The 72,089-nt window shown below is 43.4% G+C and overlaps 1 long non-coding RNA gene across 1 annotated transcript; it reads left to right on the top strand.

Moving 5' to 3' along the window:
* Positions 1–17,893: 17,893 nt before the first annotated feature.
* LOC115085000 lies at positions 17,894–34,252 on the top strand. The gene is made up of 3 exons (XR_003854687.1): positions 17,894–18,098; positions 31,481–31,920; positions 33,791–34,252. It is a non-coding gene; the product is annotated as an uncharacterized LOC115085000 (long non-coding RNA).
* The last annotated feature ends 37,837 nt before the right edge of the window (positions 34,253–72,089 follow it).

The raw sequence follows: 72,089 nt of genomic DNA, 5'->3' as shown, positions 1-72,089 counted from the left end.
TTACCTGAGCCATTTGTCTTGCCTATTTGCTTGGGTGTATTTTTGTCATTGTTGATTAATGTGTTGTACTTCTTAGCCTGAATTGAATGCTTGTTTGTGAGCTGCATGGCAAGCCTAAAGCCTTCTCCTTATCCACTGAGAATTGCTAAGTGGATTTCAGAATAGTGCTAATATTCTAGAGATATTTTTAAAGAAAAGCAAGACAATATATAATGCAGAGGAACTTAGTATTAGTCAAGTTTGATACTTCTTTAATCCTGCAAGCAGCATAAGTAAATGATATGACAGTCGAGTGAAAAAACTCTAGTTCCCTGTACGTACCAGGATCAGTCCAGACTGCTGGGTTATGCCTCCCTTCCAGCAGATGGAGTCAGAGAAAACCTGAAAAGGCACCTCCCATATACCCTGGTGTGCCACCTGCGATCCCTCAGTATTTCTCTGACTCCAGAAGATTGAGAGAGCATAACCTGTGGTCCTGATCTTCTCTAAATTGGGAGGGTTCCATTCACAGGTTTGGTTTAAATGTAATGGGGAATCCTCTGACTAGATCAATTCTTTAAAAAAACCTCAAAACAAAACAGAGCAAAGGACACAGACAGGCAAGGCAGGGCATTGTCCTATAGCCTTTTTCCCGGAGTAACCTTTGGTCCCCTGCCCGGTGAGTTATCAGGGGGAGGATTCACTGGTGGGCCGGTCACTCTCCCCCTTCTCCAGAGAAGCTGCATACCTCGGAGACACAGCTATTTCAGAGAAGTCTAATTCCTCTGAAATGGTCCAGTAATTTTGTGGTTCAGGGAGGTTGTTCCCCTGAGTTAGTATTTAAGTTAAAAAAAGAGGACATTAAGACAATTTCTTTGAGAGGGAAATGGTTTTTTATGTAAGTACAGACCTTTTTGATCCTCGCCTGCCTTGATCTCCCGGGCCTCCGAATGGGGTGGCCTGTCACCTGACAGCATTTTCGTGCCTTTAAATATACTGCGAGGAGCTGTTTGCACGGCGTGTGGGGAGCCGGGGTATCGGCTCTCTCGTGAAGGCCTCTGTTCCTGGTGCATTCCCAGGGGCGAGGGGCCTTCGTAGCGGCCGATTTCGGGCAGGGGAGCAACCCTGCCGCACCTGAGGGGACACAAAAGTGCACCACTTCCTCGGAGGCAGAGGCCCAGCATGCTCCCGATCGCGGGGGCGGTGGCCATCTTGCCTCCTTCTGATCCCACAGCAGCCATTTTGCCTCAGGCAGATCGCGATGTCGATTCCATAGGAGAGAGAGAGGAGCTTCCTCCTCTGTCCCCGCCGGCACTCAGCCCTCAGAGACCATGTAATTTTCAGCGGGACTGGAGTCTACCCCGTTTCCATCGGCAGGGGGGGGCCCTTAAAGAGACCTCACCCATTTTCTTCCCAGTTTGTCTTGCTTCTACATAAAGCTTATGTGGAAGCTGAAACTGACTGGGAAAATCGGTCTCCTGCCCAAGCTAAGTATTTTAAGGGCTCAGCAGACCAGGAAAGCCCTGGGTCCGGGGTGCCTTGCATGGTCCAGGGTGGTGGACCTTCTGTCCCTGTCTCATCTGCGGTTCTTATGTCTCAGGACCCCCTCACTCATGATCTGGGTGATGATGTGGGCAGTACAGATCCGGTGGAGGGGGATGATCCGCAGATACTCCGCTTGTTCTGCAAGGAGGAGCTGGACCCGTTAATTTCACATGTACTTCAGGAACTTGAAATCCCAGTTCCACAGGCGATTCCGGATACTTCGCCAGGAAACTCGGTGTTATCGGGACTTCGCACTCCGCCACAAACATTTCCTTTCCATCCAAAACTTTTCCAGCTCGTGTCCCGGGAATGGGATACTCCAGAAGCTACCCTGCATGTCAGCAGAGCCATGGAAAAGCTTTATCCACTTCCTAATGAGTCCTTGGAGCTTCTTAATATCCCCAAGGTGGATTCGAGGGTCACGGCCATTGCCAAGCATATTACCATTCCTGTCCCAGTAGGCACAGCGCTCAATGACCTTCAAGATAGGAAGCTGGAAGTCTTGCTTAAGCGGATTTTTGAAGTTTCAGCTTTAGGAGTGAGGGCCGCGGTTTGCAGCGGCATGATGCAGAGGGCCACTCTCTGCTGGGTCCAGCAAATGCTTACGGCACAGGATCTTCCTCCGGAGGAAGCTGAACAGGCGAACTGCATGGAATCTGTGATAGCATTTACGGTGGATGCTTTGTACAATCTCTTCCACACCTCAGCCCGCACTATGGCTTCAGCAGTTTCCGCAAGGTGGCTCCTATGGCTACGTAACTGGTTGGCAGACGCCTCCTCTAAGTCACAATTGGGTTTCTTTCCTTTTCGGGGCAAGCTTTTATTCGGAGATGAGTTAGAGCAGCTGGTTCGCTCCTTGGGGGAGAACAAGGTTTACAAGCTACCAGAGGACAAGCCCAGATTGTTTCATTCTCCCGGCACATTTCGCGGCTGTTTTCGTGGACAGCGCCGCTTCCACTCAGAGAGGGGCTCTTCCTCCTACACCCCTTGGCAGCTGCCCACAAGGTCTCAAGCATGGGCGCATTCCTTTCGTGGCAGGCGACCTCAGCGAACTGGCACCTCTCATGCCTTTGCCAACAACAAGGCGTCCCAATGAAGGGACGCTGGTAAATCCCTCAGTTCCGGAGATCGTGGGGCGACTCTTCCACTTTCTGGAGGAATAGGCCAAGATCACCTCAGACCAGTGGGTTCTCGACATTATAAATCACGGCTACGCTTTGGATTATGCATGACCCCTTCGCGACCTGTTTCTAATTTCTCCCCGCGGGTCTCAGATGTAGCAGCAAGTGGTTTCACAAAAACTGGCTCGATTGCGGGCCCTGGGAGCCATTGTTCCGGTTTTGCAGCCGAGCGGCGGACCAGTCGCTACTCCATTTACTTCATCATTCCCAAGAAGGAGGGCACATTCCGCCTGATATTGGATTTGAAGCAGCTCAACAGGGCGTTGCGTATCCCACGCTTCCGAATGGAGACATTGAGATCCGTCATTGCGGCTATCCAGAAAGGCGAGGTTTTGGCTTCTTTAGATCTAACAGAGGCTTATCTCCACATAGGGATCCAGGAGTCTCATCAGAGATTTCCACGGTTCATGATCATGGGGAACCATTACCAATTTTGTGCCCTACCCTTCTGGCTGGTGACGGCTCCAAGGGTCTTCACCAAGGTGATAGTGATGGTAGCAGTGAGCCTTCAGAGGGAAGGCATATTGGTATATCCCTACTTGGACGACTGGCTCGTTCAGGCGAAGTCGAAGATACTCTGCGAGAAGGCAATACAGTCAGTTTTGAGTCATCTGAGTTCCCTCGGCTGGGTTGTCAACTATACCAAGAGCCAGCTTGTTCCATCCCAGGATTTGGAATTTCTGGGAGCACGTTACGACACCAGTTTGGGCAGGGTTTCCCTGCCACAGGTGAGGATGGAGCAACTAATGTCTCAGGTTCATCGCCTGTTAACTCTTCCCTTACCCGTGATATGGGATTATTTGCAGGTTCTTGGTTTTATGGCATCTACACTGGAGTTGGTCCCTTGGGCCTTTGCTCATATGCGACCTTTGCAGATGGCACTACTTTCTCATTGGGATCCCAAGTCGGCAGAGTTCCAGCTGCCATTACCACTCCTCGAACCGGCTAGGTCCAGTCTGGATTGGTGGTTGATTCTGGATCACTTGCTTTGAGGCGTGGATCTGGAACCTCCTCAATGGATAATCGTGACGACGGATGCCAGTCTGACAAGTTGGGGAGCGGTCTGTCAGTCGCGGTCCATGCAGGGTTTTTGGACACTGCCCCAGACCAAGTGGTCCATCAATCACTTGGAAACCAGGGCAGTTCGCTTAGCGCTGCGCCAATTTCTTCCACTGGTTCACCACCAGGCAGTTCAGGTCCTATCCGACAATGCGACCACCGTGGCTTACATAAACTGACAAGGCACAAAAAGTCAGCTAGTAGTCTCTGAAGCGGACAGGTTGATGGATTGGGTGGAACGCCATCTGTCTTGCATAGCGGCATCCCACATAGCCAGGGTCGACAATGTACAGGCAGACTTCCTAAGCCAGCAGAAGCTAGATCCCGGAGAATGGGAGCTATCAAATGAGGCACTGCGGCTCATCATCCGACGGTGGGGGACTCCCCAATTAGACTTGATGGCAACTCGTTTGAATGCAAAAGCATCTCATTTCTTCAGTCGCAGAAGGGAGCACGGCTCAGAAGGCGTGGACGCTCTGGTTCTTCCTTGGCCCCCAGTTATTCTCCTTTACATGTTTCCTCCATGGCCGCTGGTGGGGAAGAGTTTGCACAGGATCGAATCCCACAGGGGGCAGGTCATTCTGGTGGCCCCGGAGTGGCCCAGGAGGCCATGGTTTGCAGATCTGATCAACCTGATGGTGGATGGCCCCTTACGCCTCAGCCATCTACCACACCTACTTTGGCAGGGTCCAGTATTTTTTGATCAGGCCGATCACTTTTAATCTAGCGGCTTGGCTTATGAGAGGCGGCAATTGAGAAAGAAGGGTTACTCGGAGGCGGTTATTACTACCCTTCTACACGCTCGTAAAACCTCTACTTCTGTTACCTACGTTCGGGTATGGAAGGTGTTTGACTTGTGGTGCAGTGGGTTGAATGTGTCCCCTCAGCAGGCTGCCATTTGTCACATTCTTGCCTTCTTGCAGGACGGCCTAAAGAAAGGTTTGTCGTACAGCTCGCTTCGAGTACAGATAGCAGCCCTGGGCTGTTTTCAAGGTAAGGTTGATGGTGCTTCCATCACCCTTCACCCGGACGTGGCCAGATTCTTGAAGGGTGTCAAGCACCTAAAGCCGCCAGCATGTTCGATCTGTCCGTCTTGGAGTTTGAATTTGGTTTTTCAGGGCCTGGGTAGTTCCCCTTTTGAACCTCTGAAGCGAGCGATGCTAAAGTATTTAACACTTAAGACAGTGTTTCTTATGGCTATTTGCTCAGCTAGAAGAATCTCAGAACTTCAAGTGTTGTACTGTAGGGAGCCTTTCCTGCACATCACTGACTCAGGGGTTTCCCTTCAAACTGTTCCTTCTTTCTTGCCTAAGGTGGTATCGGCTTTTCATGTCAACCAGACAGTTGAATTGCCGGCATTCTCAGATGAGGATAGGAATGCTCATCAGGCACAGGATCTCAAAAGGTTGGATGTTCGAAGGGTCCTCTTGCGGTACTTGGAAGTTACTAATCCTTTTCGATTGATAGACCATATTTTTGTTTTGTGGAGTGGTCCTAAGAAATGGACTAAAGCTTCTAAGGCTACTATTGCTCGCTGGTTCAAAGACGCTATTGCTTCAACTTATATATGTCACGGGCGTCCCGTTCCGGAGGGGCTTAAGGCACATTCTCTTCGATCACAAGCGGCATTCTGGGCAGAGAGCGAATGTGTCTCACCTCAAGAGATTTGCCGGGCTACTTGGAAATCTTTGCACATGTTTGCCAAGCATTACCGCTTGGATGTGCGGGATCCGAAAATGGATTCGTTTGACAGCAGTCTGCTTCGAGCGGGGATCTCGAGGTCCCACCTCCTTTAGGGCAGCTTGGGTACATCCCAGCAGTTTGGACTGATCCTGGTACGTACAGGGAAAGGAAAATTAGTTCTTACCTGTTAATTTTTGTTCCTGTAGTACCAAGGATCAGTCCATACACCCGCCCAGAGAAGGATGAGTCCCGCTCGTCTGTTTGTATTGTTTCTCTTTTACAGATTTCTCAGAACATCTTTGCAGATATGACATCATTCTTTTTGTCAACCGTTTATAGTTGTTTCAGAAGTTACTGTTTGACTTGATCTAGTCATTGGTTGTTACCATATGTTACATTCATTCTGCTTTGATATTGATTATACTGAGGGATCGCAGGTGGCACACCAGGGTATATGGGAGGTGCCTTTTCAGCTTTTCTCTGACTCCATCTGGTGGAAGGGAGGCATAACCCAGCAGTCTGGACTGATCCTTGGTACTACAGGAATGAAAATTAACAGGTAAGAACTAATTTTCCTGTGCTGAGTTAATGATTTTATGTAATTTACCCTCCTTCTCCCCCATGCTCTCACCCTGAAATGGGGCTGTGGTTTGTTTCCAAACAATGGAGAAATTTCACCTCGAGGCTTTTAGGGTACAATGACTTGGACTCAAAAAAACACTCTTCAAATAAAAGTCTTTACTGTTAAACAACATGCACATTAGTCTGTAGCTGCTACCACTCCTGCTATAGACTGAAGCTTCTGGAACACTAAGGGCCAGATTTTCAAAAGCATTTACTCGAGCAAAACTGGTTTTTGTTCGAGTAAATACACTTTACTCAAGTAAGTGGGCTTTTCAAAATTGCTACAATATATGCCATTGAATTGTCCATAGGATTTACTCAAGTAAGTGCACTTTACTCGAGTAAATAGCTTTTGAAAATTGCTACGATAGTATGTCACATTTACATGCGTAACTCCTTTGAAAATGACCCCCTAAAGGTCTATTTAACCTCTCAATGGAACATTCCACTAAGGCACTCATTAAAGGGCTGCACGTACAAATGGATATCCACATACTCCTTTCTCCAAATAAAACCTTCTAAATGGGTCACATTTACTAGTGAGGAAATTTAAGGGATCTCTACATTTAGTATAGTCGCAAAGGTTCTTTAAAATTTATTATTTATTCATTTGAGGCTTTTTTATACCGATATTCGAAGGACATCACATCAGTTTACATGTAACAGGAGGAGAAACAATACATAAAGGGCCAGATATTTGTACCTACGTGCGGGCGTAGATTTGTGCGCGCAACCCGGCGCACACAAATCTACGCCCGATTTTATAACATGCACGTGCAGCCACGCACATATTTTAAAATCTGGGGTCGGCGCACGCAAGGGGGTGCACACTTATGCACCTTGCGTGCGCCGAGCCCTAGGGGAGCCACGATGCCATTCCCCGTTCCCTCCGAGGCCTTTCCGAAATCGAACTTTCCTTCTGCCCCCCCACCTTCCTCTCCCTTCCCCTATCTAATCCACCCCCAGCCCTACCTAAAACCCCCCCCCCACCTTTATATTTTTATTTACGCCTGTCTCTGATATGCCGGCATGCGATTCCCAGGCCCAGTGGCAGTGGAGAGGCCTCTGGCCACACCCCCCGCCCCACCCTGCCCCTGGACCACCCCACCCCGGACTACCCACGCTCCGCCCACGCCTCGCCCATTTTTTCAAGCCCCGGGGCTTACCCTCATCCCGGGGCTTGCGCTCGTCACTGGGGCTATGCAAAATAGGCTCGGCGCGCTCAGGAGCGGGTTTTTGGGGTTACGCGCATAACCCTTTTAAAATCCGCCCCCAAAACCTGTAACTGTGCAATACATAAGATGAAATATATGGCAAACTAACAAAGTATAACTGGATAAAGAGCAAAAAACATATTAGTAGGAAGCCAACAAAGTAGTTAGCCAGATATTAGGCAACAAATGTTATTTTGAACCAACAACATTTTCATATAAGCCTAAAATTTTGATATCTGCAATTTATGCAAAATCACAATTTAATCAGGGCATTCCTGATCAGCTGTTGCTACTGCTAGGCCACTTATCAGTTTCATCCCAACACTGTGTCTTGTCCTCTACTAGATAAACACTATTTGAATTTCATCCTGAAGTTTAGGTAGGAACTAAGATTATCAGATAACACCCCCCCCCCCCACACACACACACACACACCCCCAATATTTCACAGCCTTGCTGTATTTCTAAATACAGACTAAACATTCCCAGGCTAAATATGCTGATAAAAGGTCCATGCCAATTTTTCTTCTGAGCTTGTAACACTTGCTTTTTATAAACTGTTTTGGACTATCCTAATAATTACAGTACATTCACCTATATAACATGCACACAAATTCTCCTAGCCTATTGTAAACCTAATTCAATTTACATTCACAGTTTTATTCTCTCTCTTTATCACTCACTCATCACTCATTCACACATACATCCATGCTTTCTGCATGCATGCACACCCTTTTCAACATATACCCTTTATCTACTCAGACATTCAGCATACATCCATGGAAGTATGGATCTCAAGGACTGTAATGATATTAAAAGACACAAGCAGTCCTGACATAAGTCCGTTATTTATATAAAGCCCGTTGCGGTTGTTATTGTTTACTGTATGTAAAGCCTGTTGTCTGTAAAGCCTGTTGCTAATTTATTGTTTATTGTAAACCGAGGTGATGTATCCTTTTACGTGCCGCGATATATAAAAATCACTAAATAAATAAATAAATAAAATAATTCACTGCTATATTGATAAGCAGGAGAATAATTCATACCTACTATTTATTGCACTTGCTAAAACTATCCTATAAAATTATTTCTTAATGACACAAGCTAAAGTGCAAATATATAACTCATATATCTCCACATCATCTATACATCACCAGATGGTAACCATAGTGGCCACATTTCCTGGATTTGCCTATTATGCCCAGTTATTAGGACAGAGGAATCCACTGAGCACATTTGTGGTTAGAAATTTGGGACAAAGTTCTGCTGGATAAGCATGGATGACTATGAGTGCTTGTGTGTAGAAACAGAAAAATTGAACATGATGGCAGAAAAAGACCATACTAATTCACATCTCCCATTCAGCTTTATAGTCCCTATCTCTCCCTCAGAAATCCTCTGTGCTTGTCCAATTGTTTATTGAGATGGGTCATTCCAGCACCCCCATTTGGAAATTATTAATGGTTTGGTCTTTGTTGTTTTTTTGTAGCATGCTCCAATATTGGAATCACTGACAAGAGCCCGCAGTCTGGAAGGAGTTGATCACCATGCAGTCTTATTGGATCCAGCTCCCTGTAGAATAATTGTGAGCTCCAAGGAGGTAATTTTATTTAAAAGATTTTGAATACCGTCGTTCGAATATACATCACAACGGTTTACAGAGAATAACATAAAACAATGGGTATACATCAAAGTTTTAAAATGTACATTGTTCATCTAAAAGAGGGAGGATACAATAGCATAAAGGGAAAAAAACATCACAACAGTCTATCTTCCCAGGCCTCTAACACTTCTCTCCATTTACCACCACTGGGGTGCTGGGGTTCCACTGGTGGGGAGGGAGGCCTAGGCGCACTCAAGGTAGAGATCACTGCACAAGTCTCTCCAGTCCCACTTGACCTTTCTCACAAGGGTACTCACTCCAGCAGATCTCAGCAGGCTGGTTCTTCAATTCAGAAAGAGAAGGCAAAACGCTCAAAGAGGTATTCAAATAAAAACTCAATCCCAAAATAAAAATAGAAAATCACAAAATTACAAAAATAAAAGTCTCTGAATACAGATGGAATAAAACTCCAATTTAGTGTCTTTCTCTTTCTCTCTCCAGCTCTAAGTCACTGTCCTTTCCTGGTGACAGGAAAGATTTGAAAATATTTTCTCCAAAAGTGGGTATGAAAGTGGCGGGAAAAACCTTCCTACCATCCAAGAATAAAGAAAAAACTAATTCAAACTGTAAACCACCTTTACACGGGTTACCCTCCCTTTTTTTTTATAATACCCAGGCCGAGGGAAGGATATGGGTAACCTTGGTGTTAATAGTAACGAGGTATATATGAAAATCCTCTTTCCTTATCAGGTACTTTATAAAGGATAGAGTGAAATACATTCTATCACCTGATCAGTTGTACTCCTGCCGATTAGGAGAGGAATGAGGTAAATTAGAAAAAGGATAAAAGCCAAAGTTGTGATTATTATTATCTTTTACCTTAAATGTTTTATTTTTTTCTTTTCACCAAACAATACTTCAAATACATTAAATATCCATTAACCTCTTAAAGAAATTCAGATAAGTATAACTTATAATCATTACTATTATAATTTTACATCAGGTTTTCTTTTACTTATATCTTGCTATTACTTTAAAACTCTTTTCATTAAACAAGTCCTTCAGTTCAGTCTTTGTTATTCAGGTGAGTAATTTTTCTTTACTTCAAACACTGTTTATAAACAAGCTTGTTTATGTATTTACTTAACTTTAGTTCTTCTTATCTTTGTTTTGTCTTTTTCTTTTACTTTACTCGTGTGCGTTGCTAGAGTACGATGAATAGGTTTGTTTCTTCTTCTTTGCTTTGAATAATCTTGCTTCTTCTTCTTTTCTTTCTTTTAACTGTTAGTACCTACTTCCTACCTTTAACAAATCAATAATAAATACTATCACCTTAAAGATGAGTTCGCATAAGCATGTTATCTATTTTATTTATTTATTTAACGGTTTTATATACCGACATTCATCAATGATATCACATCGGTTCACAGCGAAACAAGAAACTAGTGCCTGTGGCGGCGCTTTACATCGAACAAGTTTAACATAATACAATTGGAACATATTGAAACATAATAATTAGAGAGTAAGGAAAGGTAGGGGAAATAAAGCATTAATCTAAAATTAAAATAACATGAATACAAGAGGGTAAAAAGAGAAAAAAGGAGGAAAAGTGACAGAAGAATGAAATTAGATTAATAAATTAGTGTAGGCAAGGATTGCAGGTATATACAAAATGTACAATTATAGGGAATAACATGAAATATCAAATGTGAAGGGAAGGGGTGAGGAGAGGGGGGGAGAAGAAGGGGTAGGGAGGGGGTAGGGTAATACAGAAGGGAGTGAGAGGAGGAATGATGTATGCTTAGGGAGAAACCAGTTCGAGGGGGACTCATCCGCGTTTAGCGAAAATCTGGGTCAAGGGGGACAGAGATGGGAGGGCATAGATGAGAGAAATGAGAATTTAAGTGTATGCTTTGGTGAAGAGCCAGGTCTTAAGCTTGCGCTTGAAAGTTTTTGGGCATTCTTCTTGGCGAAGTTCAACTGGCATTGTATTCCAGAGAATGGGCCCTGCGATTGATAATGCACGCGCTCTCGTGGAGGTTAATTTGTAGAGTTTAGGTGAAGTGGTGGGCATGGTGGCGAGATGAATGTGTCTAGTGGGTTTATTGGCTTGGTGAAATCGGAGGGAGTCATTGAACCAATTCATTTTGGGGTTGTACAAGGCCTTATGAACGAGTGAGAGAGCCTTATATTGTATTGTAACTGAATTCTAGCTAAAGAAAATAAAAGATAATCAAATTTTTCCCTAACTTGGCAAGTTGTTGTTTGTTTTTTTTCAGTGTGCTTTTGTCATTCGCAAACAACTGTCCAGTATCTGTTTAATACAGACTTCTGCTCTATAATACAGCTTCTTGCTGTATTATATATTGTTCCTTCTTATATTCTTTACAACTTTTAACTTATGCACTCTTTCTTTTCTTTTCCAGCTCAACAGCATATATATTCACTGTTCATAATAATGTTTCTCTTATTTTCAGTCTCTCTAACAAAAACTGCCATCAATTTTACACGGGACAGTTATTTTTTTAAACTTACCTACACTATTACCAACATATGCATACTCACATTCTTATTCTTTACAAGTTTGCCAAAATGCTACTTCTTATTTTCATCTGAGCAGAATAGAATCAATAACTATGAGGAACATTCATGCAGCACCTCCTCTCTCAACCAGTTCTGCTCAGGTTCTGCCCATGCTTTTCTAACTGCCACTTACTTTCTGAAGGGATTTAGATACATGCTCTCTGATGTCACTTGCACTATTTTTTTTAATAAAGTAAATTATTTCTTAACTTTTTTTATTTAATGTTCTTTCCTTCGACATTCTTTTCAAATATAATTTATTATAATTCTTTCTCCTATCTTTTTGATTTTCAACTCAGTATAACTTTTAATTTATTTTCAGTGCTTTGACCTCTAATGGTATCATTACTCTGGTCTTTTCACACGTAACTAAGGAAGCTATATTGATGTCATTCTTAGATACCATCAGGGAACTTTGATAACTACTATAGCAACCGGATTAAACCAATACATGTAGGGGAGCTCAGCCTGTTCTAATTATATAATCAAGTCTGATTTTAAATAGATTTCTGATATAAAAAAGTACCTATCTAAATAAAAACAAATATTTCTTATGTATTTCTATTTTTAATGCCCTTCAAAACTCTTTATTTGTTCAAAAGCACTTCAAAAACATTTCTAATAGGTTGTCTCTACTGTAACTTAACAGGTAAACTTTCCTCTGTCTTTCATTCAAATCTACTTTTAAAGCTGTGTATTTTCCTGCCGTGTCCTCGACACCACAGCTAAACAGCTGTCTATGTCTAAATGGCAACAATTTTATCTCTTACTGCGTCAACTCAAACACAGCACCCCTCCCCCTCTGATTGTAACTGTTTCTTCTGCTGAGGAAGCTCAGTCAGAACCAAAGCTTCAAAACGGCACTTCAGCTGCTTTTCTCCATGGCAACCGGATACCTCTGTTCTATCTACTATGTTATATTCTGTAATAGAAACATTTCCATGCCTCGCCAGGCATCTTCTGGCATCTACAGTCCCCACTTTGGCTGCAGGGCAAAGTAGGGCCCTAGCCTAATCCACTCAGGCAGGGGTGTCTGCCCTCCTGAGCTAGGAGCAGGTTAAAACACAACCAGTTCTCTCAAAAGGTGAAAATGCTTTCTTCCTTTCTTTCCTCCAATGGGACACTCCCTCTTCCAGGTCTGTAACGACACTGGTAAGCAGAGCAAGGTCCTATCCCTCTGGAACAGGCAGCAGGGCCTACATTTGAGGAACCATGAATACCACTCCTCACCTTCCAGAAAGCAAGACTGCAACCAACCATGAAGTGCATGTGCTTAGCTCAGTTTGTACAGGGGGAGCCTGACCCAGGGCAGGGAAAAATCTTAGAGATGGTCAACCTGCCTAAAAAATGGAAAAAAGGGAAAAAGATTGGTAAGGGAACGGAAGTACCCCTTATATATAGAATTGCACACAGTCCTCCAAATGAGGTGTCACCAGGGACTTTCATAGAGGCGCTATCACCCCCTTTTTATTTCTATAAACTCAAGCATCAGTCTTGCTTCTGCCATCACCTTATCTAACTTAAAATCATCAAGTACAATCAGCCCATATCCCTCTCTTGTTTGGTGCACATAAGAACTTTGCTCCCTGAATTGTCCTCAAGATTGTCAGAAGGGATGGGTAAGGTAGTGGTTAGGGATCTGCATTTGTTTGAAACAAATGGGTAAAATACAATGAATGAGACCATTTTTGTTTTATTTATGGATCTATGAAATGGAAGCCTAGGGAAATAGAAAGGGCAGAGGAGTATAGAAATAGAAAGGGCTATGCTGCCGCTTACCCAACTAATCAAACTTAATATTTCACTTGGAAGCAGCTCCATCACTGCTCTCTACATTAATGGTGGGGGTGAAAAGGGAATTAGAACCTAAGGTTACTAAGAGCCAAGAGAAACAGATAAGTATGAGAAAAAAGAAGTGTGAAGCTTGCTGGGCAGACTGGATGGGCAGATTGGTCTTCTTCTGCCGTCATTTCTATGTTTCTATGTTAGGAGTAATCAATTTCTTTAACTAGCCAATAACTGACATCTGGATCTAGAGATGCCGACATCCTCCCTCCCACTGAAAAGTCTGAGTATGTGCAAAGAAACTCCATTTGTTCTCCTGGGTTTTGCAGAGAAAGGCTGTGTATTCAGAAGCTCTCTCAGAGTAGCTTTTAAAAAGAAGGCATTAGCATTGGCAAAGGGCTTTTTCTGATCTTCACTACTGCAGTCAGTGCCCTCACTCACTGTGACGCCCTACTAGCCTTCTTTGTCTTCTTTCTTACAGTTTATTTTTTGTCGAAGCTTGGGGCAGACTGGATGGGCCGACTGGTCTTTTTTCTGCCGTCATTTCTATGTTTCTATGTGTGCGTGTGTAAAAGGAGTCAGTCAACAGTGCACACATTATACATTGTATACAGAGATATTGATATATGTATGGATAGGAGTGGACTTTTGAAAATGATTGGCGGCGCTGAACTGAACAAAACTGCATGTCCCCAGCAAAAACTAAAAAACAGCACAGAGTGCGTTATGAGTGTGCCTGACCAGCCTGTATTTAAAGGTACATAGAGGAGTAGGTAATGTGAACATGGGAAAGACTCATGTGACTAAAACAAAAGCCAGGGAGGTACTCAAAGTCCCACAATTCATTCTTCTCCCCAATCCCAGCTCATCCTCACCAGTCTCCCCCCTCCTGCTCCATCCCCCACCCCACCAACAATCTATCCACATTACAGTCTCTTCACTCTCCTGCCACCACCTTACTTTCTCAACCTTTTCTCTCATTCTCCTAATCTACCTTCCCTCTCCCCTTCTTACCTCACTACTCTCTTAATCCCCCCCCCACCTGCATGTGAATACTCTGAATTTTATATTTGGGGAGGGGGGTAATTCTCTTCTTTCAGCTCTATTCACTACATCCCCTTAGACAGCTGCGACCACTCATGCTCACCTCCTTATTCCTTGCATCATCAATCCTAGGAAGAATAGCGGCCTCCGCCAGCCACCGCCGATCTCCCCGGCATCCCCGGGATGGCGTGGGTGCTGCCGACCACCATATTGTCTCCAGAATCACCTAAGTTGCGCGCACGTGCAAGGGCCTCCTTTGTACAGGTCATGGTGGGAACCTTGGGGGCGTCCCCTCCGGATGACGTCAACTCGCTGCTGTACTTAAGCTGACTGACCCTTTGCTTCAACGAGTTAGGAAGGAGTTCCCTCGTTACTGAATCTGCTCCATTCTTGGAATTCCAATTCCAGATTCCTCTCTTGGCATTTGGACGCTCTGGGTACCCGCTCCTCGGGGGCCTTTCCGCGTTCCTGGCTATTTGCTCTTCGGAGGGCCTTCCTGCCTTGGACTAGTACCTGACCTGCTTCTCGGGACACTCTCCTGGAACTTCCACTTGTGAGTACTTTACTACAGACTTCAACAATACTAGCTTTACTGAAGCTTCACTGCAGTGTACCCTGTGCCTTGGGCCACTACTGTTCCTCTTCAGTAGAAGATGTTCCAGTATACCCTGTGTTCCTCTTCAGTAGAAGATGTTCCAGTATACCCTGTGCTGCAGGTTATTGCCGTACCAGCTACAAGATCCACTTCTGGGTTCCTGCACCTCAGACTATCTCATCGTCACCATCTTCAGTACAGACATCCTCAGCGTACCCTGCTCTGCGGGCCACTACCTGATCTGCACTTCTGAAGTAATCTCTACTCGTTTGAAGGGACTTCCTGGTATACCCCGCTCTGCAGGCCACTACCATATCTTCACATCAGTGGTATCACCCTGGGTATAACCCACTGCTCAGAACTGTACTTATTTGCATCTCCCGCTCTGCAGGCTATGCTTTTTCTTCCTTTATAATAAAGTCTCTATCATACATCTTTGTCCTACACTGCTGAGACCGCACCCACCAACGGTGAGGCTCACAGGGCTTCTCCCTATGGGTGGAGACACCTCTCATCTCGGCCCAGGGTTCACATCCTTACAAAAGCATAACAAAGCATAGCAATTGGATATAAAGGCTGTAGATTTATTCAATGATGTATATCCCTCAAATAACCTGTACCTGAGCTGATATGGTAAGCCAAACAGACTGTCAATGAGCTACAGGAGAAGCTGGGAACAGTAGCTAGGAAACAGAAGTGCAATGCTTGCCTTCGCCAAACACATTGGTCAAATATTTCAGCCAATGGACTACAGGGGGAGAAGGAGGCAATAAATAGGTGATTAAAAACACTTCCTTCCTGCATTCCCTGGCAGTCCTACAGCATGGAACTCTCAGCTCCCAATGTGCAGGAGTGCAGGAAACAATATTGCGGGTGCTCAAGCACCCACAGCACCCACAGAACTGGTGCCTATGCATGTGTATGTATGACAGACATTTTTGCACACACTGAAGGGATAGTCCTAGAAAGACAGAAACTGAGTTAGTGCCACTAGAAAGCTGCTATGTTTGGCAGGTTGACTCTGTGCTTGTGTAAGCCAGCAAATGTACTTCTGTTAGAAGACTCCTGTGGCCGAGTAGTATAGTCGTGCGGTAGCAAGGTAGTCAGATATTAAACACAGAAATACTATTTACCGCTAAAAAAATCATTGGAATAGCCAACTCAAATCAATTCAAATTCTCATTTTTATTTAAATTTCTCATTTAACAAAAAAAAAATTATTAACTTTATATACTATTAATATATGTTACTTCCTTATAATATTGAAATCCCATGAAATAATTTTAAGAAAAAAAATAAACTATTAAATTCAGTCATAAATAAGAATTGTCTTATTGTTGCTCTCTCTATATATATCATTTTACTTATATACTTCTTTTAATTAAATCAAATATGAAATTACTCTTAAATTTAAGAGTTCATCAATGCAAAAGTCACTTATCTATCTTTCTTCTTTTTTTTTCTTTTATTTTTGTCGCTGCTTTTTTGTTGCTGGACAGTTCTTCTTTTCTTTTTTTAACTTGAAATCTTCCTCCTAAACTTAACCTTAAACAATTTAAATGGAAGCAAAACTAACTCCCTTCACTGCTCCAGGATCTTCCGATTACTAAAATCAATGAAGTTAATTGCAACTTTATATATTCTAACTAATAAAAAAATATATAACTCACAACGCTTGCACTACTATTACAGAACAGCCAATGTATATCATACACACTTTTACACTCTTTGAGATGTGGCATTAGAACACGGAGTCATTTAATCAAACATGCATACATTTATTTTTTTTAATTACCAAGGAAATTAGCTCATACATATCTTACTATCATTCTTCAATCATACATTCACTGTTCTCCATTATAATTGCACTTACCTGTATTAGTTAGGCCTTGATTTGAGAGGACTGATTTAATAGGTCCTTCCCTTTCAATGATCAGGCACCAATTGCTCTGATTCTGTAACTATCTTTTTCTTTTCTGTCTGTTTTGTCACAATACTCGATGACATCATAGCACTAAATAGTTCTCAGAGCTGAATATTTTTGTCTTTATACTATGCTTATTCCTTTTATTTTTATTTTTCCCTGCAGTGTCTGATTTTTGTGTAATCTTAATGTCTTTTAAATCTCTGTGAAATTTAAATTCTTTCACTGTGCCTTGCCTAACATCTGTACACTTTTGCTAGCCTACTCACTGGTAACTAGGGAAGCCAGTGATGCGTCTCCTAGGATACGCTATCTCTGTCTAACCTGATTATCCAGTGCACATGCAGCCTTGTTGATGATGCGATGGGTGATTCCAATCAATTTTCTTATGTTTTAAAATAGCATGTTTTAATGAGGAACCTAAAATTCCTTCCTGAGAAGTTTCATTGGATTTAATTATATAGATATCCTTTTTTTTATCCTGAATATAATTTCCTGTTTGTGCCTACTAGCTTCTATTTTTCTCACTTTTACTTAAACTTGCTAACCTTCCCCCCTAACACTACTTGCAATATTGGGTTCAGTGATGATGTCACTGAAGTTCCTGTACTATATTTTCTAACACGCTTTCCCTTAACCAGCAGCTCCACATCAGTTTCTAGAACAAACTAAACATAAAAACACCTAAATTAGCCTTAAGACGCTTATCAAATGATGTCTTCATCACCCTGAGCAGTGACAGCAGCGGGAGGTCAGCAACTTCTCTTTTTTTTTATATGCAGCTCTCATCCCAGGAGGAGATCTCTGTCAACAGTGTCAGTCTTTCTTTTTTCTTTTTTTTAATTATTTAAGCTGGTCATTCCTGGCAGTTCAATCCTCCTGGTTTATCTCTTCATCTGTTTATTCCTTTCCTGTGATCTTCTGCCTTATTCTCTCCAGTGCTTGCTGTCACTTCCTGAAATGTTTTCCATCATTAGCTGTGACCCCTCTTAGTCCAGAGGCCTTGCCTTCTGAGAGCACTTCCTGCTCATTACCATAAGCACTAAGAGCAGCTGATCACCAGCAACACAACGCTGCTTCTGGGTAGCTGCAGTCCTTGTCTTTTCTCACGGTTCTTTTTCTTCCTTCAGTTCTGTCTGGCCTTTGCCTCTGGCAGTCCCTCATAGCAGGGCTGAGTGCTGTCTTCAGTCTCTATCCTGCTACTGTCACTGCCTCTGGCACAACTCTGGCCAGCAGAAAATCTGAACCTTCTGGACTCTACTCGTGGAATATAGGACAGGTAAGTCTTCTATTATTTAATTTAATTAATCAATTTATTTTTTTACTCTGGGTATCCCTTTACATACCCCCTTCTTAAGATGTAATGTCGTCCTTGACATTCCGTAGTTTTACTCATCCACTCTACATTCATACAATTTTTTTACAACTCAAGTGAAGTTTATGCATGCTTGGTTATCAATTATATCTTTTAAGAAACAGTGTTTTGTTCTATCTGCAACAAGTATAATCATGAATAAGTTCACATTAAATGTTATTTGTTAATAGTAAGTTCATAATCAACTATACAGATTATCAGCTTAGCTCTCTTGGATTTTGACCAAGATACTAAGTACCCAACTTCTGATACCATTCTCATTAATATAATACATAATTATCAAGATATTTGGGAGTTTTCCCTTTGTTGTTTCTATTAGATACTCTATTGTTTTGTATGACATTCTCAATAATGTTTAAAGGTAAATTGCATTCTGCAGTTTGTTCTCCTATCTGTTCATTTTCCACTTCGTTGTTAGTAATGGGAACCCATAGGGCCAGATTTTAATACCTACGCGCGAGAGTAGATATGTGCGTGCAACCCAGCGAACACAAATCTATGCCCAATTTTATAACATGCATGTGCAGCCACTCACATGTTATAAAATCCGGTGTCGGCGGTGCAAGGGGGTGCACACTTGTGTACCTTGCGCGTGCCGAGCCCTAGGGGAGCCCCGATGGTTTTCCCTGTTCCCTCCGAGGCCGCTCTGAAATCAGAGTGTCTTCGGAGGGAACTTTCCTTCCACCCCCCACCTTCCCCTCCCTTCCCCTACCTAACCCGCTCCCCTAAACCCCTCCCCCCATACCTTTATTTTATAAGTTGCACCTGCTTCCGGGCAGGCGTAGGTTGTGAGTGCCGGCCAAGTGCGGCCGCACAATCCCCCGGCCTAGCGGCCCTACGAAGGCCTCTGACCTTGCCCCCGCCTCAGACCGCCCCAGCCCCTTTTTTCAAGTCCCAGGACATATGTCCGTCCCGGGGCTTGCACATTTCACTGGGCCTATGCAAAATAGGCTCAGCGCGCGTAACCCCCCTGTGCGCGTATGTCCAGCTGGATTTACGCACTTAGGGCTTTTAAAATCTGCCCCATACTGTCTCTATTTCTTTAGTACTTTGCTCTGTTGATTCTTGTTGTTCCTTAGACTGTGTTCTATGTTTATTTTTCTCTAATTTTTCAAATAAGTTATATAGTTTTAGTAGATTTCTGTGTATGATCTTAACTTCTCCATTTCTAGCTTTAATCTTGAATGTGTTACCTTCAGGGTACATCAATTATATTACTTCATATGGATGCTCTTCCCAGTAATTTTGAATTTTCCTTCTGCCCCTTATTTTAAGATTCTTTAGCAGTACCCATCACCTGGTCTTATTATTTCTGCTCTACATTTTTTGTCATATTGTTTTTTTCTCATTACAAACTTCTTTTCAGCTTCTTTTCTAGCTATCTGACAGGTGGCTTCTAGTTTTATTCTATGTTGCATGATCCAATCATTCAGATTTAAACTTTCTTCTTTATTTTCAGAAGTTATTTGAAAATCACTTGGTTACTTAGTATTTCTGCCAAACATTAAATAGAATGGTGTATAACCTGTTGAACTGTTCGTATGGTTGTTATATGTTAGCACTAATTCCGGGAGATACTTCGGACATTTGTTTTTTAAATTTTTTTCCAATGTTTTTAGCATGTTGTGCATAGTTCGATTGAAATGTTCACAACATGGATTGCCTTCTGGGTGATATGGGCTGGTTCTAGATTTTGTAATCCCATATAAATGACATAGCTCTTTGATTATTTCAGATTCAAAATTTCTCCCTTGATCTGTATGGATTCTGGATGGACAGCTGTAGTGTACAATCCACTGGTATAAAATCATTTTAGCCGTGGTTAGAGCTGTCTGATCTCTAGTCGGTACTACTAATGTAAAATGTGTGAACATTGTTAAATTCAACACATTCTCTATTCGGCTTTGGCTAAGTTCTAGTATAGTATAGTTTGCTTTAAAACAAAATAACTCTGCCCTAACCTTGGGTACTTTCTCTTTAGCTATTATATATCTTTTAAAATTGTTTGTCCAATTTTTAATATCCCTATTCATACTAGGACAAAAATAGTCTCTTCTGATGCTTCTTAAAGTGGTGTTTTCTGCAAAATGTCCAGAATGAGTATTTCTCTTTTGTTTTTACCTCTAAAACTACATGGAGGTCTATGTTCTCTTGTTGCAATACTTTTAACGTGGTGGTATGTTGCTTGCTATTCTTAGTATTGCTGTTCTCATTTTTTCTTTTTCCATAACATGTTTTTAATTTGATCTGGTTCAATTTTTAGAAAATCTTTTTCAACATCTTCTGTTTCAGGTTCTTCTCCTTGCAGAATCCTAGACAACGTATCTGCTACTATATTTTGTTTCCCCGGTTTGTAATTAATCTCAAATGTTAATTCAGCTAATTGCGCCAGCCATCATTGTTCCACTGCTTGTATATTTGCCATGTTAAGATACCTGAGTAGATTATGATCTGATCGAACTATAAACTTTTTATAAACTAAGTAGTCCTTGAATTTTTCAGTAGCCGCCCATTTTAATGCCAGTAATTCGAGCTTAAAAGTGCTATAATTTGCATCATTTCTTTCTGACTTTCTTAAGCCTCTACTTGTGTGTGATGATTATAAGAGAATTCCGCCCATGGGAGTAAAGATACCCAATTATCTTGCCTCTCTCCTATGAATGATCATAAATAAGTCTTAAGAATTCTATTGATTCAACTTGCCCATTACCCTGTGGATGAAAAGCTGAGGTGAAATCCAATTGAATATCAAATTTTTTGCAAAGTGCTTTCCAAAATTTTGCAGTGAATTGTGATCCTCTATCAGAATTAATATGTTGTGGTAATCCATGTAAACGGAAGATATGCTCGGAAAAAAATTGTGCAAGTTCTTAAGCAGTTGGAAGCTTCCTAAGAGCTACAAAATGAGCCATTTTTGAGAATCTGTCTACAGTAACCCAGATAACTTGTTTCCCTTCTGACATTGGTAAATCCACAATGAAATCTTTAGAAAGATGAGTCCAAGGTTCCACAGGAATAGGAAGCTGTTGCAGCAATCCCCAAGGATGTCCTGGTAAAAATTGAAATTAAAGCAGCTAAAAAACAGGGACCAGAGAGCTTGTCGGTGATTTAGACGTTGAGCACGACACTAAAAATGTGAATCGTGTGCCCGATCGTTAAGACGATCGGGTTTGGCTGGAGGGAGAAAAAAATCTGATCGCTGGAGATGTGAATCGGAATTGGTTCCGATTCACATCGTTAATTTTTTTTTAGTGAGGCCCGACCCTTTAAAATTGACCCCTTACTTTCCCCCACCCCCCCAAACCCCGCCCCCCCCCAAAAAAAACTTTTTATGAGTATCTGGTGGTCCAGTGGGGGCACGGGGACCGATCTCTCGCTCTCGGGCCATCAGAGCCATTTTGACTGCCACTCAAAAATGGCGCCGATGGCCCGATTAAAAAAAAACCCACCTGACCCTTTAAAGATGACACCTTAACTTCTCCCACCCTCCCGATCCCCCCAAAACATTTTTAAATTACCTGGTACTCTAGTGGTGGTCCCGGGAGCAATCTCCCATTCTCGGGCAGTCGGCTGCCACTCATAAAGATGGAGCCGATGGCCCTTTGCCCTTACCATGTGACAGGGTATCCTTGCCATTGGCTGGCCCCTGTCACATTGTAGGAGCACTGAATGGCCAGTGGCCATCTTTACAATGGCGGCGGCCATCTTTAAAGATGGCGCCAGCCAGCCAGTGCTCCTACCATGTGACAGGGGCCGGCCAATGGCATAGATACCCTGTCACATGGTAAGGGCAAAAGGCCATGGGCGCCATCTTTATGATTGGCAGCCGACGGCTCGAGAACGGGAGATCGCTCCCGGGACCACCACTAGAGCACCAGGTAATTTAAAAATGTTTTGGGGGGATCGGGAGGGTGGGAAAAGCTAAGGGGTCATCTTTAAAGGGTCGGGTGTTTTTTTTTTTAATCGGGCCATCGGCGCCATTTTTGAGTGGCAGCCAAAATGGCATTGATGGCCCGAGAGTGGGAGATCGGTCCCCGCACCCCCACTGGACCACCAGGTACTCGTAAAAGGTTTTGGGGGGGTTCTGGGGGGGGTGGGGGAAGGTAAGGGATTAGTTTCATAGGGTCGGGGTGGGTTTAGGGGTTGTTTTGGTGTGCTGGTTTTCTCACCCTCCCCCCAAATAACTCCTGTTAGTGGACACTAATGGGAGTAACGATTTTTCATGATAAATCCACGATAAATCCACAGTTTGTGGATTAATCTTGATGGTACCCAACAGCGGCCGGTGTTTCGCTGCAACTGTGCAGCTTCTTCAGGGGTTAGTGAATCTTTAGAACAAGACACTCCTTATTTTGGACTCGAACTCTCACAACGAAATTTCATATAAACTGGGACAGAAACCGCTAACTGTAGATAGATAGAACTTAATAATGCCGCTCTTTTGAGTCACATGGCCTCCACAGTTCACGTCACTCCTATGGCCAGATTAGCTATGAGAGTCACTCAATGGACACTCAGAAACCAATGGATACAAGCCATTCAACCACTGTCCTATCCAGTTCAAGTAACTCAGCAACTACGGTCCTCGCTCCTATAGTGGACAAACATGGACAACTTGTTCACAGGCCTACCTTTCCAACAACCGATTACACAAGTGACATTAACTACAGATGCATCCACCTTAGGGTGGGGAGCACACATTGGCCATTTGCAGACTCAAGGTACTTGGACAAAACTCGAAGCTACATTTCAGATACATTTCCTAGAGCTTCGAGCTATACGTTATGCACTGCATGCATTCAAGGACTGCCTTTCCCACAAGACTGTTCTGATACAAACAGACAACACAGTAGCCATGTGGTACATCAACAAACAGGGAGCTCCGGGCTCGTATCTCCTTTGTTAAGAAGCAGCACAGATTTGGGACTGGGCCCTAAAACACTCAATGCTTCTACGGGCCACTTATCTAGCAGGCAGTCACAACGTACTGGCGGATCGCCTCAGTCGTCAATTCCAACCAAACAAGTGGTCTCTGAATCCATAAGTGGCAACCAAGATCTTTCAAAGTTGGGGGTCAACCAACAGTAGACCACTTTGCATCACAACTGAATTACAAAGTGGACAGTTATTGCTCCCTGTTCAAGCAGAGAAACCACTTACCCAGGGACACCTTTGCTCGCCACTGGAACTCAGGTCTTCTATACGCGTATCCCCCGATACCACTAATATCCAAAACTCTAGTGAAGCTACAACAGGACAAAGGGTCCATGATACTCATAGCCCCGTATTGGCCTCGACAAATATGGTTCCCCATACTTCTAGACCTCTCGATCAGAGAACCAATTCACCTGGGCACAGCACCCACCCTCATAACTTAGGATCGGGGCAGGTTGCGTCATCCCAACCTTCAATCCCTATCCCTCACAGCATGGATGTTGAAAGCTTGATTCTACAACCTCTCAATCTTTCAACTAATGTCTCTCAAGTGGTTGTAGCTTCACGTAAACCCTCTACATGAAAGAACTATCGTGCTAAATGGAAAAGGTTTACCACGTGGTGCACACAAAACAGTATTGACCCTTTTTCCTGCACTACATCATCTTTATTAGACTATCAATGGCATCTCTCAGACTCTCCAGACCTTGTCTGTAAGAATACATTTAAGTGCAATCTCAGCTTATCACAATACCGTCGGAGATGCATCAATATCAGTGCAACCCCTCATTAGTAGATTTATGAGAGGTTTAATTCAACTTAAACCTCCACACTGACCACCGGTCACAGAATGGGACCTTAATGTAGTCTTAACACGGCTCATGCATTCTCCTTTTGAACCCATGGATTCCTGTAATGTTAAATTTCTCACTTGGAAAACTATTTTCTTAATAGCCATCACATCTGCGAGAAGGGTTAGCGAGTTACCAGCACTTGTCACATACTCACCCTACACAAAATTTCTACATGATCGAGTGGTACTCCGTACACACCCAAAATTTCTTCCCAAGGTAGTTACGGAATTCCACTTCAATCAATCCATCATCTTGCCTACTTTCTTCCCCAAGCCACACTCTCATCAAGAAGAGAGGACTTTACACACCTTAGACTGTCAACGGGCGATTGCATACTACTTGGATCGCACTGCGACCCATAGGAAATCCACCCAGCTCTTTGTTTCTTTTGATCAAAACAAACCTGGAAAAGCGCTGGGCAAGCAAACTCTATCTAATTGGCTTGCAGGTTGTATACAATTTTGTTATGAAAAAGCAGGCCTTCCTCTCCAGGGGCGACTAAAGGCTCACTTAGTAAGAGCAATGTCAACCTCAGTAGCACACTATCATTCAGTGCCAATAGCTGACATATGTAAAGCCGCAACATGGAGTTCTCTTCACACCTTTGCAGCTCACTACTGTCTCGACAAGGAAGGACGACAAGATTCAGCCTACGGACAATCTGTCTTAAAGAACTTATTTCCAGCATGATCCAACTCCTTCTACATCCAATTTTCGTTATTTCAGGCTGCCTCATTTTTCCCAACAGTACGCCAGTTTTTGTGCCTGTTGCACAAGTTGTACAATGTTGGTCCAATACAAAGATGACTCAGCCTGTGAGGACTAGCATCCTGCTTGTCCTGGGATAAAGCAAAATTGCTTACCTTGTAATAGGTGTTATCCCAGGACAGCAGGATGTAGTCCTCACAAAACCCACCCGCCACCCCGCGGAGTTGGGTCCGATACGTTTTATTATTTTATTTTTGGCTAACGCTCATTGCTACAAACGAGACTGAAGGGAGACTCCTGTGGCTCGAGGGATCATGGCATGCTAGGCATGCTCAGTAGCCTCAAGATGCCAGTCAAAAGTTTCTAGAAACTTTGACAGAAAGTTTTCCGGAATAGGGCTCCATCAGTGACGTCACCCATATGTGAGGACTACATCCTGCTGTCCTGGGATAACACCTATTACAAGGTAAGCAATTTTGCTATATTCTCTGTTTTATTTGCCATTTCCTTCCTATTAATTCATAACATTCTCTTTGCTTTTTTTGACCACTGCAGCACACTGAGTTGACGATTTCAATGTATGTCACCTAGATCTTTTTTCTGGGTGGTAATTTCTAACATGAAACCTAACATTGTGTAACTACAGCATAGGTTATTTTTTCCTATATGCTTCACCTTGCACTTCTCCAAATTAAATTTAATCTGCCATTTGGACACCCAATCTTCCAGTCTTGCAAAGTTTTCCTGCAATATATCACTATCTGCTTGTGATTTAATTTATCTGAATAATTTTGTGTCAACTACAAATTTTATCACCTCACTTGTTATTCCATTTCCAGATCATTTATAAGCATATTAAAAAGCAATGGTCCAAGTACAGATCCCTGAGGCACTCCACTGTATACCTCTCTCCAATGAGAAAACTGACCATGAAATCCTACTCTCTGTTTCCTGTCTTTTAACAAGTTTGCAATCCACAAAAATACATTACATCCTATTCCATGACTTTTTAATTTACTTAGGAGCCTTTCATGGAGGATTTTGTCAAATGCCTTTTGAAAATCCAAATACACTATACTACTGGTTCCCCCAAGTCAATAAGCCACAGCTGCTGCTTCTGCTTTAAGCCACACTTGCTATCTTTGAGTTATTTCTCCTCTGCTCTAGCTGTCATCAAGATTAGAGATGTGCTGCAGTAAGAACATTTGGTTTGGGCTTCGTTTTCAGCCCACCATGGGAAATTTTGTTTTTCCCATGGTTCGGGCTTTTTTTTTTTTCAGGGTACCCTGATTTTCGGGTTACTGTGTACTAACCCGAAAAATAAATTTTTCCAAAATTTTGGAAAAATTACAATTGTTTTTCAGGTACTCCGAATCAGGATGAATTTCTTTGAAATTCGTTGAAATTGTCTAATTCGTCCAAAATGAATGCACATCCCTAATTGAGATTACTTTCAAATTATCTTCATTTATGGTATTTGCGACTCTTGGACTTACCCTGGCAATCTGATGCTTTTTATACAAGCTGCATCACGTATGGACACTTTTTCCCTCTTGGTGTCTTGGGCTTTTGATGCCATTCTTCTTCCTGCTTCATCCCTCACTGCACATTTTGGGGCCATCTTGCAGCATTGATCTGTACCTACCATTTGTTATTTTAATCTCTAATGCCACTGATACTGCTTCTGCTCCAAGCCACTCTTTGTACCTTTGGGTAGTTCCTCCTCTGCTCTGACTGCTTCAAGGTTCTTTTAAAATTATCTTCCCCTATTGCATTTGCCAACTCTTGGTCTTACACTGGCAATCTGATGCTTTATGTGGATCTTGCCCAGGTATCTTTAACAGTTTCATGACTTCTTGGAATTTTTATTCAAACTCTCTTCCCTTACAGTTCTTACAACTATTGGCCTCTTCTGGTATTTAGCCTTCAATTGATTATACAACAGCAAATGTCAGGGGCAGCAAAAGAGCGGCAGTGAAAATCAGGACTTCTTGCCTCCATTATTATTGCTTCTTAGATAATGGAGGCAGTATTTTCAAAAACTAATTTAGAAGACGAATTGTGTCCTAGATTCCCTAAATCACAGGATATTGAACAACTATTTATTTATTTATTTATTTAAGAATTTTTTATATACCGGGGCACGTCAAAAACATCACCTCGGTTCACATTGTAACGTAACGTAGCAACAGGCTTTACAATAATTTAGAGTAGATAAGTATAGATAAACATTATTTAGCTTTACAATAAATTAGAGTATATAAACATTATGACAACTAATTCAGTTTAGGATAGGTGGATTATGAGGAGGATACATGATAAACTGTTGAGGAGAGTAGGAGAGATAAGGTAGGAGTAGGAGAGATAAGGTTATTTACAAAAATGTGCTTTGTTCCCTCTTCATTGTGCCTTGTGCTTTTCATGCTACATTTGGTGTCACTTTGACCCTTTCATGCAGCTTGGGGAGGTTCATTTCACTGTTGGTGCTCTTTGTTCCACTTTTGGAGCCTCCTGCTTTGCCCCTCTGATGGTTCCTTGGAGAACTCTTGCCACAGCTGGTAGCATTTTACCTCATTGTGGGTCCTTGGGCTATATTCATGCCACTTTTTGTGCCATGTTGACACAATCTTGATGTGTTGAAGTGCCTTCACCCTTCTGATGATGTCTATCCACAAGTTTCATGAGAAATGATTAGAAAACCCCAATTTGGGAGCCGAAAACTGGTTGCATTGCTTCCCTCATTGACTTCAATGGCAACTAAATGAACAAATAAAACAATCAAAATTCTATTTTTCATTTGAAATGAACCAATTCAATGATTGTGGCTAAAGAGAATTAGTGGCTAAAGAGAACTAGTGGCTAAAGAGAACTAGTGGCTAAAGAGAATTTGGTGCCTCTAGCCATTAGCATTGTAGCCTCCAGTGAGGAAGTGGAGGAGGCATATGATACTAACAAGGCTGAGATTATACACAGCAAAGGGGAAGACCAACTCCAAGCCTGAACAGCCAGCCCCTATCCCTAATGATGCTATACAGAAATGATAATGAGGACTCCTCCAGGGATTTCCTCTGTTTCTCTCTGCTTAGGTCTTTGTACCAATTTGGTTGGTGCCCTTTGCACTTTGTTTAGAGCATTGGGGTATTCCTACCATTTTGAGTGCCCACTATACATGTTTCATGATGCTTTTTATTTTAGTCTTTAATTTTAAAACATTTTTAACACTCTTCAATTTTGCGAAGCAGCTTACAAAAATGTGCTTTGTTCCCTCTTCATTGTGCCTTGTGCTTTTCATGCTACATTTGGTGTCACTTTGACCCTTTCATGCAGCTTGGGGAGGTTCATTTCACTGTTGGTGCTCTTTGTTCCACTTTTGGAGCCTCATGCTTTGCCCCTCTGATGGTTCCTTGGAGAACTCTTGCCACAGCTGGTAGCATTGTACCTCATTGTGGGTCCTTGGGCTATATTCATGCCACTTTTTGTGCCATGTTGACACAATCTTGATGTGTTGAAGTGCCTTCACCCTTCTGATGATGTCTATCCACAAGTTTCATGAGAAATGATTAGAAAACCCCAATTTGGGAGCCGAAAACTGGTTGCATTGCTTCCCTCATTGACTTCAATGGCAACTAAATGAACAAATAAAACAATCAAAATTCTATTTTTCATTTGAAATGAACCAATTCAATGATTGTGACATGCAAAACAAATCAAAACAACATGTTTCCCTCTGCACATTCTTAGTAGTGATATAAAGGTCACATTATTTATGAAACTGAGTATCTGCATGGAACTAGAAAACTTAAAATGGACAAAGCTATAGGGCCAGTGGAATACATCTTAGGATATTACGGGAACTCAGGCAGGATTGCTGAAGGATCTATTTAATCAAATTTTGAAGACAGGAGTTATTCCATGGGATTGGAGAAGATAAAATGTTGTCCCATTTCTGAAGGGTGATAATAGGAATGGGTTTGGAAGTTTTAGATCTGTTAGTGTTCCATCAGTGGTGGATAAATTAATGAGACTCTCTTTAATGAAAGGATAGTGAAGTAAATTGAATCACGTAGGATGCGGGATATGAAATAGCATGGTTTTACCAAAAGGAGATCATGACAAACACATCTAATCATTGGGTCATAGGTATTGGAATAGGGGGAGGGTCATAGGGTCCATGGCTACCCTAATTTTTTCCGACAATGGGAGAATCATCACTGGTGACAGAGGAAGGGCACATTACTCCCTTTTAGATGGTCATCCTCGTGGTGTTACTGTGATCCCCTCACTAACCCTCCATGCTTCAAACATTCAGAGGATTGCAGCCTTGCAGCGCAGGTACCATCAGGTGATGACAGCCAAGAAGGAAGAAGGGGACCCGTGCTGCAAGACTGCAATTCTCTGAATGTTTGAAACATGGAAGGTGAGGAGGGGGTCGCATCAGCGCTGGTGGAAAGGAAATAATGCACTGGCCACCTGCATGAGTGAGGGGATAGTGGATGAGAAGGTATGGGAGGAGGGCAAGACTTCTGGGGACTGGGGAACAAATTTTGGGAAGTAGGGGACTGAGAGGATTGAGGCAGGGAAAAGTGACTGGGGAGCAAGACTGCTGGGAAGTGGGGGTATTAGAGGGGAGAGGAGGCTGAAAATAAGACTACTGGGGAGTGTGGATCTGAGAAGGGGAGAGAAAGGTAAAGGGGGCTAGGAAGCAAGACTGCTGGGAAATGGGATATCTGGAAGGGGAGAAGGAAGCAAGACTGCTGGGTGTTGGGGGTCTGAGAGGGGAGACAGGGCTTGGGACAAGAGTGCTGGGGAGTTGGGGTCTGAGAGGGGGCTTGGGACCAAGAGTGCTGAGGAGTAGGGGGCTGAGAGGGGAGGGGAGGCTTGGAAGCAATAATGCTGGAGAGAGGGAGCTGGGGAAAAAGATTTCTGGGGACTGATAAGCAAGATTGCAGGGGATGGGTGTATGAGAGCCATGTATGTGCATGTGTATAAAAGCCAGAGAGCCTGTTTGTGTGTGTGTGTGTATAAGCATGTGAGAGCCAGAGAGCATATGCACATGCGCACATGTCTGAGTGTGTGTGTGTGTGTGTGTGTGTGTGTATGTGTGAATGAGAGCCAGAGAGATTGTGTCTGTGTGAGGAAGATAGAGGTTATGAATGTGAGACAGAGCCTGTGTGTATATATGTGTGTGTGTGAGACAGGGAAAGAGAGAATATGTATGATAGTCTGTGTGTGAAAAAAGGGCTGTGTGTGAACATGTGTGTGTGAGAGAAAATGGGGGATATGTGTGAGAGAGAAAGAGAAGGGAGGGTTTGTGTGTGTGAAAGCGAGAGGGTATGAAAGAGCATGTGTGTTTGAGAGAGAGAGGATAAAGTTTTGGCCCCTGTCTCCTAATCCATGACAATCTCAGTGTGACTAGAGATAATAAAAAAATCCCAGATATAGAAAGTAGCAGATTTTTAAAATCCTTATTAATTTCATTATTGGATGTTATTTGATGTGTCCGCTGTTTTGAAATATTTATTATTTTTATTAGTATGGTTTTACTATGATTGATGTTTTATTTTTTTTTATTTTCTTGTTTGTTGATCTTTCTGTGTTGATTCTGTTAGTATATATTTTCTGTGTAGGATTCAATATTTCTGTTCTCAGTAGGAGGTATATTGGTCTTTTAAGGCCTGTTGTAATATTTGCAATACTGCTCTTTCCTGGGTAGGGTTGTTGCTGTTTGAGGCTTGGGCGTTAGTGTTCTTTTGATGCAATGGATTTGCCTCTTGGGGTAAACTGTATGCTTGGCAGGCTATTATAGTTTTTATTGGAACTACGTAAGACGTAAGTACTATCCAAAAATGCTGTACGTGACCTATTGAGACAACGTAGGACCCATCTTTACATATGAATTTATCTTATCTGATATGTGCAGTAATAACTGTTCATTGATTTATTAATGCCCTGCATTTTTCTTCCTTCTAATTTGTTTATGATAGTACTGTACTTAGTGTACTATTTAAAAATCAACTAGCAGACATAATAATATATTTTTCTGTGTATTTAAATTTTAAAATTATATATAGGGGTGCCAAAGTAAATATCCACCCTGGATGCCAAATTCTTTAGTTTTGTCACTGCCCCTTTGCCCCCTTTAGAACCCCACATTCCTTCCCCATCTTCACTCCCTCTTGCTCTCACCCCTTGTTCTATCACCATTCTCTCACTTTGGTCTCCCTTCTTCTAATCTCTCCTGTTGCTCTCTTTCTTCCCTACCCACCTCCCCCAAGAAAAATGACAAAGGCTCAGCAGCCCCAATGTTATCCCATATTATATGGGTGCTCTCAAGACTTTGTGATTTTTCTTGTGAGGGGTGTTATGTTACATAACAGCCCTCACACCTCACAAAAACAATGATGGGGCTCTTCTTAGTCTAGGAGGCAATGCATGTCTTTTTCTAAAGCTCCAGTGCTGCATTGCATGCAGAGTCTGACTTCTTGAGGTTATCATTCTAGTTTTTGTATAGTTCTTTTTTTAATTTGTGATTACTTATTTTGTATTTGTTGAGGGTCAATTTGCATGTGTGACTAAGGTGAAGTATTCTGCTAACATGTATTTTCTGTGTAGGGATATGTAGCGGTCTTGTTCATTGTGTTTTCCCAACTGGAGATCTATTGGCATTCTAGGGGTTGGTGTAATATTTGCAGTGCTGCCAAATCACAGGTAGAGTTGTTGCTTTTGGAGTCTTGTAATGCAAAGAATATATGTAAAATAGAATAATTAATGGAAAATGTTAATATGCAGAGGCAGAGGACCGTAAGGCTCATCTGCATACCATTCCTAGCAGCCCCTGGGAGAGGACTCCAAAGGTCACAGCGTGTGATCCAGGCTTCAAACTTCACAGTTACAGTTTCCAGAGGCCCCCGCATCCCCTGCAGCAAAAGAGGACTGGAAGGTTCATCTGCATAGTGTTCCTAGTAACCACTGGGAGAGGACTCCAGAGGCCACAGCGAGCGAGCCAGGCTTCAAACTCTACACCCCCAGATTCCAGAGGCCCTGCACCCCTTGCAGCAGAAAAGGACCAGAAGGCTTATCTGCATACCATTCCTAGAACCCCCAGGTAAGGGACTTGGAAGTCACCGAGACAGCCGCCCTCAGGACTTTAACATATTGGTGCCATTTGACTTGGATGATTTAAGGCAGCTGCTGAACTTGCTGATGAAATGACAGGTGCCATCACTGGGGTAAGTTTCAGTTTTGTTTTATTATGCGCTCTACTTATTAGTTTAGTGATTTGTTATCTTTTGCATTTCTTACTTACAATGAGACACTTTTGTTCAGAGAGGGCTACCCCATCACAGCAGTGGCACAAACGCCTACGCCAGTGGCATGAGTAATTAATTGCTATCACCCTAATGAAAAGAAGATTCTGAAATGTCATAATAGTTCGGCTAGCACATTCCAGCAAGGAGAAGTTCCCTCTCTCCCTACAGCAGAAATTTTGGTTTCTGATGATCATGTTACAGCATACCCTGTTGTTCAGACTGAGATAGCCCAGGAGCAACAGCATAGTGCTACCACAACTCCTGCTGTTCCTTACGAGACCCCCTATAGGAGACCACCTCGAGGCTTTAGCCAACATGGAGGGGAACGATGGCACCCCAGCCCCGTTTGGATATCACCTCAGAGGAGAGACCCCGAATTGATTTGTTGGCACTGTGGAGAATGAGGACACTTTTCCCATGAATGTTGTAGGCGGACAAGTAAGATGCTTCTAAAGCCCTGGGGATGTAAAGAGAGGAACACTTTTTCTCCCACCAAGAGCCCTTAGATTTAGAGTGAGAGGAGAGGTTTTTCTTTCTTCATAGCTGCAGGAGCTGTTATGCTTAGCCCTAGCATACCTCACCCTTAGGAATTCACTTATCTCAGTAGAGAAAAAAAAAGCCCAGAGCAGGTAGTTTGCTTTAGAGTTAAAGCGTGAAGCAAATATAAAGCTTTTATTTATGACCCGAATCAGCAACAATTTGCTTTGATTAATTTTAGGTTATTGAGGCACTTTTCTTAGATGCATATGTAATCCATCCTTTATTTTCATTTACTTTTTGCTGAATTTTTGTTTCATTACTGATTGTTACATAGTAGCTTAAAGTTGGTAATTTGTCTTTTCTAAGGCATTCTAAGTTTAAGTTCCTTGTGTCACATTCCCCAGTCCCTTAGTACTTGTACTAAGTATCAGGCTGTTTTTTTCCTTCCCAGAGTTTCTCCCCTCCCCCTTACAAGAGCAAAGATTCAGAATTTAACTCTTGGATAGGCTACAGTTTTGGACTGTCTGTTTTTAAGACCGTAGTTTCTCAGCCCCTATCTCTTGTTTATTTTGGGAAAGAATTTGCATGGCTGGATGAGGTGACACATGTAGTTAGTTTCTGAGTTCCTTTCTCTTTAAACAAAGAAGATTCCTTTTACTTTTCTGCTTAATATATTATTTCTTTCTTTAGGTAAAATATTCACAGTAGTCTCTTTAGTAAATAAAAACGTCTTTCCAGGTGATTAGATTGAAAAAGAAAGCATTTTTGTCATTTGCCTTTATTTTGGATCGACATTCCTGCTTCCTGCTCTGCTATTATTCCACAGAGCAACTTGCGGTAGTGCCTCCTAGAGGCATAATAAAGGAAATAAGAAGGTAGTTTAAACTTTCACTTTAACCATTACCTTATATTTTCCAGATTGACAACCTTCCTGCCACAAAAGATGTAAAGCTGACATTTTTCCATATTTTCCCAGTTTTGATTTAAACAGATTTATTTTAAATCTGACTCCTGTTTTATTCTGGATCGATCCAAATATTTCCCAAACACTTTTTGGTTTAATTTTTGAGCTCAAATATGTGTTCATTGTTTGTCTTTTGTGTTATGTGTATGTCCTGCACCTGAAGAATGCTGTGAGTAAAATTTATGTTTCTATGTAATGTCTGAGTACCTGAGTTGTTTGTGGTTTAGACTATTGCAAATTACCTTATAATAATGTGGGAACATTATATAGATTAATAATAGTAGAGTTATAGCATGATGGAAGCTTCTCATTGATTAATTTGAAATTGTGTTGCTCTCATATTAGGTTTTTGATCCATAAACATAAACATCTCATTTATGCTTCGATGACTGTAAATCATCCCATCAAGCCCTTTCCATCCTTTGCCACAGAAGACATCTTGTAGCCATAATTATATGAACTGAACTGTTGCCACTTCTTGCTTGATTTCTCTTTGTGTTTGTTTTGCTCTATGCCTTGTTGTTTCCCTTGCTTTTATGAGAATATATTACCCTTTGCTCAAAGATTGCAATCAGTATTATCCTTTATTAGATGCACTTAGTTATACTTCCTGGTTATCCTTTGCTCAACCTGCAGTAGCTACTGAATTAGGAATGGCTATTAGAAGATTGCAATCAGTATTGCATGTAGTGAATTGCATTGAAAGCTTTGCAACAAACTGTTGACTTACTATTGTTTCTCGGGTGGATTTTAAAAGCCCTGCTCGCGTAAATCCGCCTGGATTTACGCGAGCAGGACCTTGCACGCCGGCGCGCCTATTTTCCATAGGCCGCCGGCGCTTGCAGAACCCCAGGACGCACGTAGGTCCCGGGGTTTTTGGAAGGAGGCGTGTCGGGGCGTGGCCGAATGACGCAACGTTTTGGGGGCAGGACCGGGGCATGGCGCTGGCCCGGGGACTTGGTACAGGCCTTCGGACCAGCCCCTGCATCGGAGCACGGCGCGCCAGCAGTCCGCTGGCACGCGTAGATTTACGTCTGCTTCTCGCAGGCGTAAATCTATGGACAAAGGTAAGGGGGGGTTTAGATAGGGCCGGGGGGGTGGGTTAGGTAGAGGAAGGGAGGGGAAGGGGAGGGGAGGGTGAAAGAGAGTTCCCTCCGAGGCTGCTCCGATTTCGGAGCGGCCTCAGAGGGAACGGTGACAGGCTGCGCGGCTTGGCGCGCGCCGGCTGCCCAAAATCGGCAGCCTTGCGCGTGCCAATCCAGGATTTTAGAAGATACGCGTGGCTACGTGCGTATCTTATAAAATCCAGCGTACTTTTGTTTGCGCCTGGTGCGCAAACAAAAGTACGCGGACGCACTTTTTAAAAAAATCTACCCCTCTATGTATAACCGACGTGGCTTAGATTATATGCTTGCAGCACAAGGTGGCTTATGCACTAATTTAAACAGTTCAGAATATTGTATTTTGAGTGAGGATTAACAGTGTTGGTGGGACACTTTCTTTTCCTGGTTCTCTAGTTTAAGCAGTCATTTGCGAGACCTTGTTAGTTTTGCCATTTCTTGCCCTATGCTTACTGCTATGTTTCTGTCTCCCATGCCTTTGCTCATGCCTGCAACAACTCCGACCAAGAATGCCTTTTACTCCCTGGATTATGATTTCTCAGAATACCGTTGTGCAAACCCAATATGCAGAGCCATGTGTTCCTGTTACAGAATCCCCTATGTAAACCCATTTGTTCTATGGTTTACCTAGATGCTGTTTTCCTTGTTTTATGAATCAATGTACATTTAATTTGACATGTGATAACTGATATACCTAGTCAATATCTAGTTAGGTACCTTTTTGCAGATGCCATTATTTAGATTTCCAAATTCCTGATAATTAATGCAGCTTTTATTAGACCCTACATTCCAAGTGTTTTGCAGCATTTTCCAGTCCTATAACCTTTTTAATACATTTATGCATTTACTTACTAAATCAGATAAATGATTGCTTGATATGTTCTTCTCTGTCCTTATCTATGGAAGCTAGTTTGATCACATTCAGGGTTCAACAGAGGTATATAATTCTTTCTCCCTTAATTCTTGGGTTTTTTGGGTTTTTTTGCTGTCTTTCTACATTCTCCTGTGCAGGGACTCACCCAGGTGGTTTTGTAGCCTTACAAAGACATTATTTTATATGTGGACACAAAGCATACAGAGCACTTCATTGCAAGTATTTTACCCTACACACACATTATCCGAATTTGTCTGTATTTCCAAATGTTTATTCTACTTATTTCTGATTGCAGAGAGAATTGCAACAGTAATTAGATTTCCTAAATCCTAACAAAACCTCCCAATTAGCTATTAAGGGTGTCATTCTATTAGTTACAGGGTTCCTTTTCCAATTTATGGTACAAAAATACAGTGCTTACAAGCCATTTTTAGAAGTTATGGTTTATGAATTTGAATATGCTTTTAACAAAACTATTAATGAATTATCACAGCCATATGTATCCCAATGCAAAGTATTTGTTATTGTAAAAGGACAAGGTTGTGTTTCTATTGATGATAATTTTGAATTGGAAATGGATTTGGTCTACTTGGTGGGAAACACTGGTAAACTGGCTCACATCCTTAGAGGGAATTGGTAAGGGTTTCTTGTGGTTTGCTCTGGTGTGATAGCAGTGTGAATGTATTTGCCTACCTGTTTATTGTTTTTGGTCCTAAAACAATGTCTCCTATTACGTTAAATACAGTAAACATTCAGAGATCAAGTATGACACAGAACCTCTATGCTTCTCTTGATACAGCAGCTTCCCTGGTAAGAGACCTCCTCAGGATGAGTCATGTTGACAATGACGGGTAAGATCAGAGTATGCCCTCTGACAACCTAAGACAGTTGCATGGCCCTGAGTGTGATGATTGTCCCCAATCATTAAGAGGGAAATAATGAAGATGTGGGTTATTTAATGGCTGCTTTAGGAGAAAGCTACCTCATGTTAACAAGTAACTGGAACAAGAAGGCCTGAACAGAATGGGAATGCAGAGTAAATGTGAAAATGAGAAAGGTGCCAAGAAAGTCAAGTGGGCAGAGAATGTGTGATGTCTGTGAGACGCATGAGGGAAATGTACCAGCAATGTAAGAGAATATGAGAGCCATGTTTAACAGCCTAAAAGAGGGTAATGCAAATTTAAAACAATGCTATGTTTACTCCCATAAGGAAACACAATCTCATTCTTTCGGTTTTCACTATCTTGATTTCTTTGTATAAGACTTGGTTAGACCACCACTAGGATAGGTAAGGGCCATCTGGAGTGAAGAATTAGTAGCACTAATTCTTCAAGAGGGGAACGTTAATAATCTGGATTTAATAATGAAATTAATGGAACAGGTTTGCACAAGAGAGAGGAATGTGTTTTGTTTTTATGAGCAGGCAAAACAGGCCTTGAATGAGAAACAGAAGTAGTTTGTGTAGAGAACTGTCTCCAGCTCAAGGCCTAGCTAATACGGAACGGGGGGAGTGTACCAAGATAATAGTACTTTGACATCATTAATTTAGGTAAAGGTTACCACTCCAAGAAAAGGAGCCATCCCAAAACAAAAGAGAAAAAAACATTGTAGCAATATTAGTATATAAGGATGTAATGTATAACTTAAAAACTGAGAAGGCTTTGGTAAACGTCACTGTCATATGCTCCAAGCCACTCCCAGGAAACTTGAATCTTTCCTGTATTCTCTTTCTGGCTTTTCTTTGCTTTCTATAATAAAGAGTATTATTGAGAAATATAAAGGCTGTGAGTGTTTTCTATAACAAGCCAGCCCGCGCAGGGAAACCCCTGAGTGCCACGAACCTCAGGCAGTAAATTGGGAACTTCTTGTGAGGTAAGAAAGGTAACAACTAGAAAAGTCCCTGCCCCGGAGGTGAGGCAGGTAAGGGACTTGGAAGTCATCGAGACAGCCACCCTCGGGACTTTAACAGTTTCCAGGGGCAAGTGACAAGAAGAGAAGGGTTAGGATGGACATTATATTTGGCAATTCAATTATTAGAAAGGTTGATAGCTGGGTGGCTGGTGGACATGAGGATTGCTTGGTAACTTGCCTGCTTAGTGCGAAGGTAGTGGATCTTATGCATCAGATAGGATTTTAGATAGTGCTGGGGAGGAACTAGCTGTCTTGATACATGTGTGTACCAATGACATAAGAAAGTGCAGAAGGAAGATTCTGGAAGCCAAATTTAGGGTTTTAGGTAGGAAGGTGAAATTCAGAACAATCAGGGTAGCATTCTCAGTTGCAGGACACCAGAGGCAGGCAGAGTTCCAGAGTCTCAATTCATGGATGAGAAGATGGTGCAGAGAAGAGGGTTTTAGGGTTTCAGGTTTGATCGGAACTGGGCTTCATTTTGGGGAAGGGGGGTACTTTTTCTGACATGATGGGCTCCATCTTAACCACAGTGGAATCAGTCTGCTGGCACTAATCTTTGAAAAGGAAATAGTGCAGCTTTTAAACTAGATAATGGGAGAAAGCCGATAATCACTCAGAAGGGCATGATTTGGAATGATGTATCTTTGAAGGAACAGAAAAAATAGGGCATCCCAGTAGAAAGGCTGTGAATAATGCCAAAGTGGATCAAGTATCTTTAAGTAAAGTACAGAAAGATTCCAAATTACCTGATCCACTGATGAGCAGCTTGTTAATACAAACAAAAAACATACTTTGAAATGTTTGTGTTAAACAGTGGACCCTTGACCCGGCACAGAAGAACACCCACCTGAGGAACCGGGATGTCCTTCGTCACCGGAGGGTGGATATCCGGAGCAAGACCCCTCAGTACCTAGCAAGAGAAGGCAGACAGGTACAGGCCAGCGAGCCCAAGCCGGGTTCCACGCGAGGCAGGGGTTTGTGAAGATCAACTCCAATCCGGGTCCGGACAGATAGCAGGTGGCGCAAAGTAAAGTCCAATCCGGGTCGAGGCAGGCAGCAGGCAAACAGAGTCAAGTCCAATCCGGGTTGAGGCAGGCAGGCAGACAAACAGAGCAAAATCCAATCCGGGTCGAGGCAAGCAGCAGGCAAACAGAGTCAAGTCCGGTCCGGGTCTTGGCAGGCAGGTAGCAAGGCAAGGCAGCGTCAGGCACGGTCCGGGTCTCAGCAGGTAGGTAGCAAGGCAAGGCAGCGTCAGGCACGGTCCGGGTCTCGGCAGGCAGGTAGCAAGGCAAGGCAGCGTCAGGCACGGTCCGGGTCTCGGCAGGCAGGAAGCAAGGCAAGGCAGCGTCAGGCACGGTCCGGGTCTCAGCAGGCAGGAAGCAAGGCAAGGCAGCGTCAGGCACGGTCCGGGTCGGTAGGCAGGTAGCAAGGCAAGGCAGAGTCAGGCACAGCAAAGTCACACCAGGGCACAGCAAAGCACGGGACCTATTGTGAAGGCGTCTGATGCCTGCACTGCACCGCTTAAATCTCCCTCCCTGCTGACGTCAATTTCCGGGGCCGGCCTCGTCCTCGCGATCCTGCCCCTTTAAGGGGCGGAGCTAGCCGCGTCGCACCCGATGCCGTCCCGCGACGGCAGGACGTCTGCACGCTGCGAGCCGTGCTCTGGGGGGCCGGAAGGATGGCGTGCCGACTCGCCGGCGGAAAAGAGGTAGGGAGGCCCGATCGCATGCGATCGCGATCGGGCCTCACAACAGTACCCCCCCTCTTACGCCCCCTCCTGGACGGGCCTGGTTTCTCCGGATGCTGCAGATGGAACTGGCGAAGGAGAGACTTATCCAAGATGTTGACCATCGGTTCCCATGAGTTTTCCTCCGGACCGAACCCATCCCAAGCGATCAAATACTCCCACCTCCGATGAAGGCGACGGATGTCCAGAACTTCCCGAACTTGGTAAATGGAGTCATCCGCAGAGGCCACAGGGGAAGGCGGGCACGGAGTAGCGTGAAAGGAGGACGAGATCAGAGGCTTGAGGAGCGACACGTGGAAGGAATTGTGGATCCGGAGAGTGGATGGGAGACGTAGCCGATAGGTGACAGGACCCAGACGTCTGCAGATAAAGAAGGGCCCTATGTAACGAGGGGCAAGTCGCATAGAGGGAACCCGGAGACGTAAATGACGGGTAGATAGCCAGACCCGATCCCCCGGGTTAAACTGAGGAGCAGGCCTGCGATGACGGTCCGCAGTACGTTTAGCGGTGGCAGCTGCGCGGTGAAGGCGAGCATTGGTAGTCATCCAAAGTTCATGGAGCTGCTGGGCGGACAACTGAGCAGCCGGGGAAGCCACGGACAGGGGAAGAGGCAGAGGAGGGCGAGGCTGCTTACCAAAAACAATCTGGAATGGGGACTGACCGGTGGCAGAGTGGACGTGGGAATTATGAGCAAACTCCGCCCACGGAAGGAGGAGAGCCCAGTCATCATGACGGTGATTCACAAAGAGGCGGAGAAACAACTTCAGACCCCGGTTGACCCGCTCCGCCTGTCCATTACCTTGCGGGTGAAAAGCAGTCGTGAAATCCAATTGGACCCCAAACTTTTTGCACAGCCCACTCCAATACTTGGCCGTGAATTGAGGACCCCGGTCCGAGGCAATATGGAGTGGGAGGCCATGTAGACGAAAAATGTGAGAGGAAAAAAGATCTGCCAGTTCAGGGGCAGAAGGCAGCTTGGCCAGGGGCACAAAATGGGCCAACTTGGAGAACCTATCGACCACCACCCAGACCACTCGGAACCCAGCGGAGAGAGGAAGGTCCACAATAAAGTCCGTAGAAATATGGGTCCACGGCTCCCGGGGGGGAGGAAGGGGTTGGAGGAGGCCCCAAGGTCGGCCAGGCAATGGCTTCTGCTGGGCGCATTTCGGGCAGGAAGCGACATAGGCTAGCACATCTTTCCTCATCTGCGGCCACCAGTAATAACGCTCAAGAAGGGCCCAAGTACCCGCTCGACCTGGATGTCCCGCGGACAGTGAATCATGCGCCCAAGCAAGCACTTTAGGACGCAGCCTGAGGGGTACAACCGTCTTGCCGGAGGGTATCGTCTCGGTGACTGCGAGCATCAACTTAGCAGGATCAATAATGTGAGTCAACGTGTCAGGTACATCTTCAACCTCAAAAGCCCGAGAGAGGGCGTCAGCCCGTCTATTTTTCGTTGCAGGCCGATACCGAAGAATAAAATCGAATCGAGAAAAAAACAGAGACCAGCGGGCCTGTCGGGGATTAAGGCGTTGCGCTCGGTTGATATATTCTAAATTTTTATGGTCCGTGTAGACCGTGATGGTATGTTGCGCCCCTTCCAACCACTGCCTCCACTCCTCAAATGCTAGTTTTATGGCCAAAAGTTCCTTATCCCCAATCCCATAGTTTTTTTCTGCAGGTGAGAATTTCCGGGAAAAGTAAGAACAAGGAAACAGTACTCCCCGGGCAGAATGTTGGCTGAGAACCGCACCAACTGCGATTTCCGAAGCGTCTACTTCTACCACAAACGGGCGGTTAGGGTCTGGATGATGAAGACAGGGTTCTTGTAGGAAGGCTTCTTTAATCTCCTGGAATGCTCGTATGGCCTCTTGGGACCATACTTTGGTGTCAGCCCCTTTCCTGGTAAGGGCGGTGATAGGTGCTATAATATGGGAATAATGTGGAATGAAATTCCGATAAAAATTGGAGAAACCAAGAAATCGTTGTATGGCTCGTAATCCTTTGGGTTGTGGCCAATCTTGAATACAGGCCACTTTTCCCGGATCCATCTGGAACCCGGTAGTGGATACGATGAATCCCAAAAAAGGTATTGACTGTCTTTCGAACAGGCATTTTTCCAATTTTACAAACAGTCCATTTTCTCTTAGTCGTTGGAGGACTTGACGAACATCCTTACGGTGGATCTCAAGATCTTTGGAGTAAATGAGGATATCATCCAGATAAACAATCACTTGCTTATATAGCATGTCCCGAAACACCTCGTTCATCAGGTTTTGAAAAACCGCAGGTGCATTGCACAGGCCAAAAGGCATTACCAGGTATTCATAGTGACCGCTACGAGTATTAAAAGCGGTTTTCCACTCATCTCCGGGTTTGATTCGTACCAGATTATAGGCACCTCGTAAATCCAGCTTGGAAAAGATCTTGGCGCCATGTAATTGGTCAAGCAGTTCAGGTATTAACGGCAAGGGGTAACGGTCCTTGCGAGTAATCGCGTTAAGTCCCCGGTAGTCAATGCAGGGTCTCAACCCTCCGTCTTTCTTTGGAACAAAGAAGAAACCAGCCCCGGCTGGGGATGTGGAAGGTCTAATAAATCCTCGTGCGAGGTTCTCCTTGATGTAATCGGCCATAGCCTGAGATTCAGGTCCAGACAGTGGATAAATCCTGCCTCTAGGTGGGATAGTGTTAGGAAGTAGGCTGATTGCACAATCGAATCTTCGATGGCAGGGTAAGATCTCCGCTTTCTCTTTAGAGAAGACGTCTGCAAAGTCGACGTATTGCTGTGGTAACTCCATCCTGGCAGTGGCTAACGATAACGCAGGTTGGTGAGTCCAGTGAATACAAGTCTTTTGACATTCGGGTCCCCAAGCTGAAATTTGTAGGGTCTTCCAGTCAATGTGTGGAGAATGTCTTTGTAACCACGGTAGACCCAGTACCACTGGGTGGACAGTCTTTTCCAGAACAAAAAACGAAATCTCTTCCTTGTGAAGAATTCCGGTAATAAGAGATATGGGAGTAGTATTACATGTGACTTGTCCAGGTAGATTCTCACCTTGAATCGAAGAAATAAACAGTGGTGTTTTGCAGACCTGTGTAGGAATCTGAAGCTGACGGACGAGTTCGGCCAGAATAAAATTCCCCCCAGCTCCGGAGTCGATCAAGGCTTGGGTGGTGAAAGATCCATATCTTCCTTGTAGTGTCACAGGAACTATGAATTGAGGAGCTGGGTTGCCCCCTAGAGTCTGCTCCTCCGAGATCCCTAGGACCGGTAGTTTCCCGGACGCTCAGGACACTGCGCGAGAAGGTGTCCCTTGCTGCCACAGTATAGACATAGACCCATCCTCCTTCGGCGTTGCTTTTCCTCCGGTGTAAGTCGGCTCCTACCAAGCTGCATGGGTTCTTCCTTCTGTTCCTTGGGAACCTCTGGAGTATCAGGAGTTAGGAGCGGTCGAGAGAAGTGAGGAGCCAATGGCGCAAAGCGACGAGGCGGTCTGGATTCCTTGGCCCGTTGTTGAATCCGTCTGTCAATGCGACCAGCCAAATCAATGAGTGCGTCGAGGTCCTCCGGAAGGTCTCGTCCAGCTAGTTCGTCTTTAATACGAGGGGACAACCCCTCCAGAAAGATGCCTCGAAGGCAATCCGAATGCCATCCTAATTCGGAGGCCAATGTGCGAAATTCGATGGCGAAGTCAGCTAGGGTATGAGAACCCTGGCGTAGATTAAGGAGTTCTGACGTAGCTGTAGCAAGTCTCCCAGGCTCATCAAATACCTTACGAAAGGTGGAAACGAATCTGGATAAATCGTTCAATATTGGATCACCTTTTTCCCAAAGGGGAGAAGCCCATGCCATGGCCTTCCCGTCAAGTAAGGAGATGATGAAAGAGGTTTTAGTCCGGTCGTTAGGAAATTGTTGTTCTTGTAATGAGAATCGAATGTAACATTGGTTGATGAATCCTCTACATCCCTTAGCTTCTCCAGAGAACCGAGGTGGTGCCGGTAAATGTGATACCGATACTGAGGCGCTAGGCGGAGGTGGTACCAGAGCTGCTGCTGCGGCCCCGCGTGAGGCATCTAATTGCCGTACAAGTCTATCCACGGTAGCATTTAAAGCCTCCAGACTTAGTTGTTGCTGCTGCTGCTGTTGTCGCTGCTGCATTAGCTGTTGCGCAAGCCCGGGAATAGCCTGAAGACCAGATAGATCCACCGGGTCCATGGCCTTCACAATCTGTTAAACAGTGGACCCTTGACCCGGCACAGAAGAACACCCACCTGAGGAACCGGGATGTCCTTCGTCACCGGAGGGTGGATATCCGGAGCAAGACCCCTCAGTAGCTAGCAAGAGAAGGCAGACAGGTACAGGCCAGCGAGCCCAAGCCGGGTTCCACGCGAGGCAGGGGTTTGTGAAGATCAACTCCAATCCGGGTCCGGACAGATAGCAGGTGGCGCAAAGTAAAGTCCAATCCGGGTCGAGGCAGGCAGCGGGCAAACAGAGAAAAGTCCAATCCGGGTCGAGGCAGGCAGCAGGCAAACAGAGTCAAGTCCAATCCGGGTCGAGGCAGGCAGGCAGACAAACAGAGCAAAATCCAATCCGGGTCGAGGCAAGCAGCAGGCAAACAGAGTCAAGTCCGGTCCGGGTCTTGGCAGGCAGGTAGCAAGGCAAGGCAGCGTCAGGCACGGTCCGGGTCTCAGCAGGTAGGTAGCAAGGCAAGGCAGCGTCAGGCACGGTCCGGGTCTCGGCAGGCAGGTAGCAAGGCAAGGCAGCGTCAGGCACGGTCCGGGTCTCGGCAGGCAGGAAGCAAGGCAAGGCAGCGTCAGGCACGGTCCGGGTCTCAGCAGGCAGGAAGCAAGGCAAGGCAGCGTCAGGCACGGTCCGGGTCGGTAGGCAGGTAGCAAGGCAAGGCAGAGTCAGGCACAGCAAAGTCACACCAGGGCACAGCAAAGCACGGGACCTATTGTGAAGGCGTCTGATGCCTGCACTGCACCGCTTAAATCTCCCTCCCTGCTGACGTCAATTTCCGGGGCCGGCCTCGTCCTCGCGATCCTGCCCCTTTAAGGGGCGGAGCTAGCCGCGTCGCACCCGATGCCGTCCCGCGACGGCAGGACGTCTGCACGCTGCGAGCCGTGCTCTGGGGGGCCGGAAGGATGGCGTGCCGACTCGCCGGCGGAAAAGAGGTAGGGAGGCCCGATCGCATGCGATCGCGATCGGGCCTCACAACAGTTTGTTTACAAATGCTAGAATTCTAAAAAATAAGATGGGAGAGTTAAAGTGTATAGCACTGGATGAAGAGGAAGATATAATTGGCATCTCAGAGACCTGTTGGAATGAGGATAACCAATGGGACACTATGATACCAGGGTACAAATTATTTCAAAATGATGGAATGGATTGAATCAAACAGGATACAAGTTCTGCAGGAAATAAAATGCAATGTTGAAACTTTATGGATAGAAATTCCAGGTGAAAAGGGAATAAAATAGTAGTGGGGGGTGTATAACCATCCACCTGGCCAGAATGAACTAACAGACAATGAAATGCTAAAATAAATTAGCAGGTTACAAAATCAACAGCACAATAATAATGGGTATTTACCTTAGTATTGACTGGGTGAACATTCTAGAGAAGTAAAGTTCCTAGATGAAATAAATGACTGCTTCATGGAGCAGATGGTACAGGAATCAACATGAAAGGAAACTATTTTAGAACTAGTCCTTAGTGAACACAGGATTTGGTTGGAGAGGTAACAGTGTTGGAGCCACTTGGCAATAGTGATCACAACATAATCAAATTTGACTTAATAACTGGAGGGAGTGCAAAAAAGAAATCTACTGCAATAACATTTAACTTGCAAAAAGGTGATTTTGCTAAAATTAGGAAAATGGTTCGGTAAAATCTAAAAGGAGCAACTACAAAGGTTAAGGGGCAGATTTTAAAAGTTACGCACTCGGCCTACATTTGTGCACACTACCCAGCGTGCACAAATGTATGCCCGATTTTATAACATGCACATGCAACCGCGCGCATGTTATAAAATCAGAGGTCGGCATGCACAAGGGGGTGCACACTAGTGCAACTTGCATGTGCCGAGCCCTCGGGGAGACCAGCTGGTTTTTCCCATTAATGGCTGGTGTCAAAAGCTTCTTCAAATACCCACATTTTTATTAGTTTTCTGAAAGATAAGAGGTCAGGGGCCAGTCTGATATAGGAGGTTGGAGTTCCCATGGGTGGGGGCAAAGTCTGCAATGGTTTAGTTTCTAATGCTGGCAAGGTGCATGGTTCTCAAGAGTCAGGGTCACAACACATGCTTGTTGCAATAACCATATAGGCAGGAGGACTTATAATGGATAATGGTGTTGCTGAAATAGGTCGGAGCTTGATTTCTGAGGGAATTATTGGTTAAGCTCAGGATCTTGATTTTGATGCAATAGAGTATTGGCAGCAAGTGTAAGCTTTTCAGGACTAGGGTGATGTGGTTAAATTTGTGTACCCAAAACATGCAAATGCCCACCAAACACTATTAGTGAGAAGTTGTGAAAAATACTGTCATCAATATATCTCCTCACACTCTATTTAAAATATTCTTACTAGTGTCATAATGTACTGACCATCATAATAAGGATTATCAGATTTTGCTATGGCATTTTTTTAAAAACCTTTGGTACCTTTAATAAAATCCTACTTGAGCAACAGCAAAAACATACTTAAGATTTTAGATTCTTAGATGATGATTTAATTCTGGTTACATTAGTCATTCAACGATTGCATATTAGTATACCACAATAAAATGCCCTAAGGGTTATTTTTGACACCTTAGAAACATGTCCAAGACCACAGAGATTCAGTTACAAACTGACTGGAATAGCTTTATTCCAGAATTATTTTATGTTTGTTATTGAATTTTTCTTGCAGATCCATAGAACGGCCATCAGTTGAGCCATGGCTCTGGATCTGGCAAATCTTGATATGGCTTCTTTTGGAAAGGTCCTTTATATTCATCATCTTATTTTATATCTATACATATTTGGGTCAGAGATATTGATGATTTTTTTTCCTCTGTAAATCCACATTATAACATGTACAAGAATGATTACATGGTTAAATAGGGTAGATACAAATCTAAAGTTTTTCATGACTTACCATTATCATAAAATTTCATTATAGGATATTGATATCAGTAAATGCGATAATAGTTTTTAAACTTCTTTATATAGAAAACCCAGTGAAAAGAATAAATTAATTGTAATTCAAAAGTTTCTATCTCTTCAAACTGCGATCTTATCTACCTGTGGGACAATTCCTCCGATTAGACTTTGCTCATGCAAGGAGGATTTTATTATTCAGTCACAGGATAAAGTACAGTGCTCTTGGCTAAGGGTTTTCCATTCACTATTATAAAAAAAGCTTATAAGTAAGCTCTTTTCTCATGTAGGGATTGGCTCTTGATTGACTATTGGCAAGAAGATAAAACTTGATTAGTCTGTGTTATGCAGTTTTCAAAGTACTAGGGAATCATGGCAGGATCCAACTATAGGAAAGTTTATGAACTTTAAAGATCCATAAATTGCCAATCATCCATTGTTTTATATTTGATCATCTGTTCCTGTCCAAATATCTGTGTGGGCAGAACAAAGCGAATGATATGAATGCAGCTGACTACTAAAAAAAACTCAGGCACTGATAGATCAGCATAGTGTGGAACGGGGCCATTCATTTTTAGACTTGAGATGATATGTGATAGAACAAATTAAAGATCTCCCCCAGGTAAAACAAAATTTAAGAGAACAATTCTGGATATTTTATTTAAATACTGTATCTTCACAAGGTTTGAATGCTGTTATAGGGTATATTCAGCCCTTTAAATTTGTTCACAATGATATTATGGCAGGAGCATAAAAAACTGGTAGACTGGTAATCTCACTTCTGGCTTGAAAATCCCAAGTTTTGAAAGATGAAGCACTGATATGCTTATAAATTAGTATTATTGGGTGAAAAACTGAGGAGAGATGTGGTCGTTTATTTATTTATTTGTATTTCTGTCCAGTAAATAGTCTTGCAGGTTTTCATTGGAAAAGAGCATCAACTGACTTATTCCCCCAAAGAAGAAGGAGTGTTCAAAAATATGGACCTGTGTCAGGAATTATGGGCATTTCACATTTCTTTAAAAAATTCATTTTGTCATCTTGGACTTTATAAAGATGAGTCAACAGCTTCACGTCATATCTGGATTTTTGTACATCAAGTTGAAATAAGTCCAAAGAGTTTTTAATTTCACAAAAAAGATATATAAATAGGAGCATCACATCTATGTATTTATTTATGTATGTATTCATTCGTTTATTTATTTATCTATTTATTTATTTATTTAAAACTCTTCTATACCATTGTTAAGTTAGATAACCATAACAACGGTTTACAGAAAGGTACAATAAAGAAAATTATAAGTGGTATAGATTACAAATTAAACATGTGCCATCATTGTATGGTAACATATTTTAATACGATAAACATTCATAAGTATGACCTATGATTATATATAAGGCAGATGGATTTTTACTGTGGTAGCAAAATCTAATGATACCTATTATAATGGTCAATATATTATGGGGTAGATTTTTAAAAAGTGCGCCTTCACGTACTTTTGTTGGTGCACCAGGCGCAAACAAAAGTACGCTGGATTTTAGTAGATACGCACGTAGCCGAGCGTATCTGCTAAAATCCTGGATCGGCGCGCGCAAGGCTGCTGATTTTGGGCAGCCGGCGTGCGCCAAGCTGCGCAGCCTGTCTCCGTTCCCTCCGATTTCGGAGCGGCCTCGGAGGGAACTCCCTTTCGCCCTCCCCTCACCTTCCCCTCCCTTCCTCTACCTAACCCACCCCCCCGGCCCTATCTAACCCCCCCCACCTTTATCCCTGGATTTACGCCTCCCGGACGCGATCCGGGGGCGGTTCCGGAGGGCGCGGCCACGCCCCCGGACCGCCCCGGCCCGAAACCACGCCCCCGGGCCCGCCCCCGAAACGCTGCGCCGATCGGCCCCGCCCCCGACATGCCCCTGACACGCCCCCCTCGAAAAACCCCGGGACTTACGCGAGTCCCGGGGCTCTGCGCGCGCCGGCAGGCCTATGGAAAATAGGCGCACCGGCGCACAAGGCCCTGCTCACGTAAATCCGGGCGGATTTACGCGAGCAGGGCTCTTAAAATCCGCCCCTATGAGCGCAAACAAAAAGCGTGGAGTGAAAATGTCACACATGCAGCATCAAGTCCCTTAACATAGCCATGTTTCACCTATGGTGCTGCGTCGGGAAGGACATAAAATAAGGATTCAGGAATTGTCCAAATTATAAGAATTCCAGAAAGTTCACATCAATCTGATGTTAACCTCTTTTCAATGTTTGCAGCATATTGTAGATGTGTATGAAAACAAAACCTGAAAATTACAAAGAAGATCCTAAAGTGAAATCAGAGATAGCAGGGATACTTTTACATATTTATCATCAATTTAGTTGCGAAAAAGATCACAAAGTGAAAACAAGGATCACGGAAACGATTTACAAATGTAACATCAAGTTGATGTTAAATCTGTAAATCATCCCCGTGATCTTTATCATTCACCTTAATTGTTCCTTATAAAATTGCCAAAATAAACTAAATCTCAACCCACAAAAGACAGAGATGCTCTGGATTAGGAACAAATGAAACTGTTCTCCCTCTTCTGAAAGTGATCTTGGAGGAACAATTCCAAGAAATCTGAAACAGCAGTATGCAATGACTGGTCACATAACCTGGAGAACCACCTTGTTGCAATCCTATCTGTGGACCTCATGGTAGTAAAACAGTGTGATAAGGAGGTTGCTAGAGCTAAAGGGATGCTAGGGTGCATAAGGAGAGGCATAATCATTAGGAAAAAAGGTGATAATTCCTCTGTACAGGTCATTGGTGAGACTGAAATATTGTGTTCAGTTCTTGAGGCTGTACCTTCACAGTGATATAGAAAGGGTAGATCTAGTATAGAAAAGGGGTATCAATATGGTGCTGGGTAAGATCCAAAATGATATGAGATGAAGCTTTAAGAATGAAAAGAGGATTTAAGGATCTAAATATGTTAACACAATGGATAGAGGCATTTAAATATCTCAAAGACACATAATGCACGATAAGTAACCTTTTCCCTAGGAAAGAAAGCTTTTGGCAAGAATACACTTACAGACCGCTACAATAAAGCCGTGTGGAAAATGCATGCTGTGTTGAATGCCTGCTTTCCTAATGCATGTCCAGCCACCTCTCCTGGGTGTGCGATAGAATATTTAAATGAGGGGTCTCACTAAAAAGGAGGTGTTAGGGACAAATGTGCACCCCTAGCATTTCCTTGAATGAGGGCACCCAGGAGAGGTGTCTGTCAGGTGGCTATTGGGGTTAGAAAAATGGATACTCATTAATTGAGCATCCGTTTTCCAAACTGACCACCAACACACTTAAATTTTTTTTTTTTAAATCTTTTGGTTCGCCATGATGTTAAGCCAGAGGATGTACAGAAAAGCAGGTGTTAATTTCTGAGCGTAAAAATGTGCGGATTGGACACACATCTTTTTTTAAATCTGGCGCAAATAGCTAATAGCCTCATCAACATTCATTTGCATGTGATGAGCGCTATTAGTTTCATGGGTGGTTGGACGCACATTTTGGATGTACTAAACCCCTTATAGTATTAGGGATGTGAATCGTTTTAGGACGATTAAAATTATCGTCCGATAATTTTAATATCGTCTTAAACCGTTATGGAACACAATACAATAGAGATTCTAACGATTTATCGTTATAAATCGTTAGAATCATGAGCCGGCACACTAAAACCCCCTAAAACCCACCCCCGACCCTTTAAATTAAATCCCCCACCCTCCCGAACCCCCCCCCAAATGACTTAAATAACCTGGGGGTCCAGCGGCGGTCCGGAACGGCAGCGGTCCGGAACGGGCTCCTGCTACTGAATCTTGTTGTCTTCAGCCGGCGCCATTTTCCAAAATGGCGCCGAAAAATGGCGGCGGCCATAGACGAACACGATTGGACGGCAGGAGGTCCTTCCGGACCCCCGCTGGACTTTTGGCAAGTCTTGTGGGGGTCAGGAGGCCCCCCCCAAGCTGGCCAAAAGTTCCTGGAGGTCCAGCGGGGGTCAGGGAGCGATTTCCCGCCGCGAATCGTTTTCCGTACGGAAAATGGCGCCGGCAGGAGATCGACTGCAGGAGGTCATTCAGCGAGGGTTCCGGCGCCTCGCTGAACGACCTCCTGCAGTCGATCTCCTGCCGGCGCCATTTTCCGTACGGAAAACGATTCGCGGCGGGAAATCGCTCCCTGACCCCCGCTGGACCTCCAGGAACTTTTGGCCAGCTTGGGGGGGGCCTCCTGACCCCCACACGACTTGCCAAAAGTCCAGCGGGGGGCCGGAAGGACCTCCTGCCGTCCAATCGTGTTCGTCTATGCCGCCGCCATTTTTTGACGCCATTTTGGAAAATGGCGCCGGCTGAAGACAACAAGATTCAGTAGCAGGAGCCCGTTCCGGACCGCCGCTGGACCCCCAGGTTATTTAAGTCATTGGGGGTGGGGGATTTAATTTAAAGGGTCGGGGGTGGGTTTTAGGGGGTTTTAATGTGCCGGTTTTGCGATTTTACGATTTTTCGATTTTTCACGATTTTTCACGATTTTTCACGATTTTTCACGATATTTTACCCCCCCAAACGGCAACAATACGATTCCCTCCCCCTCCCAGCCGAAATCGATCGTTAAGACGATCGAGGACACGATTCACATCTCTATATAGTATAAGGGGTTGGGGATGTGGGTCCAAAACGCACTCCAACCACTGTTTAAACAGTGCGCTTAGCTCAACATGCTGTATTGTATCGGCCTGAGTATGAGGTTCCAAGGGAGTAGACTCAGGAGCAACATTACAAAATATTTCTTCATGAAAAGGATGATAAATGCATGGAATGATCTCCTACTGGAAACAAACATCAATGGAATTCAATAGTGTGTAGGATCCCTACTTGCAAAGAAGTGAGAGGAATGTCAGAAAACAATTTATGAAAGAAGAAATCAAACTGAGCAGACTAGAGGGGCCTTTAGGTCCCTGTCTGCCATTACATTCTATCTTAAAGGACTCTTCTCAGTGTTTAACTGTGCTTTCAGATCACAATATCGGTATGGAGAACTTCCTTCTACCTGCAATCCCAAACCAAGGATTTTTTTTTTTATCACTGCATAGAACTCACCACAGGTTTCATTTAGCACACATACAGTATCTCCACTTCATCCTCTGACTTAAATGTACAGTTTCTTAACAATATAGTTTTGGTATACTCACAGTTCCATCTTGCCAACATTGAACTAGAATAATTTTTCTGAGCACAGCCATTCCAGAATATTAGAATAGTGAAGCACACTGGAGTCTAACACAACTTCAAGATTTCTCTAACATGATTAAACTCAGAATAATTATATGCTTTCTTGAGACACTAATAGTAAGGAGACTACCTCTTCTCAACAGCTATCAAACCCACCTGAGCGAACAACTCCCTTCTCAAAGTCCTCTTGACACCTGTATTGATCAAATATATTTATGCAAGACTAAGAGGTGAGCTGGATTCTGACATTTTCCCTGGAATGGGAAAATATTTCCACATGAATATCACTGTGTTGAATAATTTAAACTTTAGTCCTTATCATTTTCATGCACCTTGCAAAGTTACTATTATAAACTTTTCCATGATAAATGCTCTGTATTCTGTATAAAGATTTGCTGTTCTTCCTTGAACTTCTTTAATGGCCTCTCTGTGTTTTCTGTACTATGGTAACAATAAAGGTACTTCATACTTCAGGTGATACCTTACCAAGTCTGCAGTGAGGTAGCTTAAATCACATTTTCCCTACATCAAATTGCCCTTCCCATCCACTTGAGGGCTCTTGATGCCTTGCCAGCTGCTTCTGTATGCTCTGTTGACATTTTAGCTCATTATCATTCCTAATGCCTTGGTCTTTCACTGACTCATACCTTTCTCTCCAAAGTTATAAATTGCTTGACTGTTGCTCCCCAGTCAGTATCACCCCACATTTTTCTTCTCTATACTGAATCACCTTTACCATTTACCAGACCATTTTCTCTGCAGACATTTTATGTACACAGTAACGTTAGAACAAAGGTTTCTACTTTCCAATACTACATTAAAAATATAATTATTTAAAGGACTGATTTTAATATCAGAGCTGGTTCCAAAATCCCAGTCTCTCATGATAAATGATGACAGTGTTGATTTTCATTAAATATTATAACTGTCTCTTCGGCAGCTTCCCCATGATGGAAGGGGGGAGGAGCTAGATACTTATAACTTCCCCTGAGGCAGTTACCTGGATCTGCAGTAGCCATAAGAAGAAGTCCAGGACCCCTCCTTCCAAAACAGAAATTAATAAACAATACAAATTAGAGGGTAATTTTCCAAAGCAAATTTTGGAAGCAATTTTCCATGCACTTTTATGCATACTTAAAAGAAGCGACCCCAGTGACTAAGTTGTTGCTGGGAATTTATTTACATGTGTATTTTGGATTTTTCAAAAGTGAGCGTGGAAATGTTCACATGAACATTTATGCCTGACCCCTAGCATGTCTAAATGCTAAGGGATGCACTGTCTTGCTGGAGTTCCCATATATTTTGTACATATATACTTCAGTCCTGAGCACGCTGTTATAAAATCAGGCTCATAAGGAATACATTGCTACCTGCCTGGGATTGGAAGGGAAGACAGGTGTTTTCTGTGGCTCCTCAAGGCAGAATGGGTAGAGATACAAATCTTCTTATGGCTCCTCAAGCCTGGACAGGGAGGGAGGAAAGTCTTCCCATGGTCCCTAAGAGGCTTTAGTCAATTAAGCAAAGACATTACAGTCTTGCCTTTAATGTGGCATCTTGGATGTCCTGTAACTCAGACGAAGAACAGGTATTTTTACGAGTTGTCTATAGTTTGTATGTTCACTTATTACTGAAGAATGTCTGGTCCTATCTACTCTAAAGTTCTCAATATTACTGAATGCCATCCGAAGACAGTTATAGGAAGACGATTTTTCAGTTAACCCTATTGGGGCTTCCATTAACTGGGATTATTCTCTTTTCAAATAATTGGTAGTACTATGTTGTTTGACAATAAATAATAATATGCTTCCCCTAAAGTGTGGTTTTAGCACCCTCCAGTCCCTCAAAGCCCTGTGGGAGTATGAGTGAATATCCAAATCTTGTACAAAACATTTTGTATATCAGATGCACAAAACAAATCTATGTAACACATGTATATAATTGAATAAAAAGGGGGATACAAACTGATTGACTACATATATTCTGCAGTTATCTTGCAAGTCTTTTCTGATACCTGGCATGTTTCACTGGTTAAAGGTGCGTCAGGGAAAATATCAAATTTATGAATCAGTTATACTGAAATACCAAAAGACATAAATATTAATTACCATTCAGCACACCATGAATACCTTGTTCATCTTCACAGATGCAAGGGTTAGGAAGCCTCTGGTTTGATTGAATGCCTAAAAGTGGCTTTTCAGAAGGCCTATAATGATGAAACTGTTAGAGGAATGGATCTGATTGTATTGATCTTCAGACAGAGAAGAAGAAGAGAAGAAGGGAGTTAGCAGCCAGGTTAACAGGAAATTCTCAGACATTGCCACTTAAAAGTACTAAATTAAAACATATCACTAAAAAGTGCCAGAAGCTATAAATATACCATAGTACAATGCAACACCACATGGATTCTAGAATTTACCTAGTAGAACTCCCTGTCCTGGATCCTGAGGACATATACCATAAAAGGGGTTTGTCTTGATATATGGGCATCTTGGCAGGAACCACAAAACATAGCCAGTAGGGATGTGCATTTCTTTGAAACAAATGGGTAAAAGGCAACAAATGAGTCCATTTTCATTTCATTCATGACCCCCCCCCCCCAAACAAACAAATGAAGGGTGCCTGTGAGTTTAAACCAACATTTTTGCCTCTTTCATCAATATTTCCCATTCAAGTCTATGACTCATTCTAATCTATAGCTGTGCTGAGCACTGAGGGCCAGATTTTAAGAGGTATGTGCTGGCGTACATTTGTGTGCGCCACCTGGCACATAGAAATGTATGCCCAATTTTATAATATGCATGCACAGCTATGCGCATGTTATAAAATCCAAGGTCGGCGCGCGCAAGGGGGTGCACACTTGTGCACCTTGTGTGTGCCGAGCCCTAGGGGAGCCCCGATGGCTTTTCTCGTTACCTCCACTCCCTCCCACCTTCCCCTCCCTTCCCCTATCTAACCCACCCCATCCCTACCTAAATCCCCCCTACCTTTATTTTGTTATTTACGCCTGCTTCTGGCAGGCATAACATGTGCGCACCGGCCAGCTGCCGGCGCATGATACCCTGGCATGGCTGCTGTACCGGACTGGCGCCCTGCCCATTCCATGCCCCTTTCCCACCCCTTTATCGAAGCCCAGGGACATATGCGTGTCCCGGGGCTTGCTCACATCACCGGGCCTATGCAAAATAGGATTGGCATGCATAACCCCCATGCCCGCATAAATCCAGCCGGATTTACGTACATTGGGCTTTTAAAATATGCCCCTGAGTAAACAATAGATAATTATAGCAATCAATTCTTACCTGTGTTCCATCACATACTCCTGGGAGCTGAGGCAAGACAAGGCAGGGAGATCAAATAGAGGACAAATCATGGTGAAGCATTTTTTAAACTAGCCTATAACAGCCATTTGCATCAAGTGATGCCAATATCCTCCTACTGAAAGGTTTAAGCATATGCAAGAAGCTATTTACTGTCTGTGAGTTTGCAGAGAAGTAAATCTTTTTCAGAAGCTCTCTCAGAGTTGAGAAATGATTTAAAACAGTATTCTCTTTAGCATAGGTAAAGGACATTTTTTGATCTTCTTTGCTGTCGCAAGTGGTCTGGTCTCTCTCACTCAGTGTGAGAAAAGAAAGACAGAGGCAGTGGTACTGCTTTTGAGTCCACCAGGAGCAGGAAAGGAGTGGAGTAGAAACTGAAGGAATGCCAGACTGCCAGTTTTTTTTTTTTTGTGTCTATATCTGGCATAGCACATTGCTGTACAGTGAGGTTAGTAGGTGTTGACAGAGGAAGTGTTGTAGTTCTATGAAATAGATTCTTAGAGCAAATAGCTTTAGAGAAAAGCCTTTTATTTAATGCTATAAAATCTTAGACACTAAATAATAAGGTACCTTTTGGAGAGGCAGAGTGCCACATAAGGCACCAACATAAACTCCCTCTCAAATTATTTTACTGCTAATAAAGCATTATATAGAATTTACAGTTATATATTTCCAATCCCTAAGCTAGGTTACATATGATTGGCTTTCTATTATAAACAAATAATCTGAATTGTTGTATGGTAAGAACATAAGAACATGCCATACTGGGTCAGACCAAGGGCCCATCAAGCCCAGCATCCTGTTTCCAACAGTGGCCAAGCCAGGCCATAAGAATCTGGCAAGTACCCAAAAACTAACTCTATTTCATGTTACCATTGCTAGTAATAACAGTGGCTATTTTCTAAGTCAACTTAATTAATAGCAGGTAATGGACTTCTCCTCCAAGAACATATCCAATACTTTTTTAAACACAGCTATACTAACTGCACTAACCACATCCTCTGGCAACAAATTCCAGAGTTTAATTGTGCGTTGAGTGAAGAAGAACTTTCTCCAATTAGTTTTAAATGTGCCACATGCTAACATCATGGAGTGCCCCCTAGTCTTTCTATTATCTGAAAGATGAAATAATCGATTCACATCTACCCATTCTAGACCTCTCATGATTTTAAACACCTCTATCATATCCCCCCTCAACTGTCTCTTCTCCAAGCTGAAAAGTCCTAACCTATTTAGTCTTTCCTCATAGGGGAGCTGTTCCATTCCCCTTATCATTTTGGTCGCCCTTCTCTGTACCTTCTCCATTGCAATTATATCTTTTTTGAGATGCGGTAACCAGAATTGTACACAGTATTCAAGGTGCGGTCTCACCATGGAGCGATACAGAGGCATCTCATTCTCCAAGTTAATTGATCCTCATCTCATATGTAAATGTTTTCTTGGAATTTTTAGCATTAGCAGACTTGTGTCTATTCTAAGAATGTTTTCTATAATCTCAGATGAAATGTCAACTGGCCTTGTCCTTGTTCTAGATATATTTCTATGACTTTGTGGTTCAGTTCTTTCTGCATTTATCTAGCTTTTAGCATTAGACTGTCGAGATAAACAAGTACAAGGTTGTAACACATGTTATAATATATTTGTTAAAGGCTGCCTTTGATAAAAAATAAAAAATTGGGAGAACAGGAATAATGACTCTTGTGTGACATGTCAAAAAATGTTTCATGAGACTAAGGGCTAATGAGTACCCACATCAGAAGTGAAGAAATGCCTTGCTAGGCTGTCAACCTTCTTTGTTCTCTTCCTAACAGTTTTTTTTTTTGAGTGTGGAAAAGGAGTCAGTCAGCAGTGCACGCACACACACACACACACATACACACACATTTATATATATATGTGAGATAGATATTTTTGTATATACTAGAGTATTACTGTGCATGATGGTACAATATCAATAAATTCTTTATTGATATCTAGATCCCCAGCAGGGGCAGAGGATTTTCTGCAAAGCCTGCTCAGCCTAGTAGTAGCAGTTAGAAAAAAGGAAGTCCTAGCCATAAAGTGAAAAGAGAATTTTTTAGCTGCAAAATGCTAGCAGTGGAAGCCAGCTAAAGCCAGAAGAAATTGAAATTTTGAGTGCATGTGCCACCATGGTCTGTTTCTATCCCTCTAGTGTTAGAACGGGGCAAAATCAGGTCCAGGGCTGGCATTAGTAGAGCAGGAGCATGGACAGAGTAGGCAGAAGTATATTAGCCCAGAAGTATATTAGCCCAGAAGTATATTAGCCCAGACCTCTATGTGTGTGTAGAGAGGAGTGTGTGTGTGTATGAGAGGGGGGAAAGAGTGTGATGGGGGGAGGGGTGAGAGAGCGGAGGGTGTGTGAGAGAGAGAGCAGGGGGAGGGGTGAGAGAGAGCAGCAGGTGAGAGCAGGGGTTGAGCAGGAAGGTGTGAGAGAGAGCAGGGGAGGTGAGAAAGCAGGGGGTGTGAGAGACCGGGGGGGGGGGGGATAAGCAGGGGGTGAGAGAGAGCACGGGGGTGCTTGAGTGTGGATGCCAGAGAGAGGGAGCCTATGTGAGGAGATTGTGAAGGAGTATGTATGAGTGTGAGAGATTGGGAGCTGGTGTGAATGAAAAAGGATCATGTGTATGAAAAAGGGATTATATGTATGTGAGGGTACTAGCCTGTGTGAAGGGATTGTGTATGTGTGAGACAGAGCCTGTGTGAGGGTGTATTCATGAGAGAGAGAAAGGGAGCTTGTGTGGGTGTGTATGCAAGAGAGAGGAACCCTGTATGAGGGGATGTGTGTGTGTGTGTGCGGGAGAGTGAGGGAGCCTGTATGAGGATATGTGTATTTGCACTAGAGAGAAGTAGCAAGTGGGTGAGAGAGAGAGGGACAGAGGAGCAGTACTGAGAATGGAGTGGAAAGGGTTGAGCCTAGAGGTGGAAGGGAGAGATACTGGCAGGTGGAGGATATGGGGCCTGAGAGGGCACAGTGGCCAGTGGAGTTGGGAGTGTTACATGCACCGGCCGCAGCAGACCCGCGGCTCGGCCCCTTCACCTCTCGCAAAGTGATCCAGCACCTGGTCCCACGTCTCTGGCAGCTGCTGGCCGCCGGCTCCATCCTCAGGCCGCCCCTGGGGTCTCCGGCTCTGCTATAGTTCCTGTTGCTCCACGTCGGGCCTCTCCGTGTAGCCCGTGGAGAGACGCCATCCTAACCAACCTGCGCCCCTCCCTAGGCATGTGCGCACGCACAGCTGATCCTTTAATAAGGCCCGCGGCAGGAACCTGGCCGCAGCCCCGGATGATAATGTCGGCTAAGTTCCGGTATATAAGTCCGGGCTCCTCTCTTTGAATTGCCTTTGCAACAGGTCTCTTCGCCAGTCGAGTGCTCATTGCTTCTTCTGATCCTGATTGTCTTCATTCCTGTTTCCTTGTTCCTGAGTTCCTGTTCATTTGCCTCTCCTTCAGATTGCTAACCTGGTTTGACCTCTGCATCGCCTGACTACTCTGTTGCCTTTCTCCAGCCCCAGACCTCTGCATTGCCTGACTACTCCGTTGCCTCTCTCCAGCCCCGGACCTCTGCATTGCCTGACCATGCCATTGCTTCTCTCCAGCCCTGGATGTCTGCTTCGTCTGACCATCCTTTGACTCTCTTCTCGTCCAGACCTCAGCCTTGCTTGCCACTGCTTCCAGCCTGCTGCCAGCCCTGAACCCAGCTTGCTTAAAGATTCCTCTTCAGCCTTTGTCCTGGACGTGGTTCATTCAGGCTTCGACCTGCTCTTGCTGGGGCACCCTCTGTCAGACTGTGTTCCTATTGGCGGCTGGGTCTCAGGGACTCCGCTTTGTCCAGTACAGACTGTTACCTACACTGGTTGCTGCCTCTGGGCTGACCTCGATCCACCCATCAATGACCACTGACGGAGGCCACCTAAGTCCAGCCTGGCCCCGGCACACCAAGGCTCAACCCACAGGAACGAGGGCTGGTATTGGTGAAGCGCCAGCCTGCCTACGTTCATCAGCCCTCTCTGCCTGCCGATGGTGGGGACCCGTAGGATCCCTCCTATGGGTAGCGTCAACCCTACCTTGGCCCAAGGGTCCACCTCCGGCGCAACAGGGAGAGTGAGTGGAAGGGACACACTTCCAGTGAATTTCTAGGGAAATTCTGCTCAAAAAACTTACAATTCTGCATCTTTAAGTAATAACTTTTTTCTGTATTAATTTAAAATGTAATTACTTAAAGACTGTCATGTAAATTGCGCTATTTTGACCAATATAAAGGATGAAGAATTTTGCAGAATTCTAAGTTTTTGTGTGCAGAATTTTTAAGTTTTTTGCACAGAATTCCCCCAGGAGTAAGAAATGCAGCCAGAACTGATCAAATCATATGAGGTGGCTGACTGGATTATTCCAGCTGTAACTCTAGAGGTATCTGCAAAGGCCGTAGTGACCTTGAGATGTACTGGTGTATTCTCTGTTTCACTCAGGGTCACCTTCCCAGCATTGGGGAACACTAGAGTTACTCTCCCAAAGTGAAAGATCAAGTCTCTGGGGCAGTGAGCTGGGAGACAGATAACTTGCAGGGGCAGTACTGGGCCAAGGACAGTCCACGCACAAAATTTTTTTTGCAGCGGCGTAGTGAGGGTCTCTAGTGCCTAGGGGCCAATTTTATGCATTTATTTATTAAAATCTTATATTCTACAACTTCCTTGCACAAAATGTTCAGTGTTGTCTTCCTTGCGGGGTCCCCTTTCTCCCTCTATCATCTGCTAGCACATCACCACACGGCACTACCATGCAGGGTCTCTTCACTGGGGAGAGATGGGAACCCCACCAGCGTGTCATCATGGGGCGCCACTATGCAGGGCCAGTGCTAACTTTTCTGTAGCCCTGTGCAAACAATTGCTGGGCTGGCCCTTTTCTCATTCTGTTTTTTATTATTTAATTTGTATTATTTTTCTTATCAGGGTCTGTGCAAAAGTATTATGTACCCTAAGTGAATCTTACAGCTTTGTGCTCAGCCTTCCCCCTAACAGTTTCAAATTCTGCATGTGTAATAAAAGATTTTACATGAAAAAACACCCTCATGGTACAGTCTTTTGAAATAAAAATATCACAACGGCATGTATTTTATAATTACATGCACAGCTGTGGTGTTAACCAGAAAACCCTACATAAAAGCCCCAAAGACTCTTGTAATACATATGGTATTAGGACTATTGTAATGTATGTTTGGTCCTCAGAAAGTGATGAGCAAACTAAGGGATCATTTATCAAAATGCACTAAGGTGTTTTGCATGTGGTAAGGGCTTATTGCATATGAAAATGCCTTTAATGCATGCAATAGTGTGATGAAGTCCTATTGCATGGACTTAATGCTATACCTTTTTCAGTAGTGTTAAGCTGTGTGAGAGGATGGTAAGGTGTTAGTGCATTTGTGATGTCTCCTGAAGGGCCTATTGTGTGAAGCACCAGCCTGGCTGAGTGAGAGAGAGAGAACAAGCACCTAGCTGTAATATCCTTGCCCTAGATAGGTATTTGTATCCCTATGGGAGGCCCACCTAGTAACTCAAGGTGAGGTATTAGTGTAGGGGGTTAGGGGCCACTTTGACATTCAACGTGAGATGTACGAACAGAACAGTGGTCTCTTGTGAAGATTTGATGACCTATAGAGAGAGGAAACTCACCCAAAGATGAGATTGGTGCAATATTCTCTCCACCTAGCTTGATGGACTCTCTACCTGGGTAACATCAAGCTAGGTGGAGAGAACATTGCACCAATCTCATCTTTGAGTGAGTTTCCTCACTCCGAAGGTCATCAAATTTTCACAGGAGAGCACTTTTCTGTTCTTATGTCTCATGTTGAATGTCAAAGTGGCCCCTAACCCCCTACAGTAATACCTAAACCTCACCTTGAGTTACTAGGTGGGCCTCCCATAGGGATACAAATACCTATCTAGGGAGAGCATATTATGGCTATGTGCTCTTGCTCTCTCTCTCTCACTCTCTCTCTCAAAAATGGTCCCCCTAGTGGTTGTATGCAGGAAATACAACAGGTCTGGCACATATCACAAAGAATGAAAATGTTATCACAATTTGTGCTAACTTAGCTCTTCACATAGGCATTAGTGCAAATTGTGATAAACTGTCTATTTTCATAAAACACACCCCTTTTGCTATCACATGCGATACTTATCGCATTTTGATAAATCCAGGCCTAAATTACAATTACAGTATAATAAACCACTCATTCCAAAATAGCCCTAATCGCCAGCAGTTACAACCCTATGAAAAGGTGATCCTGCAAACATTACACTAGGCCCTAAAACACCAATATACATCCTATAAGAAAAACAGAATAAACCAAGCTTCTGTAGATCCCTATATAGAAATGACACATTAGCAGAATACTTAACCTCAATTGCTATTGCATTTTATAACAAACATATGTGCAAACATTATCAAGAATATATGAACGCCTTTACACCTAGTATTTAACTCACCAAATTCAAACTTTCATTGTCTTTTTGGATCTGGTGTTTGACTTGCTGGCTTCGTATAGTGAGTGGAGAGGGCAGTTTACTAGTATTTATTTTTATTTTATTTATTTAAAATTTTTTGTATACCCACTTTATACAATGTAGTTAGATCAAAGTGGTTCATAGAAGGTACATTCATAATGAAAACAAATCAATATAAAATCATGCATAAAATAAAGTATAAAGAAAAACAGGACAAAACAATTATATCATAAAAGTCATCATAGAATCAGAAAAGTAAGGTATCTCAAAAGGAGCCCAGATGGAGCTTAGTCTGCTATTGCCTGTTTATAAGCGATGGTGCATAAGTAAGTTTTTAGATTTTTCTTAAATTCCCTTAAGTTCGTTTGGAGTCTAAGATGGTCTGGGATAGAGTTCCAGAGAATGGGACCTGCCACTGAAAAGGCACGTCATTTGGTGAGGTCGAACGTGGCTGTTCAAACAGAAGGGACTTCAAGAAAACTTATTCATGGAGCAAAGCTAACTGGGAAATTGTCCTGACCCATAACTTTGGTGTCTCATTTAACTTTTTTTTTCAGATCTGCCCTTTTGCCTAATCCAAGGTTGGCTTCCATTCTTTGTGGAAACCATTCAGTGGATGGCACTGCATTTCTGGGTGTCTATGTGTGTCACTAGAGCTGACTGGGTCTAAATGGGATGTCACTGGGGCTCTGCGTATGTATGTGTGTGTGTGTGTGTGTGGGGGGTCTTACTGGGGGGTAACAGCAGGGATGTCATTGGAGCTGATTAGGGCTAACTGGGGGGTGTCATTGTGGCTGACTGGGCATATACATGTGTGTCACTGGGGCTGACTGATGTTAATTGGTTGTGTGTGTGTGTGTGTCACTGAGGCTGATTGGAGATAACTCTGTGTGTGCATGTCACTGGGGCTGATGGGGAAGTGTCATTTGGGGCTGACTAATGTTACCTAGAGGGTGTGAGTGGTGGTGAAGTGGCATTCAACATGAGTATTATAAACTTATGAATACTCAGGGTGCAACATTTGGGGGGGGGGGGGGGGGAGGGGAGCACAGAACAGAGAAGAAGAAGAATAAGGAGATACCCCTTAGAAATAATATACAGGATCAGTGTACAGTTTTTGGATCTGTATAAGGAGCTAGTGTGGCCCCTATACCACAAAGTATATAGGATTTTGTACTACTAAAAAGGTTTATGGTAAAGGGGAGATTCTCCCCTTCTGGGAAAGCTGAAAAGTCTGAAAAAAGCTGTAACGAGGGCACAGGAAATTTAAAGGGAAAAAGGTTGCATTGGAACTAGAGTAACAATGTTCCAGTATTTGCAGGTCAGCTCTTGATCAGAGGGTGTTACATGCCCTCTTGTCTGATAGTGGAGTACAGCCCCTATGGACATTAGGAAAAGTGATGTAAGCCCTAACTCTACTGAGTCTGGGGATGCTCTAGATTGGAAGGACTGAGGAAAGTTTGAGCTGTGATCCTCTCTCAGGGTAACAGAAGGGAGTAGCAGGAGTGGGGTAGAGATTTTCTCCCCAAAATCTCAGGAAGCCTGAAGGAAGAGCTAAAGTGTTGAAAAGTCTGGTTTGGAAATCTGAAGAAATTTATACTTTTCAGTGGTAAAGAACTTATTTGAACCAGGAAGACAAACTGTGCTAGAGGGAACTTGCCTTGGGGCTCAAGAGGATCCTGAAGTGGCACCAGAGGGATTTCTTCCTTGAGCTGAGCAGGACGGTGTGAGTAACATTTGTAATAATGGAAAGGAAAAGAGAGACAGGATAGGCCTGGGTAGAGACTAAGTAACTAGAAGAGGCTACATTAAGAGAATATATTGAAGCAGCAGAAGAAGTAACGAACTAAACGGAGAAAAGTGTTGCATAAGAAGTAAGAACTTTCTGGTTGTTTAAAGAGAGAAGAGCTGATTAAGAACTATACTTTTTGGTTGATTGTCTTTACTATTTGGTGTTTGTCAACCTGTTTTATTCTGAAGAATCTACAGTAAACTATTTTTACTTTGGAGCACAACTTTTGACTGGACATTCAGTAGCGTAGCGAGGGGGGCCAAGGCCCCCCCCCGGGTATCAGGCTGTAGGGGGCACCCAGGGGCAGGGAATCCCATCCCACCCAGGCAAGAAAAGGACCGACAGAGCCTATCCCACCTAGTGGCAAAAGAAGAGGTGGTGGAGGCCCATGGCCACCGGGGGAGCTCATCCCATCCGACAGCAGAGAAAGAGGAGGGCCACAGCCATTGGAGGACCCCATCCCACCTGATGGCAGAAGAAGAGGCCTGCGAGCATCAGGATATCCCATCCCACTTGGCAGCAGAAGAAGGGGAGGCCCACGGCCACCTGGAGGGCCACTGGCCTGGAGGAGGTGACAGCGTGGTCTGTCCTTCCTGCCCATGCAGCCCGGAAAAGGAAATGTATGTTAATTACATCAAAGTATTGGTTTTCTGTTACTGCTTCAGGCACAGCTGTTACTTTTTGACAATCTGAGTGGGCTTGCAGTGGGCCTGTGGGCCATAAGTAAGTAAGAATTTGGATTCATAAAGTGCTATTATTAGTAAAAGAGGCTATTTTACAGTGTTGACCAGGAGAAGATCCCACAAATTTGACTCAACTATGGAATCATTTGTTTCTTATGTGCACCAATGAGAAATATATGGAAAAGCTAGATCTAATGAAGCAAAGGAAAACCTTTTTGCAGTTGTGGGATCTTTATTTGCAATCTCTGCCACAACGGGCCAGGAGTCTTATTCTTAATTATTATGATGCCATAACTAGAAGTTAAGGAATACTTTGGGGAGCTTTGCTGCGGTTTTGGGAGGGGGGTATGGGGGTATCTGGTAGTGGCTAACATACCCGTGCTTGCAATATGCGGGCATTGGTAAGAATACACTGATGTACCCGCTTGCTTTTCTTATGTACTGTTTGTAGTATTATTGTGTAAGGAAAAGTTTAATAAAAAGATTTGTAACAATAAAATAGCAAAGTTCGCGTGAACATCTAAACTATGCCCCAACATGTCCCAAGCATACTCTGTTTGCACATACTTACCTACATGAACATGTGATAATCGGCCTGTTTTTGTAAATGATCTGTACACATGTGTGTTGAACATATGCGCAGCGCATACAAGGCATTATTATGTGTGAAACTCCTTTGAAAATTTCCTCCATAGTACCAGTTTAACTCCTTTAATGAAAACCTTTCACAGCATTTAACAATATCATCATACCCATCAGTATCTTTTTCCATTAAAGGCTTGTACAATTTGTTTTTAAAGTTGTTAATATTGTAGTCACAAATGTCTCCATTAGTAAAATCTTCCATAATTTTAGCTTTTTTTTTTTTTTTTAGTGAACATATCCATATTCTGAATGTGTCGAAATCAATTCCTTGTTAACCTTAGAGGGCATCTTCTTGATTTGTTTTTCACTTCTAGGGTAAAATAATATCCATCTATATTAATCTGTAGATTATTTGGTAGTATTAAAATAAACAAAGTTGAAAACCTGCTTTACTATTAATAGCTTCCTGCCACATTATTCCTTTTTGTTGCTTTGAATTGTGAGTTTCATTTTCTTCTCAGTGATAGGAGGTGATGTACCAGAAAATCCTCAGATAAAACATGAAAGACGAAAAGCTACTTCCCTTGATTGCCTTTCACATTTCTATTGGTTGGCAAATGCAGTAAAATAGTATGCTGTACAAATAATAAAAATAATCATAATAATAATCATAATAATAAATTAGACATTTAGAAGACCATATTCAAATCTATTTAGATGGATAACTTGAGAGTAATCCAGCAAAATGGCAAGTTTCGCAATATTAGGCCACTTATCCAACTAGATTTTAGCCAGATAAAAAGAGGTATTCTGGGGCATGCCAAAGTCATCTGGCTAACGTAGCCAAATGTCAGTTTTATCCAGCTAAGGGACTAACTTACTGGCTAATTATAAAAAGAATGTGCATGCACCTATAAACACAAGAGCAGAGATATGCTGCAATTTAAATCCTGCGCAAACATGCGCACTTATCATTTAAAATACCCCACTGCATGTGTGTGTCCACATGATTTTAAGAGGTGGCTTGAGTAAATGTCCCATTCATGTTACCACCAGGGCTTTAGCAGCTTTTACACATACAAGGGAAAAAACATTTTCCATGTTCTTACAAGGGGAGAGAGAGAGAGAGAGAGAGAGAGAGAGAGAGAGAGAAAACATACTGTAAAAGAGACAATATGAGTTTGGGGGGTGCAGTGTTCCATTAGTGCACTACAGATCCTTGCACCCTGGCCATGGTTGAATAGTTAAATGTAGTTATTTACTCTCTCAGACAATAGAAGGGCTAGGGGGCAAGTAGCTCATTTAAAACAAATTGGAGAAAATTCTTTTTCACTCGACGCATAATTAAGCTCTGGAATTCATTGCTAGAGGACGTGGTTATTATGGCAGTTAGTGTAACTGGTTTTCAAAAGGTTTGGATAAGGTTCTTATGATTCAAACCCACCCTAAGCTGAAAGTGCACCTCTTACAGTGGTAGATATATACTAGGGATGTGAATCGTTTTTTGATGATTTAAAATATCGTCCGATATATTTTAAATCGTCAAAAATCGTTAGAGCCGCGATACAATAACAATTCCCCCGATTTATCGTCAAAAAAATCGTAAATCGGGGGAAGGGGGAGGGGAAAGGGGAGGGCGGGAAAACCGGCACACTAAAAAAACCCTAAAACCCACCCCGACCCTTTAAAATAAATCCCCCACCCTCCCGAACCCCCCCAAAATGCCTTAAATTACGTGGGGTCCAGAGGAAGGGTCCCGCTGTGATCTTCCACTCTCGGGCCTCTGGTGCTTGTAGAAATGGCGCCGGCGCTACCTGCCGCTTGTAGAAATGGCGCCGCCATTTTGCGCAAAATGGCGCCGGCCGTAGACAACACGATTTGACTGCAGGAGGTCGTTCCGGACCCCCGCTGGACTTTTGGCAAGTCTTGTGGGGGTCAGGAGGCCCCCCCAAGCTGGCCAAAAGTCCCTGGGGGTCCAGCGGGGGTCCGGGAGCGATCTCCTGCCGCGAATCGTTTTTCCGTACGGAAAAACCAAAGGTAGCGCCGGCGCCATTTCTACAAGCACCGGAGGTCCGAGAGTGGAAGATCACAGCGGGACCCTTCCTCTGGACCCCAGGGTAATTTAAGGCATTTTGGGGGGGTTCGGGAGGATGGGGGATTTATTTAAAGGGTCGGGGGTGGGTTTTAGGGTTGTTTTAGTGTGCCAGTTTTCCCGCCCTCCCCCCCACTGGACCCCAGGTAATTTAAGGCATTTTGGGGGGGTTCGGGAGGGTGGGGGATTTATTTTAAAGGGTCGGGGTGGGTTTTAGGGATGTTTTAGTGTGCCGGTTTTCGATTTTCACGATTTTCACGATATTTTAAAAACCCAAACGGCGACGATCCAATTCCCTCCCCCTCCCAGCCGAAATCGATCGTTAAGACGATCGATCACACGATTCACATCTCTAATATATACAGTGTCATATTGTCTCTCTTTCGCTGTCTCTCTCTCTCTCAGGTCGGTAGTCTTGAAAATCCCTAAAACTTGAGATCTCTAGACTTGCTCCTCATCAGGACTAGCAGTAAAGTTACATGGATAACACACCAGCGCATGCCATGGTCAGCTTTTTCTAACATCTGGAGTAATGCATGTAATGAGGAATGCCCATACCCCACCCTTTTTCCTCAAACATTACTTAAAACAAATATTGGATCATTGAGTTCCTGAAACTTAGTCTTATAACAAAAGACAAGCATGAAGGAATCCTACAAGTATTGGGTATCTCTAATATATAAACAATCTTTGGAAAACATCTCTCTCTCTCTCTCTCTTTCCATCCCTCAATGCAGATAGTTGGGGGTGGAGCTTGTATGCATTGTTAGCTATGGATGCCTTGTCTTTACCCAAGGATGATCAGAAGCTTTGGATGATTGAGTTTGATGCTTGATTTCAATGCTTGATACCGAGGACTGAGACGATACCATTCTTGAACCTGTAGTCTGAAACCGCTCCTACTGTTCTGTCTTTACAAACTCAATAAAAGAAACTGACTCCCTTTTCTTTAATTATATTTTAATACTCACTACAGGAAAATAAATGATCATCAATTTTTCCTTATCTAATGAGAGAGAGATGAATCTTTGGAAGCGAATGAGAGTGTGAATGGAACTAGAAATTGTCACATGAGAATGAGATGCATGAGATCAGCCTTACCCTTATAAGAAAAAGGAATAACACTCCAGAGAAATCGTTTCCCACTATATTATAAGAAAATGGTAAATGGGATGGGAAAACAAAGGTTTCTGTGAATCTGAACATTATCACATAACATGCAAACGCAGTCATTCAAGTGTACGCTCTTTACTTTTACTCTTGTTTCTCAATTCCCATTATTTTTATGTAGTAATGAGAACATATGAGAATTCATTTATCACCATTTATTTCTTGAATGTGATTATGAAATCCACCATACAAAAATATGATAAAGCTCTCTCTGCTTGGTTAAACAATCCAGTAGCTCATTAACTTTACTTATCCTCTGTCTCAGTGTAGTCAGCACTAACACCGTATTCCAGGTCAAACACTATAGCAGTGCTTCAGAGGATTCCCTCACAAGCAAAAATTATTTAACCAGCCAATCAGAGCTTGTTTTCACTCAGTGTATGTGTTCTTTATTTACAGAACAAATACATATATTTTTCCCTTTCAAATAAGTGGATGTTAATTTTGAAGGAAAATTTCTCAAAAAGGAATAATCCTTTTTTATTTTAATGACCCAAGATAGGTTGTTTTCAATAGTGACCGCCTTTTGTTAAGGTTGAATCAATTCATTCTCTCTCACAACACTAACTAGGCTGGCAAAAATCCGCGAACTAGCACTTCAATTATTTTTTAAACTGACATCTATCACTTCTTACCTTTCTCAGGATTATTTTTCTAAATTTGGCTCTCACACTCACACACAAACATTTGCTAAAGCATTCCCTATAAATCAGTGTGTTTCACAGTATTTTGGCTTCACCATAGCCACCAGAATCTCAGCCTGTCAGTCTGAAAATCTCTCTCTCTCAACAACGGACACACAAAAAAACTGACACTGTTTTTTGGTTTTTTGTTTTTTTTTTACAGAGAAGACTCCTACTTTGATGACATCATGTGAAAATAATTCAACCCCCTTCCAGTTTATAACTCTAATTTATTTATTTATTATTATTTATTTATTTAAAGGCTTTTATATACCGATGTTCATGTACTGGTACATATCACATCGGTTTACATAGAACCAAAGTTGGAAATTACATCAAACAAGAGGTTACAAATAACAGGGCAAATAACAGGGCTAACTTGTAAGAGATTATAGAAAAGGTGAGAACGATTTAAAATTATTATTACAAAAAACACATAGTAAATAACAGTCAAGCTCGGATTAACGAAGATACCAAGAACCCACAGAAAAACCTATTGGTGATTACTTTATGAGATTAGGATTTTTAAAGAACCCGTAGATTAATTTATAAATGAGATAAATCCATAAAATTCACCATAAAGTGACTGATTTATGTATCCCTACATTAACTTGCTCATTTGCCAGTTCCTTGTAAACATGCAATAACCATGACATTACGATGACGACATTCCCCTAGCTCTGTTTTTTTTAAATTTTCCTCAGGAAAAATGGAACTAATTTTAACTGTTTCACTGGAAATTGTCAGCTCACATATGAAGAAATTCAAAAGAAATTAAACCAACCTTCACCTCAAAAGATCCCAAAATCCACTTAAATCACCATGAACCAGAGAAAATCAATCCCCAAGAAATCCCCACACTCTCAAATCCCATGAAATCTCCCTTTGAAAAGCTGAGGTGAAAGAGGCTATTTTAGCCAAAAGATCTTCATTCAAAAATTGAAAGAAGGATCCAACAGAAGATTATAGGATAAAGCATAAGCTGTTGTGCCGGAGGTGGACCCTTGGGCCGAGGTGGAAGGGTCCTACGGGTCCCCACCGTCGGCAGGTGAAGTGGGCTGATGGTCGGAGGTTGGCTGGCGCTTCACCAATACCAGCCCTTGTTCCCCGCGGGTTGAGCCTTTGTGTACAGGGGCCAGCTGTGACTTAGGTGGGCCTTCATATGTCGTTGTCGATGAAAGGATCGAGGTAAGCCCAGAGACAGCAACAGAGGAATGGTACAGTCTGACTGGACGAAGATGAGTCCCGGAGACTCAAGCGCCAAAGGAACAAAGTCAGACAGGGGGTGCCCAAGCAAGAACAGGCCAAAGCCTGAATAGACCAAGTCCAGGACATAGACTGAAGAGGCGTCATAAGGCAAGCTTGAGTCAGGGCTGGCAGCAATCTGGAAGCAGTGGCAAGCAAGGCTGAGGTAAGAGTGAGGAGATAGGAAAACACAGTCAGGCAAGGGAGAGGTCTGGGTCTGGAGAGAGACAACGGAGTAGTCAGGCAAAGCAGAGGTCTGGGTTTGGAGAGAGTCAACAGCGTGGTCAGGCGAAGCAGAGGTCCGGGCTTGGAGAGAGTCAACAGCGTGGTCAGGAAAAGCAGAGTTTGAGATCCGAGAAGGCAATCCGAGGGTAGGTTGAAGAAAAGGAACACAGGAATGAGGAAATCAAGAATAGGAGTCAGTGAGGATCAGGAACACAGGAATGAGGAGAATCCCACAGGAGGCAACGAGTACTCGACCAGCAAGTTGTTGCAAAGGCAAAGCTAGGAGGCGAAGCCTGGGCTTATATACCGGAGCTCCACTGACATCATCATCTGGGGCTGTGGCTCGGTTCCCGCCGCGGGCCCTACTTAAATCAGTGATGTGCGTGCGCTCACCTAAGGAGGGGCACAGTACCGAGTAGCAGTGTCTCTCCGCGGGCCATGGGGAGAGGCCCGATGCATAGCACCAGGAGCTGTAGCTGAACCGGAGGTACCAGGGTCTGTAGCTGAGCCAGAAGCACCAGGGGTGGCCCGAGGATGGAGCCGGTGGCCTACCGCCACCAGAGACATGGGACCTGACACTGGATTCACTTGAGAGAGGTGAGGGGCCGAGCCGCAGGTCTGCTGCAGATGGCATGCATAACATAAGTGTTGGCAAGTTAAATGTAAGATTTTGATAAGACAGGATAAAAGAGAATATGAAAAAAAGTTGGCCATAGAAACAAAAACTCACAGTAAAAACTTTTTAAAATATATCTGAAGCAGAAAGCCTGTGAGGGAGTCAGTTGGACCATTAGATGATTGAGGGGTTAAAGGGGCAGAGAAGATAAGGCCATAGCTTTGCTTTGCTTTGGTGTTTACTGAAGAACATCGCTTTGCTTTGGTGTTTACTGAAGAGGATGTTGGGGAAATACCCGTTCCGGAGAAGGTTCTCATGGGTAATGATTCAGATGGACTGAACCAAATCACAGTAAACCTAGAAGATGTGATAGGCCTGATTGACAAACTGAAGAATAGTAAATCATCTGGACCAGATGGTATACACCCCAGGGTTCTGAAGGAACTAAAAAATGAAATTTCAGATCTATTAGTAAAACTTTGTAACCTATCATTAAAATCATCCATTGTACCTGAAGACTGGAAGGTGGCTAAAATAATCCCAATATTTAAAAAGGGCTCCATGAATGATCCGTGAAACTACAGACCAATTAGTCTGACCTTTCCTGCCTTCTCCAAGCCTGACCACTGCTACACCTGACCACGCCTGCCTTCTCCGTGCCTTGACCATTGCTGCATTTGACCACCTCTGCCTTCTCTGTGCCTTGACCATTGCTACGTCTGACCACGCCTGCCTTCTCTGAGCCTTGACCATTGCTACGAATGACCTGGCCTCAGACTATGTTGAGTCCAGATTTCCATGTTCCTTGCTACACCTTCCAAGTACCACCAGCTTCCATTCAAGCTCAACAGTGACGCCTCTGTCCCTATCCTCTGGACACGGACTATCTAGGCTTTGGCCTCCCTTTGCTCAAGCACCTTCAGTTCCCACTTGTTCCTTGGTGCTTGGGTTTCCGATCCGTATCCTGTCCGAGTTAGGACTACGCCACCTGCTGGCTGCTGTCTCTGGGCTGAACCAGCTACCACCAGTACTTAACCTTGAGATCCGCTTAAGTCCTGCCAGCCCTGGCACCCCAAAGGCTCAACCCAAGGGGAATGCGGGCTGGTATAGGTGAGCTCCAGTGGCCTCCAGCTTCAGCCCACTCCACCTGCTGATGGTGGGGATCCATAGGCCCTCACCTATGGGTTGTGTCAACCCCACCTCAGTCCAAGGATCCACCTCCTACACAACACAGATATGATCCTCTGCCTCAATGAGGTGGATCGATGTTCTTCTATCTCCTTCTATTTAAGCTCTTTTTAATTGTCGTTCCTTTGTTTGTTCTGGGGAGATTTTCAGAAATATTTCTTCCTACAAGGGTCTTCCTAGAATTAGTAATATTAAGGGTTTGAAAGATTATGAACACTTGGAGGACTGGGTTCAGTTTTGGAGACTGCATCTGAAAAGGATAAGGATTGAATGGAAGATATCCAGAGAAAGGCAACCACAAAGGTATGGGGTCTGTAAAGAAAGATTTATGGGATGAGACTGAAGGATTTAAATACATATACCCTGGAGGAGAGGAGAGACAGGAGATATTATACAGACTTTCAAATTCTTGAAAATAATTACTGATTCACAAAAACCTAATCTTTTCTGATGGAAAGGAGGTACTAAAACTAGGGGTCACGACAT

Source organism: Rhinatrema bivittatum, chromosome 2 (genome assembly GCF_901001135.1).
Source record: "Rhinatrema bivittatum chromosome 2, aRhiBiv1.1, whole genome shotgun sequence".
Taxonomy (NCBI): Eukaryota; Metazoa; Chordata; class Amphibia; order Gymnophiona; family Rhinatrematidae; genus Rhinatrema; species Rhinatrema bivittatum.
This window is presented reverse-complemented; position numbering and strand designations above follow the sequence as displayed.